General features: G+C 39.9%; 1 non-coding gene and 2 pseudogenes across 1 annotated transcript; 1 reads left to right on the top strand and 2 right to left on the bottom strand.

Annotated features, from left to right (window-relative positions):
* Positions 1–24,766: 24,766 nt before the first annotated feature.
* On the bottom strand, positions 24,767–32,598 carry LOC131218171 (probable inactive purple acid phosphatase 1; annotated as a pseudogene).
* On the bottom strand, positions 30,791–52,126 carry LOC131219352 (PH, RCC1 and FYVE domains-containing protein 1-like; annotated as a pseudogene).
* LOC131219630 (small nucleolar RNA R71) lies at positions 45,032–45,138 on the top strand. The gene has a single exon (XR_009158278.1). It is a non-coding gene; the product is annotated as a small nucleolar RNA R71 (small nucleolar RNA).
* Positions 52,127–72,089: the final 19,963 nt, after the last annotated feature.

The following is a 72,089-nucleotide window of genomic DNA, read 5'->3' as shown; positions in this document are numbered from 1 at the left end:
ACGTTGGATTTTATAGACAATTCATAAAAGACTTTAGTCATCTCTCTCGTCTTTTATGTAATCTACTTCAAAAGGATGAACCATACGAGTAGACAGAGCAATGGTAAGAAGCTTTCACTAAACTCAAGACTATGTTGACTACCACTCCTATCATGCAACCACCAGACTGGAGCATACCTTTTGAGATTATGTGCGGTGCGTCTGACTATGCTATTGGGGCGATGTTAGGCCAGAGAAAAGAGAAGAAGCCCTATGTGATTCACTATGCAAGTGGAACTCAAAATTTTGCCCAAGTAAACAACTCTACTACGAAGAAGGAACTCTTAGCTGTAGTGTTCGCTTTAGAAAAATTTAGGTCCTACTTGATCAAATCCAAAATCATCATCTACATTGATCATACGGCACTGAAGTACCTTCTTTCGAATAAGGATGTCAAACCTCGCCTGATAAGATAGATCCTTATACTCCAAGAATTCGACATGGAAATACGAGATAAAAATGGAGTAGAGAACGTAGTGGTTGGCCATCTCTCTATACTTGACTTACCTAATTCCCTTGAGCCAACACCAATAAATGATATGTTCCATGATGAACAATTATTTAAACTTTTCCAATTACCTTGGTTTGCTGACATTACGAATTATCTTACCACAGGTTTCATGCCAACATATTGGACTATGCAAGATAAGAAAAAATTCTTTGCCGAAACAGCCACCCTTTGGCTATATCCTAAGTATACCATGGCCCTGGGGCCATTGAGATCAGTTCTGGGCTTATATAAGACCCTTTACCCACCCCTCTCTCATTCCATACGAATTTCTAAACCCTAGGAGAGAGAAGAGAGAAAAGAGGAGGAAAAGGTGAGGAGAAGTGAGAGAGAGTGAGGGATAGTTACAGGGATTCATCCCTGCCGCTCCATGTGCCAAATCATCTTACTCATATCGCTATTCCGGCGATTTTGACTCCATTCTTGGGTAAGAAATCCTAACCCTAATCTGTTTTATAGATCCAAATAGAGTGAATGACGAAATAACTAACCAATTTCGTGATTCAGGTTGCCGTTGTGCCGTAGACAAAGGCGTAGCATTTAAACTGAGTTCATTACGAGTTTATCGATGGAAGGTGTGGAATATAAATGTTTAGGTTATGGTTTTCAAGGCTTTCAATGTTAGTTAATGATTTATGACTGACTTGATTGCTATCACATATGCCTAGATCCGATGTTTTCCGTATATTACATATATACGTAAACTAGGTTGATTTAAATATATTCTATGTGTTTGTTGAAATGTCTGAATGATTATGGAATTATGATTTATGCTTGTTATGATTGATGTTTGGGAATACATGATTGTTGTTCGTGTGGCAACTCCTGTGTGGAAGGATTTGTTATAATATGTGTTTTAACTAATTTATTACATGTATGTAATATGTGTAGCCTAAGTGTTTGATAAAACGCTTGAATGAGAAAATGCTTGTTGTAATGCATTTAATGAGGGCGTTGAGATAGGATTCTTGATCCCCTTATCTATAGTTACAGATTCCTTTATGTAACCTATCTTAATACTATGTGACTTACGGATGAAATGCCTATGTTTGATAACATATGTAGCATGTGTTTTGTTAAAATACTCAAAATTTATATTTCGATTTGGTTGTCACATACTGTCTTTGACTATCACATGTGAATGTTATTGGTTGGAGTATGATTGGGGCTACGATGTAGTCCAGGCGATCGGCAATGGTTTACGATTGGTGGCTAAACTGTTTTCGCCATGTAGGACACGTTCAATGAATCCGAGTCGTATGTTATTTGTCGACAGTGATTAGGCCACACGGAGTGCTTACGCGATCCGTGTCGATTAATTCAAGGTACGCTCGTACTAGTTAAGCTTGTCAAGTAACTCGATTAGCCCAATGTATGTTCACCATGTATGGACGCTACTGCTTGAATCTAAGGTACTAAACTTACCAGTGAAAAGTCTGTTTAACCTTGGTACCTCAATTCGCTGAGACTCATGAGCTGGGCATGGTGGTATGGGACACCGTGGTCGAGCTGTCGGCCTACGCTGGGGCGACGATTCTCCCCGTAGTGACCAGTGAGCAACCTAAACTCGTTAACCGAATACGATGGTATGAGACACTGTATTCCCGTAGTGACCTCGACTATAAACTAAGGCCTACGCTGATGGTGACGAGCCTCTTCATAGTGACCTGAACTTGCCTGTCCACTGCTTTTCAAATCAGGGGTGACGTTGCCCTATAACTTGCCTTTCGTATGTGAATAACTAGGATTGATGACCCTAGATGGATCATCGTTTGGGTCAAATGATGTAAAGGGTAGGTACCTTAGCTTCCCAAACCTGCTGTATGAATAAGTCTAATTAAGAACTTGGCTAATCACGTACATGTACCGCATTTGCATGTGTCTTCGGCGTTGGAGTTGAGCACAGAGGAAGGGGTGCATGCCGCGATCGTGAGATGATATCACTGAGGGAGTGCAGGCGAGGGCATGCATCATTATAATATATCATCCTTGCATTAACCAGAGTACCTAGGAATGCTTGTTGTATTGCTTTATCATTACTGCTTGATTGAATTGATAACATGTTAACCTTTGCCTTATAGCTCCATTGAGTTGATCACTCACTCCCACTCTGGGACGGTGTTTTAAAACACTAACCAGGCTCTGTTGTAGTTTCAGGTGAGGACGAAGCTTACGAGATGGAGCCCGTCTTCTATGATGATAAGGAGAAGTTCTCCTATTTGCAACACTCGAGAGGGTTTATATAGACCTGGAGTTGCGTCACCAGGGCTACAGGGATCTGGATTTGAAGACATTACACTTTATCATTTTGTATATTTTGGAACCAAACATGTAATTATTTAACTTGGTATCATGTTCATACTTTGGGGACTTACAACCACTTATATGTTTTATATACTTATCACAGTCTTCCGCTTGTATAATTTAATTGTCTCTGGAGTATGATATGCTGTTTTGGTATAATTCCACTCATGTTTAATACACTAATACGGACAACATTTAATCATCATTATCTATATTGCATAAGTGATGCGTTGGAACTCGGGTGTTGAGCTTGTGCTCGACCCCCGATTTCACGGCGTTACAAGTTGGTATCAAAGCATGATTTGGATTAAACTAGACCTGGGTTATGGTAACACGACACACACTGATGTACTTTGACTTAGGAGGGTGTGATGAAATGTAAAAACAGTCATAGGATGCCCAGTTTCGCCAATTGAAGAAAGTGACCAAAATTAACCGTTGAAACCAGGCCCGTAGGCCTCGGTGATCAGTGAGATGACCTCAAATCCTTTCCTAGACCATCAATCAACAAGTTTAGATGAGGATTTGGTGCACTGTGCACTCAAAGAACCTGAAAGGTGCGAATATACCCGTGATGGGACCTGAAAACGCTTCAAACGGACTCGGGGGCCCAAACGACGCAAATCGGAGGGATTCGAGGTGGGTCCCGTGCACATCCGGTGTCCCGAGGGGATAACATTGCTAGTTTGGGGAGGTATCCCCCCACTGTCTAGTGATCGGGGATAGCATCCTCGAATCGGGGATGCATCCCCGATTTTGAACAGCGGGCCTGTCGGGCAGCGCCAAGCTGGTCAGGCCGGCGAGTGTAAATGGCTATGGGGCCCCACGAAATCGTGTGGGACCCCTTCTATTACCCCTTTATGCTTCATTTCCCTCATTCTCACCCTTCTAAGCTTTTCAAATCTCTCAAAACCTCATCTTTCTCTATCAAATCCCCCTCCATTCTATCATCTTCTTCATTTTCTTCACCATGTACTTTCTTTCCCTCATCCTCCTCAAAACCCTATCTTTTACTATTTCCATTTTCCCTACTTCTTACTCATTTGGGCACAAAGTCGATAGCTTTGTGTCTCTTCTTTCAAAGAAACCTCCAAATCCACCTTTAGTATAAGGCTATTTGGTTTCCATGGCTCTTTTTGAGCTTGTGGCTGCCATTTTCTCTCTCTCCACAATTTTTTTCCTCATGAGAAAGCAGAGAGCTCCTACGAATGAAGCTGGGCCTAGCTGCCCAACTCATCCAAGGGAGAGATCGGGCGCAGAGCCAAGTACGAGCGCCACACAAGAGCTGAGGACGAAGCAGGAGCTCGATCCCTAGGTTCCCATTGAGAGAGCTCTACAGCCTGACATTGCACATGGTAGATTTTAGGGCCGTAAGGTTCTCTTCGAAGCGCATATGGATGAGAAGCTGTTTGGGCTTTATCTGCTGATGGACCGCCTGTCGGACACCGGATGGGGGCTCGAATTCGAAGGCAAGTCACGTGCGACTGTGGACACTGTCCGAGCCTTCTACACCCATATACGGGACCCATCGCTGGAGCCTTTGCAGTTTAAGATTCCCGTGGCAAGGCGGGAAGTAGCAGTCGATGTCGATTTGATAGCTCGGGTCATAGGGATACAGCGTGGTGAGGTGCATGCTGATGAGAAGTATTTCAGGAGTGCACGTGAAAGAGATCGCCGCATGCGATACTTTTGTGGCCGCTTGGTCCACTAGAACCGCGGCAACTGCCTCCCAGCGATCAAGATGACCCCTGATTTCCACCTACTCCATCATATATTCATACACAATGTGTATCCCAGGTGGAGCAACTGCATTGAGTGCACGCACTTGATGGTAGACTTCTTGTACCGTGTTGGGCAGGGAAACAACTTGTGCATGCCTACCTTCGTCCTAATTGAGATAGTCCGGACCGTTCTACTAGTGATAGCTCACGGGCCTGAGGGCATGACTTTTACATTTCCCATGCAAGTCAAGTTGCCCTTTTCGAGTTCTTTGTTACGCTTCATTACTGAAGAATATTGATAGTCCAACACTTGGGAACACGCCAGTAGTTCAGGATTTCACGGACGTGTTCAAGAAGAGCTCGGGACTACCTCCTCGGCGCGAGATCGACTTTACTATCGACCTTGTGCCTGGTGCGACACCCATTTCACTACCGACTTATCGCATGCCTCCATGTGAGATGGAGGAACTGAGGAGATAGATCAATGATCTGTTGGATGCAGGCTTCATACGATCGAGTGTATCTCCTTGGGGAGCACCCGTGTTGTTTGTGAAGAAGAAGGATGGATCACTGCGATTGTGTATTGATTATCGTAGACTGAACCAAGTTACGATGAAGAATAAATATCTTTTGCCCAGGGTAGATGATTTGTTTGATCAGTTGAAAGGGGCACGATACTTCACTAAGATCGACTTACAGTCAGGGTATCACTAGTTACACGTCAGAGATGAGGACGTGCAGAAGATAGCTTTTAGGACCAGTTTTGGGCACTATGAGTTCCTTGTGATGTCATTTGGACTCACAAATGCATCGGTCATGTTCATGGACCTAATGAACAGGGTGTTTCGGCCGTATCTATTCCGATTCGTCATCATATTTATAGAAGACATCCTGATATACTCCATGAGTCGGAAAGATCAAGAGGAGCACCTGCGAGCGGTCTTTGATACTCTCAGGAAGAACCAGTTGTTTGCACAGTACAAGAAGTGCGACTTTTGGAAAAAAGAAGTCAAGTTCCTGGGACATGTGGTGTCTAAGGAAGGGATAGCTGTGGACCTTGCTAAGGTAGCCACAGTTCAGGACTGGGAGTAGCCCGATTCGGTTACTAAAGTGAGGAGTTTTCTTAGCCTGGCATGTTACTATCGGCGATTCATTCGGGACTTCTCCAAGATAGCCAGACCCTTGTCTCAGCTGACTTGGAAAGATCTTAAGTTCGCCTGGAATGAGAAGGCAGAAGCAGCTTTTCAAGAGCTGAAGGACAAGTTAACCTCCGCCCCTGTGCTAGTATTGCCAAAGCAAGGGGTCAAGTATACCATCTACACCGATGCTTCTCGAGTTGGTTTGGGTTGTGTCCTGATGCAGAAAGACAGGGTTATTGCCTATGCATCGCAACAGTTGAGGAAACACAAGGAAAATTACCTTACGCACGATTTGGAGCTAGTGGCCGTCATCTTTGCATTGAAGCTTTGGAGACATTACTTCTATGGGGAGGAGTTCGAGCTCTTTTGCAACCACAAGAGCCTCAGATACATATTCACACAGAGGGACTTGAATATGAGGTAGCGGTGATGGATGGAAACCTTGAAGGACTTCAAGTTCGAGGTCTCCTACCATCCTGACAAGGCCAACCTTGTGGCAGACGTGTTGAGCCGCAAGAAGATGATAGCATTTACGGCTCCACTGATGATAGCAGAGTGGGATATGGTAGAGTTTGTGCGACACTTTGAGCAGAAACTTACGGTAGAGGAGCCATTCGAGAGCATCGCACATATTCGTGTTCAACCACTCATCGATGACCGAATCATTGTGGCTCAAAAAGATGATGAAGGATCGGCAGAATTAAGAAAGCGAGTTGGTGACGATGAAGACTCGGAATGGAGAGTTGGTACGGATGGGGGTTTATGTTATCGTGGCCGCCTATGCATCTCAAATCTTCATGACTTGAGAAAGGAAGTTATCAAAGCTGCTCACAATTCGAAGATGGCGATGCATCCTGGTAGTACGAAGATGTATCGAGACATTAAGAGGTCGTACTAGTGGGACAACATGAAGGCCCACATAGTAAATTATGTGTCTCGTTGTCTCACATGCTAGCAGGTCAAGGTAGAGCATCGCCGACCTCTTGGACTGCTTCAGCACATGCCCATAGTTGAATGGAAATGAGATTTCATTTCTATGGATTTTATCTCAGGGCTACCGAAGACGAGGAAGGGACATGACTCCATATGGGTGATTGTGGATTGGTTGACGAAGTCGGCTCATTTTCTCCCTATTAGAGTTTCGAACTCAGCAGACGATTTGGTCAAGCTGTACATCAAGGAGATAGTGTGTCTGCATGGAGTTCCTATAGAGATCGTGTCGGACCGACACACGCAATTCACATCTATCTTCTAGACTCGTATCCAAGAAGCAATGGGTGTGAAAATGAAGTTCAATACCGCGTTCTACCCACAGACTGACGGGCAGATGGAGCGGGTAAATCAGGTGTTGAAAGATATGATGCGAGCTTGTGTGCTTAATTTCAAGGATAATTGGGATGACTGTCTTCCTTATGCAGAGTTTGCTTAAAACAATAGCTTTCAGGCGAGTATTGGCATGACTCCCTATAAGGCCTTTTAAAGGCGCCCCTGTTGGGCACCGTATTGCTGGGTAGAGGTTGGCGAGAAGAGTTTGATTGGCCCAAGTTAGCACAGACGACCTCAGAGAAGATCGACATTATCAGGCGTCGACTTCTAGTAGCGCAGGACAAACAGAAGAGTTATGCCTATACGAGGCGGCGACCGCTAGAGTTTGAGGTCGGGGACCATATGTTTCTTAGGGTTTTCCCCATGAAGGGAGTCCTTCGATTTGATAAGAAGGGAAAACTCACGCCACGGTTCATTGGCCCATTCCAGATACTTGATCGAGTGGGTGTGGTAGCTTACCGCCTTGCTTTGCCCACATCACTCGTAGGCGTGCACAACGTATTTCATGTGTCGATGTTGAAGAAATACATTCCTGACCCTTCCCACATTATCAAATGGGAGCAGGTACAGTTGAGCGAAGATGCTACTTATGTACTGCGACCTATGTGGATTCTAAATAAGAAAGAGCAGGTGTTGCGCAGTAAGGTCATCCCGCTTGTGAAGGTATTATGGACGCATCATACTGAGGAAGAGGCTACTTGGGAAACAGAAGCCGAGGTTCGCAAGAACTACCCTCAGATTCTTAAGGAATACGAAAAGGTACTAATTTTGAGGATGAATTTTTTTAAGGGGGTAGATTGTAACATCTCGAAAAAATGCATACAAAGACCCGAGTACCACCTCAGGCAGAAATCACTAGACGAGAATTAACTAAGTGCTAAATTAGATTATCTATGAAATTAGCTCTAACCACTTTAAATACGAAATGCAAGACCCAAAACTAGCAAAATCGCTAACGCTACATTACCTAGAAACCTAAGATCAATCTCTAAACCCAGTCGCTCTTGGGAGAACCCCGAAACTCCGTATCGGACCTGGACAGCGCGTCAAAAGTTCGATAACCGCGAAACTAGACAGTTATGACCGCCTTACTGGGCTTGACAACCATCCCGAAAATCAAATCCAAATAGTATCCAGAAGCGCACAATTTGAGCCCGGAGCAAAGTGTGTGAGAAACGCGAATATCTTTAGAAAAGGGACTCAAACTTAAGTGAATTGGGCCGTTCACTTGCAGGCCAAATTTAAGGTTCCAGACCATTAGATTCTGACCCAACTACACCCTCGGATCAGGAATATTTCCCAACATAGGTCAGTGTACTTGTAGCCCTGATCGAGTGACAATGACCGTTGAATTGAAACTGGTCCGCCCCGGTTGATCCATAAATTCGATCGGAGAGAAAACTTAACCTGACCTAGATCCAATGTCAGGAAACTTTTTCCCAACCATATGCAAGAAATGGGCCTCCAGATGAGCTCCGTTGAATCGAAACAACCACCCTTTGGCTATATCCTAAGTATACCATGGCCCTGAGGCCATTGAGATCAGTTCTGGGCCTATATAAGACCCTTTACCCACCCCTCTCTCATTCCATAGGAATTTCTAAACCCTAGGAGAGAGAAGAGAGAAAAGAGGAGGAAAAGGTGTGGAGAAGTGAGAGAGAGTAAGGGATAGTTACGGGGATTCATCCCTGCCGCTCTACGTGCCGAATCATCTTACCCGTATCGCTATTCCGGTGATTTCAACTTCGTTCTTGGGTAAGAAATCCTAACCCTAATCTGTTTTATGGATCCAAATAGAGTGAATGACGAAATAGCTAACCTATTTCGTGATTCAGGTTGCCGTTGTGCCGTAGACAAAGGCGTAGCCTTTAAACTGAGTTCATTACGAGTTTATCGATGGAAGGTGTGGACTATAAATGTTTAGGTTATGGTTTTCAAGGCTTTCAATGTCAGTTAATGATTTATGACTGACTTAATTGCTATCACATATGCCTAGATCTGATGTTTTCCGTATATTACATATATACGTAAACTAGGTTGATTTAAATGCATTCTATGTGTTTGTTGAAATGTTTGAATGATTATAGAATTATGATTTATGCTTGTTATGATTGATGTTTGGGAATACATGATTGTTGTTCGTGTGGCAACTCCTGTGTGGAAGGATTTGCTATAATATGTGTTTTAACTAATTTATTACATGTATGTAATATGTGTAGCCTAAGTGTTTGATAAAATGCCTGAGAAAATGCTTGTTGTAATGCATTTAATGAGGGTGTTGAGATAGGATTCTCAATTCCCTTATCTATAGTTACAGATCCCTTTATGTAACCTATCTTACTATTATGTGACTTACAGATGAAATGCCTATGTATGATAACATGTGTAGCATGTGTTTTGTTAAAATGCTCAAATAAGATTTGTATTTAGATTCGGTTGTCACATACTGTCTTTGACTATCACATGTGAATGTTATTGGCTGGAGTATGATTGGGGCTACGATGTAGTCCAGGCAATCGGCAATGGTTTACGATCGGTGGCTGAACTGTTTTCACCACATAGGACACGTTCGATGAATCCAAGTTGTACGCTATCGGTAGTGGTTAGGCCACGCGGAGTGCTTACGCGCTCCATGTCGATTAATTCAACGTACGCTCGTACTAGTCAAGCTTGTCAAGTAACCCGATTAGCCTAATGTATGTTCACCATATATGAACGTTACTGCTTGAATCTAAGGTACCAAATTTACCAGTGAAACGCTTGTTTAACCATGGTACCTCGATCCGCTAAGACTCATGAGCTGGGCATGGTAGTATGGGACACCGTGGTCGAGCTGTCGGCCTACGTTGGGGCGACGAGTCTCCCCGTAGTGACTAGTGAGCAACCCAAACTCGTTAACCGAATACGATGGTATGAGACACTATATTCCTGTAGTGACCTCGACTATAAACTAAGGCCTACGCTGATGTTTACGAGCCTCTTCGTAGTGACCTGAACTTACCTATCCACTGCTTTTCAAATCAGGGGTGACGTTGCCCTATAACTTGCCTATCGTATGTGAATAACTAGGATTGATGACCCTAGATAGATCATCGTTTGGGTCAAATGATGTAAAGGGGAGGTACCTTACCTTCCCAAACCTTCTGTATGAATAAATCTAATTAAGAACTTGGCTAATCACATACATAACCACATTTGCATGTGCCTTTGGCGTTGGAGTTAAGCACAGAGGAAGGGGTGCATGCTGTGATCGTGAGATGATGTCGCAGAGGGAGTGCAGGTGAGGGCATGCATTATTATAACATATCATCCTTACATTAACTAGAGTACCTTGGAATGCTTGTTGTCTTGCTTTATCATTACTGCTTGATTGAATTGATAACATGTTAGCCTTTACCTTTTAGCTCCACTGAGTTGATCACTCACTCCCACTCTGAGACAGTGTTTTAAAGCACCATTCAAACTCTGTTGTAGTTTTAGGTGAGGGCGAGGCTTACGAGATGGAGCCTGTCTTCTATGATGACAAGGAGTTCTCCTATTTGCAACTCTCGGGCGGGTCTATATAGACCTGGAGTTGCGTCACCGGGGCTACAGGGATATGGATTTGAAGACATTACACTTTATCATTTTGTATATTTTGGAACCAAACATATAATTATTTAACCTGGTATCATGTTCGTACTCTGGGGATTTACAACCACTTATATGTTTTAGATACTTATCACAATCTTCCGCTTGTGTAATTTAGCTGTCTCTGGAGTATGATATGCTGTTTTGGTATAATCCCACTCATGTTTAATGCACTAATACGGACAACATTTAATCATTATTATCTATGTTGCATAAGTGATGCGTTGGAAATCGGGTGTTGAGCTTGTGCTCGACCCCCGATTTTCAGGGCGTTACAGTGTTACATGACTGGAACATCCTTAGGAAATCATTCATAACTGGTCAAAAAGTCATTCTGTATAATTCTCGCTTACATGTTTTTTCGGATAAATTTCAATCTCGTTGGACGGTTCCCTTCATTGTTACTATTGTTTATCCTCACCGGGCCATCGAGATAAATAATCTGACGAATGATAATGTTTTTAAACTGAATGGTCATTGTCTCAAGCCATTTGTTGAGAAATTTGACTCAGAGGACTTGTCCATGCCTCTAATTGATCTTGTGTATCAGGATTGACTTCCTAGTCTGATGGAGGTATAGTTAGGTTTATTACTTTCATAAGATTTAGGATTATAATAGTTTATTTTTCAATTTGTTTAATCTTCGTGCCAACCCATTTATAAGTTGAGAACTTTAGGAAACGCTTCAATTCTCCTTCTTCAGGTACTACCTTTCCATCACTTCTCATTTCTTTTTGTTGTCTCATGAACATTGTATGCTTATATCTTTTACATTGGGGACAATGTAGATTTTAGGTTGGAGGTGTGGATTAGGTAAACTAATCATTGTTTTCTTTGTCTTTGAGCAAAATTTTTGAAAATTTTCAAATTTTCAGGTAAAAGAACTTTTGGAAAGCAAAAGTTTGAGTGATTAAGAATGCCTTAAGAATGATGATAAGATAGAGATTGAATTTTGAATTGTTGGAGTTTGATCAACTGAATGAACTATTGCTTAAGTTCTCGGTGGGCCTAATAAATGATTATGAATGGTTTAATGGGAAGGTAACCCCTCTCCACTATTGTATGTGGTGTGGCCCACCCAAGTCATGGAATGATTTGATTTTTAAGCCCGTGACCCACCATGAAATGATGCATCTAACCAATGGGGTAAATGTTCGACACACATCACAATGGGGCCCTCCCATGAGGTCGACCTCATAGTACCATTTCCAGATATATATATATATATATATATATATATAAGGGCAATGGTTTTATGTGGTCAACCTCATGGGAACTTCCCATGAGGTTGAGCTCTTTGGGACCCACTGTGATGTGATGTGTGTCGAACATCTACCCCATTTGTAAGATGCACCATTCCATGGTGGACATCGGGCATAAAAATCAAGTCAATCCATGACTTGTGTGGGCCACACCACATAAATAAGTTGAGAGGGGTTACCCTCCCATTAAAACATTCATAATCATTTATTGGGCCCATTGAGATGTGGTTCACAAATCCATCCCATCCATTATGTGTGTCCCACTTGGATGGGGGTCAGACTAAGTTTCAGACGCATCCAAATTTTAGGTGGCCCCCACCAAGTGCTCTTATATACTTTAGGCATGTATTCACATGATTTTAGATGGTTTGGCCCACCTGAGTTCCGTATACGACTGATTTTTAGGATATCCCATAATTTAAAGGGGACCCATCAAATGCACAGTGTTGATGTTCGACACACATCACGGTGGGGCCTGCCCAGCTCGACCTCATGGGAAGTTCACATGAGGTCGACCCTATATAATCAATTCCATATATATATATATATATATATATATATATATATATATATATATATATATATATATATATATATGATCTGTAGATTTCTTGGCAAACAACATTAATAGTGAGGATGGTAGTCCTCTGGTAAAGGTAAGAAACCCATCTTTTTTTAGACATAAACTTCTATTACATGAATTCACGTATATCTCATTCAGCCCTATACAAACTCAAAGATTTTTTACGATAAAGTCTTAGTAAAAATATTCACTACATGCGGTTAGTGAGATGTTCGTTGGGTGTACAAGCCAGATTTTATTTGCTTTAAGAGGATAGAATTATTGGCGTTACAAAGCCTCAAGACAACTTAGAAAATATGATTATGTAAAAGGAAGGAAGAGAGAAAAAACAAAGGTAAAAAAAAAAAAACTATTTTTACTACTTCTTCACCCCTTAGTACTTCCGGTTACTAGTTCTACTTCTAGTTATTTTCAAGATACTTACAAGCCAGTTTAGTTCCTGTGGATTCGACCTCGGAGTTATTACTACATCACGACTCTACACTTGAAGTTGTGAATAACAACTTAGGAACTTGTGGCTGGATTGTGGTGGTCATCTTTACATGAACAAGCTTTATCGGTTAGACGAATTGGCTTTACTAAGCCTCAAGACGACCCAAACAATCTAATTTTTTGAAGAATGAAGGTATAATACTTTACCATCTAGTGGGAATAGATATATATATATATATATATATATATATATATATATATATAAATATATATATATATATATATATATATATATATATATATATATATCTTCTTAAACAGATTTTTCTATTAAAAAAAAATTCTATTCTTGGCTGAAAAGCTGCTGGCAACTTCAACCAGGGAACTCTTTAAAAAGAAAAAACTCGGCTCTGATACCAGTTTGTTGGCTGTACAAGCTAGATTTTATTTGCTTCAAGAGGATAGAATTACTATCTTTACAAAGCCTCAATACAACTTAGAAAATCTGATTCTGTAAAAGGAAGAGATTAAAAAAAAAAAAAAAACAGAGGGAAACCTTTTTTAATTGTTTTTACTGCTTCTTCACCTATGTTACATCTGGATACACAACACCCTTTATACAGATATTTGCATGAGATGTGAAAAGACTACAATACTCCTATTATGAGCTTTCAACATTTAATATTTCTAGAGACCTACACAACCTTTACATTTTCCAAAACACCTCCTTGATGACTGCTACTGCTGCACTGGAAGTTCAATATACACCAGTTGTTGCTAGAAATGGGTTTGGTTTGCAACTCCAATGATGTTTACTAATCTAATACTAGGATGGGTTGGTGAAGTAGATAATGATTGTGGGGCCACCAACATGTATGAGCCTTAAATCCAGGCCTTACATCTATTTTGATAGCTCATTTTAGGTCATGATCCAAAAACTAAAGTAGATCCATATCTCAGGTGGGCTACATCACAAGAAGCAGCGTTGATTGAATACCCGCCATTAAAAACTTCTTGTCGGCCATCAAAATGTTTACTTGCCATTGATAAGGTCACAAAGACAAGGGACTATATAAATATCATCTTGATCCAAAGCTTTTATAGCCCACAAAGTTTTCAATTATCAATCACCACTGTGTGGTCCACCTAAGGTGCCCTTTGGTAAACTGAAAATTAATTTAAGTGCTGAAAAATTACAGTGTTGAACTTGGTACTTAAAGTATTAAAAATATTTGTTTGGTAGTTTGTCTGAAAAAAAAAAAAGTCCTAATACCTAAAAATAAACTCTTTTTTTTTTTTTTTTGTTTTTTTCTAAAAACTATATGATCCAAAAGAAGAGGAAGGAAAAAAAAAAAAAAAAAAACAAAGCAAACCCAAACCTCCTGTGGGCTACATCATAAGTAGAGGTGTACACGAACCGAGCTAGCTCAGTTAGCTCACTCGACTCAACTCGAAAAAGCTCGATTCGACTCAGTTCGAAGCTGAGTTCGAGCCGAGCCGAGCTGATTTTTTTAGCTCAAAAATGAGTTCGAACTGAGTTCGAGCTAGCCCTAGCTTGACTCGACTTGGATCGAACCCAGCTCAAATTGAACTCAGATCGAACCAGTTCGGTGACTCAGTTACTTTGATATTGATGTTGCTCACTGAGTGTTTGATGAAATGACCCAACGGAGTGTGGCTGGTGGCAAGGAAGGTATGTATATGAAACAAATACCCTTTTTTTTCTTGATTTTTATGTTGCTTAGAAGGTGTTTGATAAAATACCTATAAAATTATTGCTATTATTTTACATATATACAGTGGGATTTTGAAGGTGCAGTCCAGGTGTTTGTGAAAATGCTGCACATACGAATTTGGCTCGATCTTGGCCCGAACTCGGCTCGAACTGGCCCGAGCTGCTGACCGAACTAAGCCGAACTGGCTAGCCAGGCTCGAGGACCGAGTCGAGCCGAGTACAAGCTGAGGTCAGCTAGTGGTTGAGCCGAGTCAAGTTGAGGCTAGCTCGACTTGGTTCAACTCGATGTACACCCTTGTAAATGCTATCTTATCTAGTTCCTAGATTTGTCAAATTTTGTAGTGTTAAAACATCTTGGAATCTGTATCTTGTGTAGCTGTTCTATAGTATTAACTTCATGTCATCCTTGCCTACATTCAAAAACTACATCAAGAAGTTTAAGTACTAGATCAAGTCTTCAAGCTTCAACTATATTAAGACAGTGTGCATTACTTAAGAAATCAAGCTCAAGTAATCTTCTCAAGTTCAAGCTCATCTTCAAGTATACAATGACAAGCTTCATGTATTTCAAAATAAACTGTCAACCGAAGCGAACGGTGTTTCAATGTTCAATTTTCATATATAAGGTATGAATGACCCTAGATTGACCATAGGTTAGGTCATATTGATTGCATACTTAATTTGGATCATTATATAATTTTATAAGCTTTTTCTCGACTAGTCCTAGCATATATTCGACTAGTCCAAGTACTGGCTCGACCAGTCCAAGGTATGTTGTGAATTTTTGAAATTTCTATTGGACTCTCGATTAGTCCTGGATATTGCTTGACCAGTCGAGTGAACAGTGCTCGACTCAAAGTCCAGCAACATTTCTGGGTCCCACTCGACTAGTCGAGTAGCGATCTTATCTTATCGCGTTAGAATTTTTGAAATATTGTTGGTCCTTCAACCAGTCGAACTGACCACTGGGCCAATCGAGTGAACAGTATTTTTGCCTATAAATTGAGGACGATTTTCTGAATTTTTCATTCCATTCCAAGATATTCAAGTCACAATTCTGAGAGAACTTGTCCCTGTTCACTCCCCAAGTATAGGGTTGTGATGTAGTAATAAACTCAGTAAGACCGAGGTCAAATCCCAAGGGACTGAAACTTGTACATTATCCGAAACTCATTAGAACTAGAACTAGATTAAGATGAAATCTAAATCGAATGATTTTGAGGAATAATAGTGAAATACTGATCTAAAACTTAAGAAATTCAGAGGAAAGAAACTAGGGATTCAGAGGATCCACTTATAGAGATCAGGGAGATCTTATGCCTGCATCAGAAACTCAACTGGACTTGAGTCTATCTTCATCCAATTGAAGGGTGTAATCATGAAAATCAAACTAAACTTCCATTGATATAGTTTTTAAGAGATGAAGGATATATGAATTAGAATGGATTACATCACCAAACCATACCCAGGAAACAAAGTAAACAACAAAATTAAATTAATTACCAACCAAACGACATGATATGAAGGTTAGGAAGGGTACCGACATCCAACCATGCCCAAGAGACGATAGCGAACAACATAGCTTCTTGACGTCATAATCAAAATAAGGGAAGGAATATGTTCAAAGTCATCGCAGACCCATTGTAATTTTAGTCACAACAGACCATTAAAAACTAAAAAACATTCCTTTAATTAAACCAAAATCAACATCAATTCAGTCTAAACAAAAGGCATAGCAAAAAGTCTCCCATCACGTTACGGGCTTCACCTCTTAGCCCTAGCTAAGAGGTTTAGCCCGACATGATTAGGCTCAACATAAAAAGAAACAATAAAAATAAATATTACTCTCTCTCTCTCTCTTTAGTGCTCCACGGCTGCACACCTTTCAAGATTCGATCCTCTCCTTTCTTCCTCTCTTTCTTTTATAGGCATAGGAGAGTCGGTGCTAGGGCTGTGGAGATGTGCGTAAGGGGCTGAAGTAGGTGGAGAACCTCCTTTATGCAGCTGGGGTCGGTGGGAGTTGCGTAAGGGCATGTGAACAACAGAATCTGCGTAACTCAACTTACGCTGATGTATTGGTGGGGCCCACTTCAGCTAACATTTGGAAAATCCACGTCGTCTACCTTATTCCCCTCAGAATTTCGGTCGGAAGGTGTATTTTTGGCCTTCTGTTGATGAGGCAAACAGAACTTTTTACTTCACCGTCGGTTGTCTTGTTTGGACGGTTTAAAACCAATATTCATTAACTTCTGCCATTCTGTCACCTGGGCTTGGGTGAGAGGGAGCTTGGGCTTCTGATAGATGGTTTAGATGAGACCGATGATGCATGCTGGTGGTCCACAACATTCCTCCACAAGTCCCTGTGCGAAACAGAGCATTGGCCTTTTCGTTTTTTTTTCATTGATGTCGTGATCGACGCAATCGCAGGGATCCAGTCCATCCCTTAGAATACTCGTGAAAAACCATTTGGAAATGGATTGTCGGGCTTGGATTAGGTGTGGTCCACCGTTCTGTTTATTTCACCGTCAATCTTCTGTTCGGCTGAGACGTTCACATGATCTCTTGCATGGTGGCAAAAAGACACCATGGATATAGTCTTGGCTACCCCTTAGGGCGAGTGGACGGTTCAGATCGGTTATTTGAATGAGTAGTGGGCCCCACTAAGAGAGACCGACAGACGCTGGTGCGACCGCTATTGCTGGTGCGGAAAGAGTCGGGTAAGTCGACTTTGAATGGGATTCTCGGTCCGATGCGGCTCGCGTGCGGACGTGCTGTGTACACGCACGTCACACGTGGGGTCCACTGTAATGCATGTGATCAATCCACTCTGCTCATTCCTTTCCTCTTGTAGATTAAATGGTTGAGACCAAAACTGAAGAATATTCATATATCAGGTGGGCCCCATATCACTGTTTTAGTGGCTGATCTATCAGTTGGGCCACTTCAACAGAGATCCAAGAGCTAAAATTCGATATGTACGGTTCATTTATGGTCCTCAGGCTATGCATGAAGTTTCGAGTTGAACGGATGGTGGAAACCCTGTGATCTTGCATTCTGGATAATTTTCGGGCCACTTGAGCTTCAGTTTCTCAGTTTTCTCGGATCTCTGGCATGCAAATCTGTCGATCTTGGTCTCCTGGGGTCCGTCCCATGCCTTGTTGAATTCTGTGTGTTAAATCTCAGCTTTTAGTATCTTATTTCAATCCAAGCTCGTAAATACACCCTGCATCACAAACATGATTAAATCAAGCCGTTAAACAGTATCATGCTCATAAAATCTAGTAATAACTAGGGTCTATATGCAATATTTGACCCTCAACAGTCCCCACAATTGAGAAGTTAATTGGTTAGTATTTAAGATTCTTTTAATAGCTTTTTGTATTTGATTTTGCGATCTCTATTCAATTATATTTCTTTTGAAAATGGAATATTGATTTTGCCCTTTTTGAAATCAAAATCAAATCAAGCAAGTCCAGGTTAATTTAATTTAAAAATCATTTAGATCTAAGAACCCTTTCATATGTGAGTTTGTACATTGAACATCTACATCGAATTGGTTCTACCGGGCTTCATCAAAAGAAGAATCCTCAGATAAGTACATTTCAATTTTCTGTATTTGGTTTGTAAGATTGCCAGAAAATCTTTTACTTCTGGTTGTGACTGAGATAGCCAGAAGATCTCAGTGAGTGGGGTTTTTTAATTGTGGTAGCCCTTTTTGAAAACACAATTGTGAAGGTTTTTGGTGAACCTTGGAAAACCTATTTCATAGTGAAAGCCAATATCTCGAGGGTGAGGATATTGGGAGTGGAGTAGTTGTGTGACTGTTTTTCTAACAGTTGGTGTACACACAAGCGAACCACTATAATTGTTGAAGTTGTGGTGGATGGTTGAATGTGCTTAAGTGTGTGAAATGATTGTGATTTATTTTTAGCATTTGTGGTGAATGATTGTAATTTACTTTATGCACATGTGGTGAATATTGTAATAGTAGTAGAAATTTATTTCTGTTTTATTCTTTATTCCTCTGTATTTTTTGGAGATTTTGATACACAGACCGTTCTAAAAATCAGATTGTCCTACCATAAGCCATTGGTTTTTGGTGTAAGGCTGTCCTTAGAACAACATCTGTATCAACCTCTCAATACTTGTACATTTGAGGTTGTTATTTATTTCTATTATTTGAATTGATAAGTGTTATTTTTATTTATTTCTTTCTTATTCCACATTTAATTTTTTAATTTAGTATAGTCCTATTCACCCCCCCCCCCCTCCCCTCTAGAACTCTTAGCTTGGCCTTTTCAACCCCTAATCATAAGAAAAATTAATGATTGAATATCCACAATTAACAAATTCTTGAGGCCACCAGAATGTTTATTTGCACTACCAAAAAAAAGGAGCAACGTCGTTGGGCATCTATTGGTTTCCCCGAGCCGACGGCTAAAATCCGCCGGCGAATCATACTAAGCCACCACACTAGCAAAGAAGTTTGATTAAAACGCCCACAACAATACTTGTGTTTTATATAAGCCGCCTATCCATTTTGAAAGCTTATTTTAGGGCACGAGCCAAAAAAGGAGGTCGATGGAAAGCCCAAGTAGACTACACCATAAGAAACAATAAAGATTAAGCATCTACCGTTGATACGCGGTGTGTTCCACTCAGCTTCAATTTATGTCTTCTTTTTTTTTCTTTTTTATTTTTTTTTATCATGCCCTAAACTTAACTGTAGAAATAGTTGGCCGGAGTGGATGAGCAAAATACATCACAGTGGGCTCCACGAGCCCTTGACTTGCCCTTCCGTCTCTGGCTTCGCCCCGCCCAGTTCCAAAGCGGATTGACTGGCGTACCACACACCAGCAACTTAGCTTATGTGTTGACGTCACTAAGTTCTGTGGGTCCCATCATGAGGTATGAGTTATATCTAAACCGTCCATCCACTTGGTGAGTTCCTCATGAGGATTGAGCCGGAAAATAAGACAGATCTAAAAATCAAGTGGACCACACTGTAAATAGTGGAGGATTGAACGCATGCCATTGAAACTGTTTTAGGGTCAAAGAAATTTTGGATCAATACGATATATTTTTTTTTCTCTTCATATAGGTCTTTGTGACCTTATGAACAGAATGGATGGAAAGTAAACGTTACAGTGGGCCTTACGAATGCTTTAATAGTGAGAATCACTGTCCCACTGCTATTTGTGGTGTGGTCTACTTGAACCTTATAAATTACGTATTTTTTGTATCAAGATCTAAAAAGATCTTATCAAATGGATGAATGGTGTAGATATTGTAAATACATCATTTTGGGCCCATGTAACTTTGATCTCCTTCCGAGCCGTTTGTAAACTCGGAACTCGAGGAGCGTCAGGGACCGAGGAGGAAACGGACTGGATATTCCTTGCGCTAGTGGTCGGTGCTCCGTGCACCCAACATGATGTATACGTGTCATCCATGCCGTCCATCCATTTTTTCCAGATAATTTTAAGGTACGAACCCAAAACTGAGGTAGACCAAAATCTCAAGTGGGCCACACTGTTGATTGAATTCTCACCATTGAAAACTTCTTGGGGCTACAAAAGTTTCAGAGAAAGCTGATATTTGTTTTTTGCCTTCATCCAGGTCTGTATAACCTAATCTACAGGTTGGATGTCAAATAAGGTCAAGGGACCACACAATATCAACTCGATCCTGGCCTACAAAAAAAGAAAAATTGTCAATCACCGTTGTTTATGTGGTGTGGTCCATTTGAAATATCGTTTGTTAAACTAAAAATAAGGTCTGCAAATTAATGAGTGCTAAAATATTAAAGTACTGAATTTTAGAACTTATATGTATTAAAAAAAAATCTATTTAATAATTTGTCTAGAAAAAAAAAAGTTATGATATATGGAAATAAATATTTTGTTTTACAAAAATTTCTTTGATAAACACAAATTACAAATGTCTGAAAATTGACATTTAATTATATTTGTCCGTCCTATTTCAATTTCTATCTTTTCTAAAGAACGAGATGGAACATATTATTGTCATGCCTCCAAAATTGTCATGCATATGCCCAATCTATTAAAACCTATTAGATGAATAATTTAAATCTTTCATGTTTGCCTGGTGCAATGACATGAATTGATTGTGTAACGAGGCAAGTAGGTGATAATATAAGTGAGTCCTTTATTTTTTGTAATGAACCGGTGAGAGAAGGGTCACACCATGCATGGACTATACATTATATTATTTTTAATAAAATAATCATAACTCTTTGATTGGTATCATCACCAATAGACACACTAAGGGCCTGTTTGGCCGGGCAGATCCCACGGTATTATGAGGGATGGGATCACCTTAATCCCACCGTCCATCCCACGGCGCTGTTTGGGGCAACATATATCCCGCGGCGAACGTATATGTCGGTGGATGAAACGAGGGATTGCGAAATCGCTCTAGGGATCGCCTGCCATCCTGCGCTACAACCTTGAGCCCATCCCATGGAAGCCTCTCCCATCCCGCATACGGACCGACGGGATCGAGCGATGGCAGCGGTCAGGAAGTCGCTGGAGATGGCGGGAGATCATGATTCGCGAGCGAATCTGGTAAGCGTACAAATACCCGCCTTCCGTAGAGTCTTCGTCCCTGTGAGTTTCATTTGAGGGATTGCGCAAGGAAGGTCTGCGTTCATCTCCCTCTGTATGCATGCCTCTATCTATGCTTCTTTCATCATAGCATTTGAAATTCATGTGTTAACAGGCCCCTCATGCTTTCCTGATTGGGGATTTCTTCATGCATGTATGGTGTAGCCCTCAATTTCTCCTATAATTTGGGGCTTCTGCCTTGTGCACGTTGTCATCTCCGGTTTCGGATTTTAATATGTCTTCTAGACGAGGTTGTTGGCGGATTTCACTGTTGATGCCTTCCTCTAGGGGGTTTTGGTCCCTGCATGTCTGCATGTTGTTATGGATTGAAGCTTCCCATTTAGGGGTTTTGCTACTTGCATATTCTGCTGCCGGATTTCAGTGTTGATGCATTACTCTAGCTATTTTCCTCCTTACATGTTCATTCCATTATGGTTTTATACTTTCCATTTAGGGGTTTTGCTACCTGCGTGTCTTATTTGGTGGATTTGAAAATATTAACGCCTTCCTCTACTGGATTTTCTGCTCCCTGCAAGTTGATTCCTAGAATGAATTGAAAGCAATTTTGAGAGCATTTTGACATCATTCTCATTGCTGTGATGAGGATAGCAATTTGCAGCTTAGTTTAGATGAAAAAATTCAATGTTTGGGCTGGAATTTTATACAGTGATGTCTTAGTTTTACATAAAGTGTGGCTCATGGCCCCCTTTTCTCTCTCCATGGCCCACTGTTTCTTGCCCCACCCATTGAAGAGTTAGATCTTTTCACATGGCTATGGGTGTTGAATACACTGAGATTTAGGCCATCTTTAATAGGGACCTTACCAGGACCCATCGGTACACATCCTAACCGTCACAGATTCAAAATCACAAATTTTGAAGAAGAAACAAAACGCACTCACTAATTATAAACCTAGCATACATTAATTCAAACTAAACCGACTAAAATTTTGAACACATAACACACCATCACTTATGTCAAGGTCTCAAAATCAAATTGGTTGAGCTATCCTAACCTCTGGTTTGTGGACACTCGTCTGATGAAGCAAGAACATTGTATCAGCTATGTTTCAATGTTTAATGTACTGGGTAATTCATATGAGGAGAGATTGAAGAGGTAATTCATGGCATTCATATGAGGTTTGCTCTATTACATGGTTAGATTTAGTTCGAATTTCACCTGAGGACTTAATTCAACCAATCTTAGCTGTTATCTTTATATTCTATAAGGTGAGAAACATGGTGGTATAAATAGTTTGATAGAAATCCTTCTCATTTATTTATTATGAATGAGCACTCCTACTTTTAAGGGGAGGATTGTGACTTAGCCAGAGAAGAACATGCATTAGATCCAACTCATTCATTAAATAAACGGCTACATTCTCCCCCGAATATTAAAATTCAGACTACCCTATCATTGTGTGGTCCCGTCGTGATGTAAGTTTTTTAAAACTTATAAAATCCATCAGGGTTAGTGCACATTTGGACCTGGAATGGACAGTGCAGAGGAAGAAGAGAAGGAAAGGGCTATTGTCATGCAAGCGATGGCAGCTTGTGTATCAGCTGTAGGGGAATACTGTTGCGTATATATGTTCAGACAGCCGGCGCGACACGGAGATGATGAGCGGGCGAGGTTCATCAACTCTATAATTCGGGTGACAGAAGTGGATTGTATAGCTCAACTCAGGATGAGTCGAGATGCTTTCTTTGAGCTGTGTACTACACTTTGCGAGAAGACACATTTGCATGACACCTGTCATGTCAGTCTCGAAGAACAGGTGGTTATGTTCCTTCATATAGTTGGCCATAATGTTCGTAATAGGGTCATAGGGCACAGATTTATTCGATCCAGGGAAACCGTTAGCCGTCACTTTAACCGCGTTTTGGATTCTATTGTATCATTATACCCAGAGTTTGTTAAACAGCCAAGCTCAGAGACACCATCCGAGATTCAGACGAATATTAGTTGGGCTCCATACTTTTAGGTATCAATTTCAATGACAATCAATGTATATGTACGTTGCTATACTCATACCCTGAATAACAAATCCGACCCTAAAATAAATTTGACATAATGTATATAGGACTGTGTTAGTGCAATTGACGAGACACATATACCGGCTTTGGTCCAGTGTGCAGATCATGCGAGCTTCCACAATCGAAAAGGATTCCTCTCACAAAATGTACTCACGGCATGTTCATTTGACATGAATTTCCTTTATATATTAGCCGGTTGGGAGGGTTCAGCTTCGGATGAGCGGGTGCTACACAATGCTTTGACTCGATCAGATGATCTATTACATGTCCCGCATGGTACTGGTTACATCTCTCCTAAATTACCCATCCATTTCATATTCACAAAATATTCCAGTGTCCATTTGATGGAACATTCATTTAAATGTGTAGGGAAATACTATGCTATCGACGCTGAATATGCGCATTCATCCAGTTTTATGGCTCCATACTGCGGCATGCGATACCACTTATAAGAGTATCGAACTGGGAGAGCGCCTGCGAATATGAAGGAGCTGTTTAATTACCGACATGCACAATTACGTAATGCAATCGAGCGTTGTTTTGGTGTACTGAAAAATAGATTTCTCATATTGAAGACGACAATTCCGTATGAGTTTCACACACAAGTGAAAGTTATTGTAGTGTGCGTTCTACACAATTTCATACGATTCGTACTTCAGTCTCATGACGATGAATCTTTTCCTGTAGAGGAGAGTAACCCAACACCTCATGAGGTGTCAACAAATGAAGAAAGGCAATGGTTGCTACGCGTCACTCAATAAGAAAAGGATGCTTGGAATCATGTGTGGGATGATATTGCTGCTCGAATGTGGGTAGATACGCAACATAACAGTAGGAGTAGATAGTCAATTTACTTTTACTTCTCCCTTTTACAATTTTACCTGCAAACCGAACAATACTTAAATCCTCGTAATATTTATTACTTAATTATGGAAATATAGATGTGTTGCACATGGATGCACCATTTTTTTGCTCAACAATGTCTCATGTTCTCAGCAGAAGAAGATTGACTTTGAATGTAATTAATGTGTACTTGACATGTGCTGCATGCATATGTGACATGGCAGACCCAAGGTCTAATGATAGTTCAACATTGACACAATCACCGCTTAGAACACCTGTGATGCCGACGCGAAGTTCACCACGTGGGAAGACAGTCAAATCCCTCGCTGAGCCTCTGTCTCGAGCGGCTAAAATTAAATGGAGTGCTGAAATGGATCAAATGCTTTTTAATGTCTTGCTAGAATAGGTTGCTTTGGGACATAAGACAGATAATGATTTCAAGAGGGAAGCCTACCAAGTAACAGCAGAAGAGGTCATGAAGCATACGGACCTACCTGTCAACTAGCAGAATGTGCGGAACCGTCTGAGGTATTACAAGCGCGAATATATTGCGATCAGGGACAAGCTAGCAGCTAGCAACATACATTAACTGCTAGCTATTTATCAACACAAGTAATGTTGTTATCACCACATGATCCGACATTATTTTTAATTATTGTTTGTAATTTCAACGACTCTAAAACCACTAAACTCAAAATAATTAGGTGAAATATAAATGTAAGTACCTTAGCCCTAATGGCATTGGTCAACAAGAATCTAATGACAGCCACATCAAGAAGCCAATGTCGTCCTCGGACAGTTGTCCATGGTGCAGGCTAAAATATCTCGATAATCACGTGAGATAGTGAAGGAGTCATAAACCTTTCCATCGCTACTCTTCTTATACTCAAACAGCAATGTCGAATGGTCGAATGCGGTGAGTTTCACAAACCCAAAGTCATAGTCTTTGTAAATGCTCCATTTGGTCTGGATGGTGGTAAAATCAGCCAGGCCGGCACCTCCACCTCCAGCAACTACATGGATAGTTCCATTCAAGGGACCCTTGTAGATGGACTTCTCTTTATTCGTGCATATGTTGTGTAACAAATATAAAATATTGATGTTAATTAAAGAAGAAGAAGAATAAGAAGAAGATAACTGCAAGATTACACCTTGCAGAATCTGTTTCTTTGATATATGGATGCTGAAGGCAGTTGGTGTTTGTTTGCTATTTTTCAACAGAGATGCAATCATATATCTGTGATGATGAGGATGTGAAACTTATGCACCCAAGGAATTACATTAATCCAAAATGAACATTGTTAAGACTGATTAAAATGCGAAGAGAAACATATGATCTTCAATCCAGGGTTTTAAATAGTATTCTCAATTCAGTTTGTAGAGGACCATGTTTCCGTGATGCAGTTGACAGTGTGGCCCCAAATGGATAGACCATGGAAAAAACTCAGGTACACCGGCAGTTAAATTACACGTGGCATACAAGTATCTAAAGTTAAACTGTCCAAATTATCCCACATTAGATGTATCATGAGTAAAAAAATAAATTACCTTATTGTGATTATCTGACTATCAGATTGGTGGACATTTATTGGACAGCTAGAAATGTAAAATGTCCAATTGTCCCATTTCGACAAATAAGTGTCCGAGAATCAGAGGTGGTGATTTCTCGAACAATCTGATTATGGGACCATGAATAAGCAACAGTGTCTTCCACGATTTAGTTGGTTTGATTTGAGTTAATGTATGCCACATCAGTATCAATAACTCCCCATGGACCATACCTCAAAAATCTCTGGAATTCAAATATCCTAGCCATCCCTCTTAGACCCTTTTTCAGTTGAGCATGGATCATTGCTGCATTTCCTTTCTTAACCATCAATTTGCAGGCCAATGTTCAGGGTTACAACTTTCCATGGAGGAAATTTTCGAGTATGGCCAATTCACTTTGGCCCATTAGATTAACAACTCTATACTGAATCATAGGCCCACTTGTACAAACTAAGGACACAAAGATGCAGTGCATATCAGTGGGTTTTTTTCCCAGTTGGTACAGGTGGGGCCAATGGTTGAGTGATCCAGACCAGACCATTAATATGGTGGACACAAGTGGATAGAAGAATCCCCAAAATCTCTGGGAAATGGAAGACCCCGTGGTCATTTGAGCATGGACCATCACTGTAACTGTCCTTTTGCAGGCCACTGGTCAATGGGATTAGAATTCTCCAATTGAGGAGACTTTTGCGGTATGATCCATATCAACCTTTCAGATCAACAGTCTGGATCGCTGAACCATAGGCCCACTAGTAAAAATGATGGACCAAAAGGTACTTCATGGGCTCGGGTAAAGGATCACAGAATTCCTCTTAAATGCAACATGAATAGGAGATAAAATGTGCATGTGTTTGGTTGCACCAAGTATCATGACATTTCATGATTAATCAGTCTAATTTGGTGCAAATAAAATTTTGCACAACCAAATGCAACCTAAACCATCAAAAGTCCAACTGATTTCTCTTCCTGTGTGAGTCTGTCTTTTGCAAAATCAAACTTCAAGAATGCTATTCGGGTGAAAGAAATGCGAATAGAATAACATTACAAAACATCAAAGTTCCAAGTGGTACCTGGTAGATTGGACATGTTCTTTCATAGTTGCGGACATGGCCATAGAATGCAACGTCGACCCTGTACTTCTGCCAAAGTCCTTGAAGGCTCTCCCTTCCTATTGGCTCCTCAAAAGACCCTTCCTCGGCATAGAAACTATTAGAGGAATAACCCAGAACCCGATGTGCAAGGAATATTAGCCATGGCTGCTTTTGTCGATCAACTGTTGCCAGGCAGTGCTCAATGAATTTATATTGCTCTGACCCTTCTCTCCAATCATGCTCGGTGTCAGCTATACAGAAGCGGAACATTCCATAATCGGTTTGATACCTAGAAATGCATGTGAAATATGTCTTTTTGGTGATTTCTTTGCGTGCCAGATGAAACATTCTCAATCCCGGATGGGAAATTTTAGATCTTCATTTCCTTTTTAAGCAAAGTATCCTTTCTTTTTTTTTTTTTTTTTTATTGCCTCTGTTTTTAAAACAGATTCCAATTTTTCTTATTATATTTACAAGGCCGGATCCTCTACAATGTTACAAATAAATTTATTCTACAACTCTTGCATGTGGGACTCTTGCATGTGGGACCAACTGTAGTGTTTTCATGGCATCCAATCCAATCTGAAGGGTCACCCCAACATGAAATTGGGACTCCTCATGTGGACCAGCATGTGAATCTGAGGTTTTTGGGTGGTGGTTCGTTTTTTCTATGGTGTGGCCCATGGTGATGTCTTTATGCAATTCAAGCTGCTCATAAGGTGAGCCCCACCATGATGATATCTCCAAAAAAAGAAACCTATACAATCATTAGGTGGTCCACACCATATAAAGCAATGGACAACCACCCCAGAACCTTCAAATTCACATGGTGGCCCACATGATGTTTGAATTGGTCTGATTTTTTAGGCATCCCATTTTCATTGTTGGGCAACCCTTCTAAACAGATTCGATGTCAAACTTAACACCGTGGTGGGCCCACCTGCAACGTTTGGGAATAAGCTCATTCTAAAAACATTATAGAGGACCCAGCCAGTATATTACACCCTAAGATTTGATTCAAGCTCGCTGCTACGAATCATGCTAATTCATATTTCGAATCTTAATCATATGCTAGAGCATTCCCGCAAAGCAACATGCCATGATTTCTAAACACAGTTGTGGTGTAAACTATGCAAAGGTGGGTAGGGCGTGAGTGAAACAAGATTCATAAAGCCAACCCCAAATATCTGGGATAAGGTTATGAATAATAAAGAATTAGCCATTGGGAAATTGGGCTCCTCCCCACAAAATGATGGGAAAAACCCAAAAAAAGAGAAAAAAAAAGGACATGGAATCTTGGGCATAATCAAACAAGTGTGCCAGATGCGCATCTCCAAGCATGGGTTCAATCATGTAAGTACTGACATAGCAGTGTGTTTAGAAACTTAAGTTTCCTTATGAAAGACGAAAGCTTGAAGGATATGTGTGACAATTACAGAAGATTAGATTATTCTTCAAATCATAAAACAGAAACAATTTCATGTGTTGCGATTCTCATGTTTCCATACCAAAACTTGGCCCTATTCTCTGCTGGAACATAGAACATGGTTTCAGCTAACACACCACATTCTCCTCCCAAATCCATATTCCCATAGAAGGATCCTCTTCCAGGCCAGTCTCATTCATGGTTACCACTGCAATTAAAATCAAAGTTCGTCATTCAATATATACCTAGAAGCTCCCATAAAGTGTATACTAAGCTTTGCTAAGCCTGCATGCACCCCTATATGCCGCACAAGTGTTAACTGGAATGTGGTCAACATCTGAGCATGTGTCGAATGGATCCAGCTCGTAGGTAACCTGACCGAAAAATCAGGCTGGTCAACTCATCAAGTGGTCCACACATGTACACTGAATGTGGACTGGCAGAAGCTTTTCTAAACAGTAGCGTGTTTTTTTAACATGTGGCCCATCCGATGACTTGACCCGCCTGATTTTTGTTAGGTCATCTGCAGAATGGAACTTGGCATCTAAACAGCTCAGATGTTGGTAGAGCTGCAACTTGGATTCAGGTCAACCTGAACCCAATTGACCCAACTCGAGTTCAGGTCAGATTGTCATGGTCCTCAGGTTGGTTTGGGGTGGAAAACACCAACCTGGTTTGAAATCGGGTTGGGTACTGGTTGAGGAAATTCGGGCCAGGTTTGGGAATGATCACATGTATTCGGGGAGGGTTGGGTCAAGTATAGAGGACTTGGAGTTAGGTTTGGGTTGGTCACCTCGGATTGGAATTCAGCTCAAGACAAGTAGTGGATTGGGTCCTCTTCAAGTCCAGTAAGGCTCAGGTTGACCCTCGACCTAACCCAATCCCCCAAGTTGCACCTTCAAATGTTAGCCACACATGCCAGATTGTAAATGGTAGAGATGTGTGTGGGCTAAGCAAATTTCAGCCTAAATAAATGGAGTACGACAGTCGACAAACCTTGCGGCCATATATGGTACCAAGGAAGCGATGGGCTCAATCTGTGATGTAAACTGATCCCACTGTGAGAGGTACCCATTGGCGTAACATAAATCCCCAATGTGGAAAACTATATCGATGCTCTTCAAGTCTCGAATAAGCTGGTCAGTAGTATTAAGGGAGCCGGGCTGATAGTTGTTGTATTCATTGGAACCGTCACGTTCTGCCTGAAAGTAGTACTTAAATACCGCAGTATATCAGCAAAAAAGTTTAAACATCAAATCGAACTCAGTCAGTTATCAACCGAGTATGATTTGATTTGTTTCTCTTGGCAAGGCCGGTGACTGACTTTACACTCAGCCAATTGTTTTAAAATTGAAGGCAGTTTCTAAAAGAGTCATGCTATGGCAGTTCGACATCTTATTTCAACACGTGCCCTCCACGGCTCCATTCCACATTCAATGCAACCGAGGTAGGGCGAGCAACTTAAATCTGTGGGTACACCACGATGTGTTCCCATCACTTGAGCAATCTTATGATGTGGGCCCAAAAATCAGACTGATCCATAACGCATGTGGGACACACCACAAAGAACAATGGGAATGGGATGCATACCATTGAAACCTTCCTGGGACCCACTGAATTTTTAATCAGGCTGATATTCAGATTATCCAATCACCATGGATGTAATCACCTTACAAAGGGGTTGGATGTCATCCAAACATTATGGTGGGTCCCAGGAAGGTTTCAATGGTGGACAGTCCCATTCCCACTGTTTTGTATCCTGTGGGCCAATTGCGTTTGTATCAACCTGATTTTTCGACTCATGTCCTAACACAATCTGTCGCAGCTGATGGATCAAGTGGATTTCACAAAAACATCATAGTAGACCCCATGATCTTCTTCTTCTTTTTTTTGCGAGCACTTACTGAAATCCAATTAAATGTGGGAGGAAGGGGACACATGTCACTAGTACAGCACGAATCACCCCTGACCAAATTGCCATGGCATTACTCTTTCTAAAAATCAAACGAATCAATGATCAACTTAGTTCATATTATCCAAAAGAAACACGGGCAAGTCCAAGAAAAACTCAGCCGAACTTTTGCACCCCTAAACAAAAGAAGCAAGTTTATGCACACCCAGTGCTCATTTTTAGAGAAACAAAGTAACTTAGCTAAGTGCGAAGTACGCACCCCTAAACAAAAGAAGCAAGTTTATGCACACCCAGTGCTCATTTTTAGAGAAACAAAGTAACTTGACTAAGTGCGAAGTACGGGCACTGGGTGCTTTAGATCAAAGTCTCCAACTATTATAGGAAACCTATGTGTTAGCCACTACCTCCATCAAGTGCTTCGAGATCAGAGTATAAAATAAGAACTACCACAATAATCAAGACAAACATGATTATGCTTTTTTTTATAAAAAGAATTGTAAGATGATTATACTTATACATGCATACGAAGGGTTTCCAAGAGACTTCCTACCTTTCCCATGTCACCAAAAATGACTACACGCCGTAAAGAGTCCTGTCCAGGATAAGGAGATGCTTTAAAGAGATACGTCTGGCTCCAAATGTATGAACCATTGAATAACCTATGCCCCAACTTGTAAGTGTACCTGCACCAATATCAGGTTAGAATTAAGTTTATGGAATATCTAAAAATCAAATCTACCAAAATTAACATGTTTACAATTTTCACATTTTGAGAAACTATTATTATAAACATACACTAATGTAAATGTTGGAAGTACCCCACATTGACATTTTGTTTAATATGACAGTAGGGTGGAGAATCAAGTTTGTTCGTTTCAAGTACTTGAAATGTACAAATTCTACAGGCACTATTGCTGCCCCTCTTCCTGAGGTGCCTCCAAACATACCTAGAAGATCTGGAAAAGTGCAAGTGAACAGAAAGCTACTTTCTCTTCTAGGTTGAAAGCAATTATCAGGTCCTGATCCATCAGTACATAAAGGTGACAGCCCATGGTTCGGTGATCTGGACTGTTTGATTTAATGGGCCCATGGACGGGGCTGCCCCAAAAGTCTTCTATGTTAGAAGGACCTACACCTTTGGTTATAGAAGGACCTACACCTTTAATTAGTAACCTACAAAGAGGCGATCAAGGAAAAAAAAAATAGCAATGGCCTGGAAAGAAGGCCAACAATTGCATGGCTTGGATCTTCTAATCTGGAAGGCTTTCACGCATGCTTCAATTGACTGAGGCCCATCAGCTCAACAGTATGGACCACCAACATGGGCCCAACTTACATGATCTGGGGGCACCAATGTGCAATTTGTGCCCTGATGCATCTAACGGACAATTCCTTCTAGACTGAAGGTTAATGAAATAAAAAAGTAACATGCAAAAACTGACTTTATGTGATTGGTGTGAATGGATGCTCTAAATACTTCATTACCAATAGAAATGTCATGGATCCTCTAGTTTGACTAAATTGTGATGAAGATATTAGAATATGATTCATGTGTTCCATCTTATTTTTCCAAATATTTTTTATATTTTTCATTGATTTGGTAAAGAAATTTGAAAAACTTAGGACTCGTTTTGGCCAGTCATATTACCATGCGATGCAAATATTGCTCCAAGCAACCTTTTTTTTAGTAATGAAAACCCAAGCAACTTACTAATGATCATACATCCAAATATGCTGAACTTCAAGATTTTACAAGAGTAGCACAAGCCTATGTAATAGAAAATATACGATTTGAGCAGATGCACCTACATTGAATTGGGCCACAATTCCTTCAAAAAACTAGTATGGATGAAACCAGGATCAAGCCACCCCACTGTCCGTGCTGGCAAACCTGTACAAGGATATGGAAGAAAAGAACTGTATTCATCATAAGAAGGATACGGCACAGATTCTTTTTCGAGTTGAAATTCATGTTATTTCAACAGACAAACAAATGTGAGAAACCTAATTATGAGTTCGTTAGATACTATTGAAACAATTTAAGGTTGAGAAAAAACAGGGGCAATGCTGACCCTAAATAGTTAAGCCTGAGACCAAGACGATGATGATGATGAGGGACTTCAAATACATTCTAAAATGATATGGAAAGCAACCATGGTTGATATAAGGGCCTTCAAATACAAGGGAAACTTCGATAGAACAAAGAAATAGTACTTATGGAACTCAAAAACAATTCTTATAATTCAAAATGATCATTTCATAATAATCAGAAGGCAATAATCTCTTTCAGCACTAACTGCTCGTCATAGATGGTGGAAATGAACAACAAGTCAAGGATCAAGCGTAGATCAACCAAAGCAAGCTATTGGAGTGATTGTAGAGTAAATCATACAAATACACAGCTGCGGGCCTAATATCGTTCATTTTTACCCATTTGCAGTTCTCAACATTTAAGAAAAGAGATTCGTTTAGGCAATTTGTGCAAGGGACTGAAGGGTGATTCACAGCATGCATGCCGATGTGGGTGTGACATGTTTACAAGATTTGAGCAAACTCATAAGGTGGATCAACATAATATGTCCTGGCCAAAAGGTCCACTCATCAAGTGGGCTATAAGATCTAAGCAACTCATTATACGGCCTGAAACTGTTGCTTAAGCAGTAGTATAAAAGATTTAATACTTTCATGTCGGGTCAGTGATTTACCAGAAGTGAATATGATCATTGTGTTTATTATAAAATATTGAATGATAGACAATTTATCGTACTAGTATTGTATGTAGATGACATGCTTTTTGCCAGCCATAACATGTCCGAAATTGATATGTTGAAGACTCGGTTGTCAGGGACATTTGAAATGAAAGATTTGGGGGTTGTAAAGAAGATTTTCGGCATAGATCTTCATTGAGACAGACAGAGGAGTAGGCTACGGTTATCATAGGTAAAATACCATGAGAATGTATTGATAAAGTTCGGTATGGACAAGATGAAACCAGTTAGCACACCCCATACTACTCACTTTAGTCTTTCTTCTAAACAATGTCCTACTGCAAATAAAGAAAAGCAAGTGTTATCTTGTGTGATCTATTTGAGCGTTATTGGTAGTTTGATATAAGTAATGGTCTTTAAAAGACCTGATATTTCACATACAATGGGTGTTGTAAGCAGATACATGGCTAATCCGGGTAAGCAACATTGGGGGGCAGTGAAATTGTTATTTCTGTATATTCGATGTACAATAGACTACGTGTTGACATTTGAAAAGTCTGACGACAAGTTGGTGGACTATGAGGATGTCGATTATGCAGGTAATGTAGATAACATGATATCGACTTCTGGCTACTCATTTGTACTAGCGGGTGGAGTGATCAGTTGGATGTTGAAGCTTCGGTCTGTAGTGGCTCTTTCACAACCGAAGCAGAGTATATGGCGATAACAAAAGTATTTAAAGAAGGTGTTTGGCTGAGAGAGATGATAAATAATCTTGGGCTTCAGTTGAAAGTTGTGCTAGTAAATTGTGGTATCAAAAGCGCAATTAATTTGGCAAAGAACTCGGTTTACCATTCTCGTACTAAATATATTGATGTTTGTCATTATTTTATCTGACAGGAGCTTGAGAAAGGTAAAATGACTCTTGAGAAGATCCACACAAGCATGAATCTGGCGGACATGCTTATGAAGGTGGTTCCTATAGAGAAGTTAAAGTTTTGTGCAAATTCTTTAGGTTTGGCGAAGGCTTGATGAAGATGGAGTGTGTATGAGAAGCGATAACAATGATGGAGCTATGATGGAGGCAACTAGAGATGCAATGTGGAGTTGTGGTTCATGATAATTGAAGACATGATGAAGATTGTTGTTAGATATCTTTAATTTGTCTATAACTGGGTTTGTTGATGGCATAGAGATACCACTCGATTCCATCGATAAACTCTCAATTTTTTGGCCTTTTCTTGTTGGACAGCTTGTGGGTCCAAATCGTTCCAATCGATGATGGTTTCGATCCCATTGATGGGTCATCGATGACACTCAATCTGATTCAAGCTCCCATTGATCAACTTGCGTAGTTTCACAGAATTGCAGGTTTTATTTTCTAATTCAATTTTAGGGTATTGAAAATGTGTTTTAGGGCTTTTGTGAGCAAAGGGAAATGTAAGCTAGGGTTTTATATAGTTTTCAAGGTTAATTCTCAGACCGGTAAGTTTTTCCATCTCTTGTATACATTGATTTTCATAGTTGGTTTGTTATCACTTTGTGTCGTGGTTTTTTCCTACGAGAGTTTTTTTTTTTTTTTTTTAAAAAAAAAAAAAATTTATGTAAAACCATATGTTATCTATGTGCTCGGTTTATTTGATCTCTTATTGTTTGATTTTAACTCGAGGTTGCTTCTACGTGTCTCTCCAACATTAAGTGAGCACCATGTGATCAATGCGTTGGATGATTTGACCGTTGGATATTTTGTATGGGCATGACGATAGGCCCTGTAAAGCTTTGGCCTATAGGCAATTAGCATCCTCACTCGAAAATTTGCGTTCTCCCTATCAAATATGGGTGGCCTACTTGAGTATTGAATCTGCCTCATTTTTTAATTCTTACCTTAACAATGAGCTAGTGAAATAGATGGTTCGAGTCATATGAATGGTCCCATAGAGCTCAGAGTCACATGGGATTTATGTATATGTGGGTCATAGAAATATTGCGTCCCATAAGAGCCATCCATCTAGTAATGCCACTAATGAATGGCCCCATGTTTTAAAAGAGGCCGGACAACATAATATTTGCCCATTGGTTCAATGGTGTGGCCCACTTGATGGGGGTAACCTGATTTTCATTCCAAGTGATCTTTTATGGTGGGACCATCATTTTCATGGTACAAATTCCTTGCACAAGGACATATAAGCAGGAAAGATGTGGCTAAGACTGACAAGTCATACTTCTAGCTATATGTGATTAGTTATAATTTAAAAGCTCAAGCATACTAGACCATCATATCTATCACTTTTCTTTGATGTGATTAGTTATAATTTATAAAATTAAGTACTCTGGACCATCATATCCATAACTTTTCTTTGCTTCCACTACTGCATGTAGACAATTTAATATTTTGTTTCTGCCAAATACCATTGAGCGGACGGATGAGATCATCTGATGCATATCTATAAATATCAAACCATTTAGAGTGAACTAGATGGACAGCCAAAATTCTCTACCTTCTTCTCACTCTTCTGAATCACCTCCTTCATTATATGCTAGTTCGCATTTTGATCCACATGAGCCGGCATAGTTATCATGAGAAAAGAGCGTTCACCCAATTCATGAAGTTTATGTGATACACTGACAAAAAAATGCATTGATCTTGGTTTTACTTATATATACAAGAGCAGAGATAATATTTCATTTTTGGGGTTATTCTATTTTATTGAATGTATAAAATTTAGATGATTTACATTTCATTATGGAGTTATTGGATTTTATTAAAAATTTTAAATTTAGATGATTTATATTTTTTATATTGTTAATTCCATACTAGAATAAATATGTTTAATTGTTCCTGTGCAAATGGTGAATTGAAGAGAACTAAGATATTGGAGATAACTGAAAAAATGGTATGCATAAAAATCAATTGTCTCTCATATTTTTTTTCTTAATATAACTTATTTTTATTTTTTATATAATTTCTTTCGACTACTGATTTGTTATTAATCTTCTTTTTCCCTGTCACATCATTTCATTATATTATTTTTAGTCTTTAAGTTTGCAAGTAATTTGTATGCTTTGTGATAGATATATCTAATATTTAGACAGATGTTTAGATATATTTTTATGATCTTTGTTACCTTATTTATGTGCCATCACATGTGTAATAATGCTGAATTGGTGTGACATTTCAACAATCTGTCTGGTAATTCAATAAGTTTATTATTATTATTATTATTATTATTATTATTATTATTATATTTTTTTTGTCAGGCAAAGCTAACCATTAGCATCTTACATGTTTCAGAACTAGTGTGGATATGGGTAAAATTTTCTCTGGATTTCCTTTAAGACAAAGTAATAGTAATACATTTGAAAGAAAGAATAAAAAATACAAGAATGAAAAAGAATTGACATATTCCAGTGAGTGGGAGGCCTTGTATACCAGTAGTGTTAGTCAGCCGGGCCATCTTTTTCATCCAACGCTGATACAGGACCACCTAAGGACTTTTCTGTGGTGCAGTTGTACTTCTTGTACACCCTCTCCTTGTTTTCGGCCCACCATTTCTCTGCTTGTTTCTCGTTGAACTTTTTTCGACTGAAACGAACCCGCTTGAGTTCTTGACCGCCTCTAGGCAAGGACGAAAGAGTTATATACACACCTGGATCATCTTGTTCTACCCACTCAACCTCTTCCGTCGCGTTCTTGGTTCCGTTGCACAGCTGCGGATTACTCGAATGGCCATTGGATTCAAGTATGTGAGAAGCTTTTAGGCTGCTCAGACGGTTGTCACTTGAATCCAGGCTCGGAACATTGAAGGTGTGTGATCCTTCGAAAACCCTATCAGCCATATCCTTCAACTGTGCAGTAAGAGACCTAATCACATCCTTGGCAGCCTTGTGTTTTGCTGTTTCCTCCCTTGAAGTTAAAGTGGCCTCGTTCAATTGTTTCAACGTTCTTTCTAGCTCAACTTCTAGAAGTTGGGACTTGTTCACTCCCCAAGTATAGGGTTGTGATGTAGTAATAAACTCGGTAAGACCGAGGTCGAATCCACAGGGACTGAAACTAGTACGTTTCCTAAAACTAGGTAGAAATAGAATTAGCCTAAGATGCAATCTAAATCAAATATAAATTGATGAATAATGGTGAGAGATTAATGTAAAACTTTAAGGAATTCAGAGGAAGGAAACTAGGGATTCAGAGGATCCACTTGTAGAGATCAGGGAGATCTTTATGCCTGCTTCAAAATTATGGGATTTAAATTGAATTTCCTCTGATATAACTTTAAAGGGATGAAAGGTATTTGAATTAGAATAGATTCCATCACCAAACCATGCCCAGGAGACAAAGTCAACAACAGAATTATACTAATTTCCAACCAATCAGATGATTATGAAGGTTAGGAAGGGTACCGCCATCCAACCATGCCCAGGAGGCGATGGCGAACAACAGGGCTTCCTAATGCCATAATCAAAATAAGGAAGAAGAAATACTCACAGCCATTGCAAATCCATTATAATGTCAGTCACAACAGGCCATTAAAAACTACAAATATTCTCATAATAAAAATTAAACCAAAGATCTCTTCAATCTAAACAAAAGGTACATGCATCAAGTTCTCCCATCACGCTACAAGCTTCACCTCTTAGCCCTAGCTAAGAGGTTTAGCCACACACAGGCATGATGCGGCTGAATCTCTTAGACAGAGCAAAATAGAATAAAAGAAAAAGAAATCAAACAAAAAATACCAACTCCAGCAGCTATTTCTCTTGTGCACCCGTCCAAAAACCGATTGTTGCTCACGTCCTCCTCTCCTTCACGTTTCAGCCACACCTTCTTCTTTCTTTCTTTCCTTTTCTTATAGGTAAGCAGGCCCTGGAGAGGTGCGTAGGAGCGTGGAGAGGTCCAATCCGAGAAGGAGTAGGCTGCGGAAGACTTGTTTACACCGCAAGGCCGGTGCGTAGGTCTTTTCGCAGCCAAGAAAACGGAAGAAAAAACTTCCACTTTCCTCACATTCTTTCCAAATAAATAACGTCCCTTGGGAAATCTTTGGACGAGATACACGATGGATGGTTTGGATCATACCTCTGATCAAATATAGTGGGCCAAAACCGCACGAAAATCCTGAATTTTTCGGACGCAAAACAGAGTAGCGTCATTGACGCTGTGACGATGGTGGGGCCCACTTCACTGTTGTTTTGGGAAATCCAAGCCGTCCATTGGATTCAGGACGAAAAACCGTTCGGGAATGGCGAGATTGGATTGATTTCGGTGTGGCCCCACAAGATCTTCTATTCTGCCGTCGATCGTCCGTTTGAGTCCTCGTGTACATGCGACGATTTCATGGGGCCAAAATCCACCTAGGCGGGGCTTATACCCACCCTCTGGTCACAATTGACGGCTCTGATTATCCATATGGACGATGGGAGGGGCCCACAATAAAAAACCGGCGGTCACGGTGAGGACGCTGTCCGTTTTTGAATTGGAGAAGAGAGAGTCGATCAGCGTGCGCTGACCGACTTTGAGAAATACGGTGCACGGCTGGTGCACTTGTGCACCGTGCACACGTGATGTACTTGAGGTCCTACGGAGATGTTCGTGAGAAATCCTCTCCGTCCATCCATATTCTCAACTCATTTAACGTGTTGAGACCAAAATTAATGCATTTCCAGATACCAGGCGGGCCCCAAATCACTGATTTATGGGCTGATCTGTCCGTTGGGCCACTTCTAGAAGGATCCAATGGCTGAAATTTGACATGTACGGTTAGTTTTTGGTCCTCGAGCCATGTATAGAATTTTCGAGCTGAACGGATGGTGGGAACCCTGTGATCTTGCACTCTGGATGTCTTTCGGGCCACTTGAGCTTCAGTTTCTCAATTTTTTTTAGATCCCTGGTGTGTAAATATGTCGATCTTAGTCTCTTGGGGTCCGTCGCTTGCCTTGGTGACTTCAGACCGTTAAATCCATGCTTTTAGTACCCTTTCCCAGTCCAAGCTCGTAAATACGCCCTGCATCACAAACACAATTAAATCGGGCCGTTAAACAGTACTATGTTTGTAAATCCAGGCAAAAACTGGGGTCTGATATGCAATATTTGACCCTCAACACAACCCCCAACCAGCATATTGCTAGTCCTGAGCAAGGTATGTGAAAAATAAATTGAGAATTACAGGACAATTTCTACAAACTCAAGAGATTTGTGAAAAACAATTCAGATACTCGAATTCTAAGATTCATGAATGTTGGTATTACTTTCTCCTGGGATCAAGCTCACGGTAAACTTCATAATCAAGCTCAAATATTAATCCATTAATTAGAACGATTCTAAATATTGAGTTCCATAAGTGTATAGTGTACTCTCGGCTTAACTTTATTAAAATTCACTTCTCTATTTCAGGATATCATTGGTAACCACAAGAGAATTCATGATAACCAACACCTACACCAAAGCTTGATTCATTCTTCCAACTTTTGATGATTTTCACACTATGTCCACTTTTTAAAAGTACAGCCAAGGAGGAGAATCGAATCTACACCTATAGGGAGCAAACCTATGGTAAAGACCTGTCGCCAAAAAGTTTATGAATGTCAACCTTGGGGAATCAAACCTTCACCTGTAGGGAGCAAACCTATGATGAAAACCATTTGCCCAATCTTTTCAATTTCTCAGGTTGGTTCCTTTCAAGCTTAGTGATCACCAAATTAATCCTTCAATATCGAATGAAACCTTAATGTATAAGCGAGATGTGACATGTAAAATTATGATTCAATCAATGTTTAAAACTTCTAATCATGGATTAATAGTTCTAACTTAACTATGAAATCTAACAAATAGTTAAATCCAAGAGTCATCAATTCCAACATCACTTATCTTGTAATTCTAAATCCAAGATTACCATCAAAATCACTTCGAATTCATACGAAATTCTAGAAAAATTTAAAAATTTTTACAATTTTTGCTCAAGACTAAGAAAATACTGATTAGGAAACCTAATCTCCCACCCCCAATCTAAAATTTACATTGTCCTCAATGTAAAAGAAATAAGCATGCAATACACATGGGACAAAATAAGTAAATGAGAAGTGATGGGAAGATAATACCTGAGCGAAAGAATCAAGGGGCTTTCCATAGATATTTACGTAAAAGGGGGTCAGTATAAGAGAGAACCCAACAAAAGTAAAGATAAAATCCTACCTATACCACTTTCGCAGGTGCTCTCGATTGCATTTAGCACATGCAACAAGCCTTTAAACCCCTAGGTTGTCCCTAGTGGACGAGTTGTAGTCTCGTGAGGGTTTGCAGTAATGTTACTCACAAACATTGAACTAACTAATGAAATGAAGAGCTGGGTTGCCTCCCAGGAGCGCTAAGTTTACCGTCTTCAGACAGACAAATAAAGCAACTACCCTAGTCTTATGAAAGCGATAAACCTACCTATACCTCCATCAGACTAGGAGATCAATCCTGGTAAACAGGAGCAGTCAGGGGTATGGACATGTCCTCTGAATCAAATTTCTCGACAAATGGTTTCAATCGATGTCCATTGACTTTAAACTCCTTGCCATTTTCGGGATCTCTTATCTCAACAGCCCCATGAGGAAAAACAGTAACAATAATGTAAGGGCCGGTCCAACGAGATCGAAGCTTACCCGGAAAGAGATGTAATCTAGAATTGTACAAAAAGACCTTCTGACCAGGCATGAATGATTTTCGCAAAATGTGTTGGTCATGAAATGCTTTCATTTTGTCCTTGTAAATTCTCGAATTATCATACGCATCATTCCGGATTTCTTCAAGTTCATTCAATTGAAGTTTGCGTAGCGAGCCAGCGTTGTCTAGATTGAAATTAAGATTTTTGATCGCCCAGTACGCTTTATGTTCCAGCTCCATAGGCAAATGACAAGCTTTCCCATAGACAAGTCTAAAGGGAGACATTCCAATAAGGGTTTTAAAGGCAGTACGGTATGTCCATAAGGCATCGGTGAATTGGATTGACCAATCCTTACGATCAGGGTTAACCTTTTCTCCAAAATGTGTTTAATTTTCCTATTAGAAATCTCGGCTTGCCCACTTGTCTGTGGGTGGTACGGGGTGCTCACCTTATGAGAGACACCGTATTTCTTCATTAAGCTCTCAAATGGTTTATTACAAAAGTGTGAGCCCCCATCATTAATGATGGCTCGAGGCGTTCTTAATCGAGAAAGGATGTTTTCTTTTAGAAATTTAATGACCGTGTGATGGTCATTAGTTCGACACGGAATCGCTTCGACCCATTTAGTGACATAATACACGGCGAGCAAAACATACAGATTTCCAAACGATTGGGGGAATGGTCCCATGAAATCGATGCCCCAGCAATCAAATGCTTCAATGATAAGGATATGATTCAAAGGCATCATATTTCGACGGGACAATGCTCCCAATTTCTGACAACGCTCACAAGCTTTGCAAAATTCATGAGTGTCCCTAAACATAGTGGGCCAGTAAAAGCCACACTGCAGAATCTTGGCCGTGGTCTTTTTAGTAGAAAAGTGACCACCACAGGCCTGTGAGTGACAGAAGGAGATGACGCTCTGATACTCATCGTCTGGTACACATCTCCTTAAAATTTGGTCTGGGCAATATTTAAATAAATATGGATCATCCCAGAAAAAGTTGCGCACCTCGGTGAAAAATTTCTTCTTATTTTGCGCAGTCCACTATGTCGGTATGGCACCTGTAGCAAGATAATTAGCAATATCAGCGAACCAAGGTGAATGGGAGACTTTGAACAGTTGTTCATTAGGGAACATGTCGTTGATATGGGTCATCTCAAGGGAATTAGAGGTATCAAGGCGAGATAGGTGATCGGCCACAACGTTTTCTACTCCCTTTTTATCTTTAATTTTCAAATTGAATTCTTGGAGTAGAAGGATCCATCGTATCAAACGGGGCTTAGAATCATTCTTAGAAAGAAGATACTTAAGTGCCGCATGATCTGTGTAGATAATAATCTTGGATCCGATCAAGTAGGACCTAAATTTGTCCAAGGTGAACACTACAGGTAGGAGTTCCTTTTTCGTAGTCGAGTAGTTCACCTGTGCAGAATTTAAAGTTCTACTTGCGTAATGAATGACGTAGAGCCTCTTATCTTTTCTCTGGCCTAGAACCGCCCCAAGAGCATAATCAGAAGCATCGCACATAAGCTCAAAAGGAATGCTTCAGTCAGGTGGCTGCATGATAGGTGCAGTGGTTAACGTGCCCTTAAGCTTGGTGAAAGCTTCCTGGCATTGCTCAGTCCACTCGTACGGAGCATCCTTTTGAAGAAGATTACATAAAGGACGAGAGAGGAGACTAAAGTCCTTTATGAATCGCCTGTAAAATCCTGCGTGTCCTAAGAAGGATCGCACGTCTCTGATGTTCTTGGGTGGAGGTAGGTTAGAGATAAGATCAATTTTTGCCTTATCTACCTCGATTCCCTTGGACGAGATGATATGCCCAAGGACAATTCCCTTCTGAACCATGAAATGACACTTCTCCCAATTAAGTACCAAGTTATTTTCTTCACATCTTTTCAGCACACATTTAAGACTTTCCAAGCATTTGCTGAAAGATGGACCATAAACAGAGAAGTCGTCCATGAAGACCTCTAGATATTACCCCACCATATCAGAAAAGATACTAAGCATACATCGCTGAAAGGTAGCAGGGGCATTACATAATCCAAATGGCATCCTTCGGTAGGCAAAGGTACCATAGGGACATGTAAATGTGGTCTTTTCCTGGTCTTCAGGGGCTATCTCTATCTGGTTGTAGCCCGAATACCCGTCAAGGAAACTGTAATAGGAATGACCAGCTAACCTTTTCAGGATCTGATCAATGAATGGTAAAGGAAAGTGGTCTTTCCTCATGACGGTATTCAGCTTCCTGTAGTCAATGCACAGTCTCTAACCAGTAATGAGTCTAGTTGGCACGAGTTCATTATTAGCATTGGCTACGATGGTGATTCCGGACTTCTTAGGGACCACTTGAGTTGGACTCACCTATTGACTATTAGATATAGGGTATATGATACCCACGTCTAATAGTTTAAGAACCTCGGCCTTAACCACTTCCTTCATGTTTGGATTTAGTCTACGTTGTGGTTGCCGAGAGGTTTTTGCATTATCCTCAAGATATATGCGGTGAGTACAAATCGAGGGATCGATTCCCTTAAGGTCCGCTATCGTCCACCCAGGGCTCCTTTATGCTCAATGAGAGTAGATATGAGCATACTCTCCTGTTCTTTCTCCAGGTGGGCAGAGATCACCACCGGGTAAGTCTCATCTTGACCTAAATAGGCATATTTCAAATCAGAGGGCAAAGGTTTTAGGTCAAGCTTCGGCGGCATGAGGTTAGACGGTAGAGGCATTACATCGGTTTGTGGCAATTCTTCAAATTGTGGCCTCCACCGGTTAACTTCAAGTACCGGTGCAGTATCAAGCAGGGCACACGTCTCCCTAATCATGTCATCATTAAAATCATGGGAGTGGGCTAGGCATGTCTCTAGAGAGTCAGAGGATAGGGTTAGAGGTGTCGTATCTTCCACTAAAGAGTCAATCATGTTGATGTCGTAGAAATCGTCATCCTCCTCTAAATTTCTGCCGTTATTGAAAAAGATGTTTAACTCCAATGTCATATTCTCAAAAGACATAGTCATGACACCATTCCTGCAATTGATAATTGCATTTGAAGTGGCAAGGAATAGGCGGCCAAGAATGACGGGGATCTGAGTGCTTATGTTATTGATGGGTTCGGTGTCCAGGATGATAAAATCTACAGGATAGTAAAATCTATCAACTTGGACCAACACATCCTCAATTATCCCTCTTGGTACACGAACAGAGCGATCAACAAGTTGTAGTGTGGTTAGAGTGGGTTTTAATTCACCCAAACCTAACTGTTTGTATACCGCGTAGGGAATCAGATTGACGCTCGCTCCTAAGTCAAGAAGTGCATGATCAATTCGATGGTCCCCGATTACACATGATATGGTTGGGTTACCAGGATCCTTGAATTTCTGTGGCACGTCTTACTGTAGGATGGCACTCACTTTCTTGGTCAAGAAGATCTTCTTTTGAATACTCTACCGTCGTTTGGTCGTGCATAAGTCTTTCAGGAATTTGGCATATGAAGGTATCTGTTTCACGACATCAAGTAGAGGAATGTTGACTTTCACTTGTTTTAACACCTCTAGGATATCCTGAGAGTTAGAGAGAGGTTTTGGTGAAACCAACCGTTGGGGGAATGGAGTAACTGGCTTCTCTAGAAGTTCCGGTTCTAATTTTTGTGGGGCATCCCTAGATCCATCATTGTTGTCCACTTCTAGTTCTTGAGGCTTTTCGGGCCTAACCGGAAGAGTTTTATCAATGATCTTTCCACTCCTAAGAGTGGTGATGGATTTAGCGTGCCCCATCTGATTTGAAAAGCTGGGATCATTAATCTCGTACTGCGGTTTAGGATTGGGGAGAGGTTGTACAGGAAGCATCCCCTTTTCTATAACTGTCATACGAGAATCTATCTTTTGCATAAAATCTGAAATTCCCCACATTGCCTGAGCCAGCTCTTGTATGGAATTTTGACCCGGTTCCTCTTGAGGTTTCACTTGATTTGGATTTTGATTGAAGAAACCTTGAGGGGTACCCGTTTGTCCATTCCTCCAACTAAAGTTTGGATGATTTTTCCAACCAGGATTGTACGTATTGGAGTTAGGTCCAATAAAAGGTCTTTGATAGTTGTTTACGGCATTAGGTTGCTCATTCAATACTCCTCGAAAGGCGGGTATTGTAGGACAATTTTCAGTTGTATGAATGTTGCAATCACAGATGCCGCAAACAATTTCATTAACCTTTTCCTTCTTTCCTTCCATGGCCTCAACTTTCCTTATGAGCGTAGTCACTTTACACTTGAGATCATCCTCTTCTTTCAAGAGATATAATCCACCTTTCTCCTTTAACTGAGTCGGCCTAGACGTGGTGTTCGACTTTGGGTAATAGTCCCATGATTGTGTTTTTTCAGCAAGACTATCGAGGTAATCCCTTACCTCGTCAACATCTTTATTAATGAACTCTCCATTACACATTGTCTAGACCATTTGGCGCATGGAAGATGTTAGTCCATCATAGAAAAATTTTATAATGCACCACATTTCAAATCCGTGTTGTGGGCATGAACTGACCAAATCTTTGAACCTTTCCCAACATTGGAAGAATGTTTCATCTTCCTTTTGGGCAAAGTTCATAATTGTTTTTCTGAGGGTAATCGTTTTATGATGTGGGAAGAATTTTTTTATGAATTCCCTCTGCATGTCGTTCCATGTGCTAATGGATCTAGGACGCAGTGAATGTAACCACATCTTAGCTTTCTCTTTTAAGGAAAAAGGAAAGAGTTTCAGCCTGATTGTATCCTCAGATACATTAGGAAAACATAATGTAGCTATAATCTCATCGAACTCTTTCAAATGTAAATATGGACTCTCTGATTCAAGTCCATGGAATTTGGGAAGGAGTTGGAAAACTCCTGGCTTGATGTCCATTTGTCCTGTGTTTTCAGGAAAAATCATGCATGAGGGCGTACTTACTCCCGCCGGTTGTAGATAATCTCGTAAGGTAAGAGGCGGGGGTGCCTGATGCACCTCATTTTCATCTTGGGTATCCTCCACCCTGGGTGGAAGTAGAGGAGGTTGGTCTTCAGCCATAACTTCAGTTAACTCAGGGGATTTCGAGCGGTCTCTAGTCCTACGATGGATAGTCAACCCCTCAACCAATCCTCCTTCAGTCAAGAGACGTCGAGTGTCGTCACGGGCCCACTTGGGCATGAAACACTCGTAGCCCTCAATCAAATTTGAAACCTAATTCTAAGAAAGGAAAAGAAAGTCTAGAAAGAAGGAGAGAGAGAGTTGGAAAGAAATTACCAAATTGAAGCCCCTAAGTTAAGGACCTGCAAAAGAAAACAAACAAGTCAGTTCTAAAGAGAATGTTTAGAATTAGAAAATCCTTAAAAAGGAAGATAGAAGTAAACTAGTTTCTAAAAGAAGAAAGTCTTAAACTAAAAAGTAAATTAAAAAGAGATATGAAAAATAGAGAGTAGAGAGAAAGAACTTACCGAATTAGAAATTTCTATCTTAAAGGCCTATACCATAGGAAAGTTAGTTTCTAAACAAAAATTCTACAAGTAGAAAATTTCTAAAAGTAAATTAGGAAACAAAGTTAGATTCTAAAAGAGTTAAAATTAGAAAGTTACTAGAAAACAAAAATAGAAGGTGAATCTCTAAAAACAAAAGCGGAAAGTTTCTAAAAATCAACTATTTCCTACAAATAGAGAAATACTAAAGTTAGAAAATTTCTAAGATTTAAACCCTAATTCTAAAAACAGAAAAAGTAGAGAAATTAGGAAGGAATTACCAATTTAGAAACTCATGTCAGGGTCCTACAAAATCAAGAAAACAGGTTAGTTCCTAAAAAAATAAAAAAACCTTTAACCTAAAGTTAGTAAAATCCTAATCCTAACCTAATTCTAAAACTAATTAATTTTAGAAAAACGCAACCGTCAGTCCCCGGCAACGGCGCTAAGAACTTGTTCACTCCCCAAGTATAGGGTTGTGATGTAGTAATAAACTCGGTAAGACCGAGGTCGAATCCACAGGGACTGAAACTTGTACGTTTCCTGAAACTAGGTAGAAATAGAACTAGCCTAAGATGCAATCTAAATCAAATATAAATTGATGAATAATGGTGAGAGATTAATGTAAAACTTTAAGGAATTCAGAGGAAGGAAACTAGGGATTCAGAGGATCCACTTGTAGAGATCAGGGAGATCTTTATGCCTGCTTCAAAATTATGGGATTTAAATTGAATTTCCTCTGATATAACTTTAAAGGGATGAAAGGTATTTGAATTAGAATGGATTCCATCACCAAACCATGCCCAGGAGACAAAGTCAACAACAGAATTATACTAATTTCCAACCAATCAGATGATTATGAAGGTTAGGAAGGGTACCGCCATCCAACCATGCCCAGGAGGCGATGGCGAACAACAGGGCTTCCTAATGCCATAATCAAAATAAGGAAGAAGAAATACTCACAGCCATTGCAAACCCATTGTAATGTCAGTCACAACAGGCCATTAAAAACTACAAATATTCTCATAATAAAAATTAAACCAAAGATCTCTTCAATCTAAACAAAAGGTACATGCATCAAGTTCTCCCATCACGCTACAAGCTTCACCTCTTAGCCCTAGCTAAGAGGTTTAGCCACACACAGGCATGATGCGGCTGGATTTCTTAGACAAAGCAAAATAGAATAAAAAGAAAAAGAAATAAAAATAAAAAAATACCAAACTCCAGCAGATATTTCTCTTCTGCACCCGTCCAAAAACCGATTGTTGCTCACGTCCTCCTCTCCTTCACGTTTCAGCCACACCTTCTTCTTTCTTTCTTTCCTTTTCTTATAGGTAAGCAGGCCTTGGAGAGGTGCGTAGGAGCATGGGGAGGTCCAATCCGGGAAGGAGTAGGCTGCGGAAGACTTGTTTACACCACAAGGCTGGTGCGTAGGTCTTTTCGCAGCCAAGAAAATGGAAGAAAAAACTTCCACTTTCCTCACATTCTTTCCAAATAAATAACGTCCCTTGGGAAATCTTTGGACGAGATACACGATGGATGGTTTGGATCATACCTCTGATCAAATATAGTGGGCCAAAACCGCACGAAAATCCCGAATTTTTCGGACGCAAAACAGAGTAGCATCATTGACGCTGTGACGATGGTGGGGCCCACTTCACTGTTGTTTTGGGAAATCCAAGCCGTCCATTGGATTCAGGACGAAAAACCATTCGGGAATGGCGAGATTGGATTGATTTCGATGTGGCCCCACAAGATCTTCTATTCTGCTGTCGATCGTTCGTTTGAGTCCTCGTGTACATGCGACGATTTCATGGGGCCAAAATCTACCTAGGCGGGGCTTATACCCACCCTCTGGTCACAAGTGACGGCTCTGATTATCCATATGGACGATGGGAGGGGCCCACAATAAAAAATCGGCGGTCACGGTGAGGACGCTGTCCGTTTTTGAATTGGAGAAGAGAGAGTCGATCAGCGTGCGTTGACCGACTTTGAGAAATACGGTGCACGGCTGGTGCACTTGTGCACCGTGCACACGTGATGTACTTGAGGTCCTACGGAGATGTTCGTGAGAAATCCTCTCCGTCCATCCATATTCTCAACTCATTTAACGTGTTGAGACCAAAATTAATGCATTTCCAGATACCAGGCGGGCCCCAAATCACTGATTTATGGGCTGATTTGTCCGTTGGGCCACCTCTAGAAGGATCCAATGGCTGAAATTTGACATGTACGGTTAGTTTTTGGTCCTCGAGCCATGTATAGAATTTTCGAGCTGAACGGATGGTGGGAACCCTGTGATCTTGCACTCTGGATGTCTTTCGGGCCACTTGAGCTTCAGTTTCTCGATTTTTTTTGGATCCCTGGCGTGCAAATATGTCAATCTTAGTCTTCTGGGGTCCGTCGCTTGCCTTGGTGACTTCAGACCGTTAAATCCATGCTTTTAGTATCCTTTCCCAGTCCAAGCTCGTAAATACGCCCTGCATCACAAACACAATTAAATCGGGCCGTTAAACAGTACCATATTTGTAAATCCAGGCAAAAACTGAGGTCTGATATGCAATATTTGACCCTCAACAGGACTTACAGGTAAGATCCTCTACCTGCACCCTCAATTTAACAACTTCATCGCTGAACTTGTCATTTGTCTGCTCTGAATCATTGACAGCAACTTCAGCAGATGTAAGGCCAGTTGGAGTTGGAGGTAATGTTGTTGAAGGAGATGGACTGGGCCTCATCAAGACAGGAGATGTTGAACGAGATGGACTGGGCCTCATCGAGACAGGAGATGTTGCTCGAGAGACCATTCTTGAACTGGGAACAGAAGAAGAAAATATTTTATTTGAAGATCTTGATGCATAAAAGTTCCCCCATTGAGCACTGCCACCTAGGGATGGAGAAAAGCGACTAATACGTGATTCTCCTTTCCTGTTGGACTTGGAATTTTGGATATCAGTATGCTTAAAGGATCCAAGTGAAAGGAGCCTGCATAGTTGCCCAAGTGACTTAGGATCTGAAGACTCTTTTTCTCCCATTTCATTAGAACTCTGAGTCGTACTTCCACCTGGGTTCTTTGCAGGTCCAGAAATCAATCTAACCTCAATGACTTTCTTAAGTTTTGTATAACAATCATCACATACACGATAAGGCTTGTTCATATTTGGAGCCAAAGAAGCTTTTGTAGATTTTCTGCTGCTGCATGCTTTGCAGAAGACTAGCCCACAATTATAACAATTATGACGTTTTCTTCTGAAACCAAACTGATTGTGGCAACCAGGACATATGGAATGATCAGCACTGGACACCCACTTATGAAGACAGATAGCAGCAGTGAAATTTGAACCACACACAACACTCTTAGCTTGTTTGTTCTTCAGAGCTTCAACAAGGGTTGGAGTGTTTCTGTCATCATTGTCCCCATGGCCTAAGCGTCCATTTGCCCCCTTGCCCCAAGTATAAACTTCAGTTTTTGAAGTCAAAACTGCAACATGATAGGAACCACATGCTATCTCTTCTACAATGCTCTGGCAAATTTTGCCTTCTATACAAGAAGGGGCCTTTCCATCAGCTTCAGGATTTCCCAGCTGTCCATTCACAGTACTTCCCATCGCATAGACTCGCCCGGAGGTTGAAAGAGCAACAGTAATCTCATTCCCACAGGCCACTTGAAAAAAGCTTGGCTCAACCAAAGTAGCTACACACGCTGGAACAAGTCTAGGTTCATTGTCACCATGCCCAAGTCGGCCTTTATCCCGATCACCCCAGGTAAACAGTTTTCCGGATGGCATACTAGTACTAGAAGACTGATCCAAAATTTCAACAACAGCGGCAGTGTGCCAAACACCACAAGCTGCCCTCACCGTTCGCAGTCCTGTAAGTGATTCCACTTCTCCTGGCATGCTTACACTTTTACGATCTCCATGGCCTAAAGCACCAAAAGTTCCCTCACCAAATGTAAACAGTTGACCTGCAGAGGTTACAACAGCTGTATGCCAAGGTCCACAAGCAACTGACAACACATGAATACCTTCCATTTGACCAGTTACTCTCTTAGGAATCCAGTGACTAGCCTCATTTCCATGCCCAAGAATACCAGAATCAAGAGTACCATCACCCCATGTATAAAGATCCCCAGACAGTGTAACAGCATATGTATGATACTCCCCACATGCTACTAGTTCAACATTCATCCCACTGAGTGCATTGACAAGCTTAGGGTGGGTCACATCAGCTTCTACTCCATGACCAAGCCTTCCACCCGACTCCTCTCCCCAACTAAAGACCTCCCCTTGTTTGGCTATCAAAACAGCATGCTTACTTCCACAAGCTATATTTTGCACATCAAGCACCACCACTGATTCTAGAGCCTTTGGCAGAAGTGTGTCCATCTTGGCAGCAGACAAACTTCCAACCCTATGCATACCACCACCAAGAACCCCACCTCCTAGGCCTTCTCCCCAGATGGAAACATCACCTATGGCATCAAAATCTTCATGACATGATTCCTGGCTTGATGAACTTACAGCACTGGATAGACTGACTCGATTATCAGCTGTAGAGCTCCAGCCATTTAAGTTATCAGCCGTAGAGCTCCGGCCATTTAAGTTATCAGCCGTAGAGCTCCGGCCATTTAAGTCATCAGCTGTAGAGCTCCGGCCATTTAAGTTATCTCCACCTCCGGAAGAAAGTGAGTTGTGAGAATTAGTGACTGAATCTGACTGATTGGAGCCTTTTGCAGCTGCTGTGTCTAATAACACATCAGGAACTGCCTTTGTCAAATCATTGTTTGGAGGATTCTCAAATGGAACTTGAATTTGTTGGGCATCACCAGGATCCTTTTGTAAGATATCGGTAATATCATACCGTGAAGTCCATGGGGAGATTCTTTGGATCAATGTTTTTCGACTATTTGCATCAGAGGAAGCTCTATCACTTCTAGATTCTGATCTCCATTTCCGGTAGCTGCCATGTGAAATCAATGCTTTCAGAGCAACAAACCAGACTTCAGCTTCATCCTTATCCTTGGATATCAGATCCAAAGATCTATCATTGTATATAAGAGAAAATGATTGGTATTCCTTCTCTGGCCGTGGATACCTCCGAAATATCGCTGTATGCTGTCCAGGAATAATTCTTGATACACTGCTAAGTTTGAGTTGTTTCTCATCTTTACCAGAGTACCATATCAGCGTTGACTCATCATTAGAAAGCCTAAAAGGGCAGAATTTAGGCTTCCCTCTTGGCCCCTACTTTAATAGATATGCCCCTTTCTTAAGGGCTGTAATGGCCAGCTCAACATCCCTGTCAATGGTACTACTCCTCAGCAGATCTGCCATTCACGTCGTGGAATCAGGTACTCCCCCCACACAATGAAACCCATTCGAGCAATACAAAAGACCACCCGGGTAATCACAAGAGAACAACCGAATCCATACCATAAAACCTCTGTGGTAAGTTTTGTGCCAAAACGCCAAAACCAGCTTCTTCATTTATCCCATGACCATCAACAAAATAACAATTCCTGTCCAAGGACCCCAATTCGCAAGAGCCAAGAATTCCAGACTCCAATTTCCCGTGAATCCAAACCCTTATTGATCAGAACATTGAAAAAACATCCGAACCAATCCTGAAGGTGAAGTGCATACAGTCTAATCTCAAATTCTAAAAGAAAATCAATTCCTTCTCGCCCCCGAAGCTCAGAAAACAGCTCAAACCGGTCGACGGAAAACCTAGATTCTCGTGAATTCCATTTGAACCTCTCAAACTCCTTAAGCTCTTGGAAATCCAGCCTCAAAACGCCGTGTGACCCTAAAAACCTCGAGAATGGGGGCAGTGCCGAAGAATATTACCTTGATGGCGAGAACTTTCGAATGATCTATCGATAGTCGGCCGTTTTCAGACGAATCTGCATTCGTTTGGCTCGTATCAAGGAGAAGAATCGATTGAAAGGGAGAAAGGGCGAGGATTCTGGAAATGGATTTCAGACCCGTTGGAGATTTTTCGTAGCGATGGATAGAAAAGAAAGAAAGAAATGGGAGGAAATGCTTTTCAGGAAGAGAGAAGTGGTAATTCAATACGGTTGTTTAGATGAATAGGTGGGACCATGATTTGCAATATCAGATTTATGGATGGAAAAAAAGCGAAGCCGATTGGCTGGTGTACCACACACTAGCTATATAGCTGCTGTAGGTACGTGTCGCGGCGAAGACGAGCACTGACGCTCCTCGAGCTCGCTCCGAGTTGTAAGAACCGTTCAAAGGAGATTAAAGTTACATGGCCATGTTGATGTATTTATTATATCTACACCGTTCTTATATTTTTAGGGCATTTTGTAGAAAATGAATCATATCCCAAAATCATTGGACCACACCACAAACTGAAGCGTAGAAAATGATTTTCACCCTTAAAAAATCTATAAGGCCTACCGTAACGATTACTTTCTATCCAATTTGTTCATGAGGTCACAGGGACCCGAAGAAAGAGACCTGAATAAAGAAGAAAAACAAATTTCGTATTAAACCAAAACTTATGTGACCCCATAAAGGGTTTCAATAGTAAATCGTGTGGGCTTCTTGATAGCTAGATCTATCTTACTTTTTTGTCTCAAGCCTTAAGATAAGCGCATCAAGTTCAGATTTCTCACGTACTCCAGAAATAAGACTCACATAACTTGCAGCTATATAGCTGGTGTGAGGTACACCCGCCAATCCGCTTTCCTTTTAACGCACCCGACTATTTCTAATGCGTTTCTCACTTTAGAAATAGACCAGCTCAATATTTGATCAAAGGCAGATAGATGTTACGGTGGTTGTTGCACAAAAACTTATAAACATGCAATACACGTTTATTCTTATTTTCTTTATTTTGCTTGTTTTGGTTCATCCAATCCAATGACCTGATGATGCCCACCATGCATAAGATCATGTCTAAAACACCTAAAAGTTCCTATATAAAGATTCAATGGGTAAGAAGTTCTTCTTCGAAACAAATAGAAAACTTAAAGTCTCCTGTTAGTAAGATGTGGATCTAATATAAAATCATTGTTTAGTAACATATCTCTCTCTCTCTCTCTCTCTCTCTCTCTCTCTCTATATCATGGAAAGGTTACTATGAGTTCGACCTCATGGGAACTTCATATGAGGTCGAGCTATGTAGGCCCCAATGTGATGTGTGTCGAACATCTACCCTATTAGTCAGATGCACCATTTCATGGTAAGCCACGAGCTTAAAAATTAAGTCAAACCATGACTTGGGTGGGCCACACCACATACAACAATTGAGAAGAGTTATCCTCTCGTTAAAACATTCATAATCATTTATTGGGCCCACCGAGATGTGGTTCCTAAATCCAGCCCATCTATTGTGTGTGTCCCACTTGGATGAGGGGTTAGACCAAGTTTAGCAGCATCCAAAACTTAGGTGGGCCCCACTAAATGATTATATATATTTTAGTCATGTCCTCACATGGTTTTAGATGGTATGGCTCACCTGAATTCCATATACGGCTGATTTTTGGGATATACCATAACCTAAAGGGGACCCATTAAATGCTCGGTGTTGATGTTTGACACACATTAAAGTAGGGCCCACACAGCTTGACCTCATGTGAAGTTCCCATGAGGTTGACCCCATAATACCATTTCCCATATATATATATATATATATATATATATATATATATATATATATATATAATGCACACCTAAGTAAGTGCTCACCTCTGCACACATGTCATAGGCGTCTAATCTGAATAGTCTATGTGATGCGGAATCACATGAAACCCCGAAGGAAAAATTTTCACATAGATTTAAAATTTTGGTTGGCCATAGCAAAGATAAATGCAAATCAAGAGAGGAAGCTGTTTTTATTTTTCATGGCCCACAAAAGTTTTGGATCAAAGTAAAAATTTGGCCCAAGAAATTTCATGAGGTGCTGCTTCACGTGGACCATTCAAATTTTGGAGTCACATCACCTGTGATGAGTTCTCAAAAAAGTTCGCACGACTTCCATGCGAAGTAGTTCACAGCCGAACACTCCGCTATATATATATATATATATATATATATATATATATATATATATATATATATATATATATATCATGCAATTAATTATGCACAATATTACCCACATAATTAGTCAATGGAATATTTGAATCCTAATCTCTGCTACATATTATACAATGATGTAAAGATTTGAATGTTTTGTATCTTTAACCAAATATATATATATATATATATTATAACTTTGTTTTTTCTCTTTTAAATATAGACCACACACTCCTGGGTGCAAATTGTTATGAAGCTATGTAATAAAAACTATATAGAGTCACCATGAGACCAAGGTGAAATTCACTTCGTCCATTCATTAGGGACGCTTATATTAGAAAGTTAGCATAAAACAGAGGCAAATCATTCCGACGATGCACTTCATCGATAGGCACACCATTTTGACTTCAAGACACCATTCTGATCTGACAGTACTTTGCTCCGGCAAGAAGGCTTCCAGTGAATTAGATTAGGACATGAATGATCATGCCTATCACCACGAGCCCATCAAAGAAATGGATCTCCATTAATCATCGCACAATTGAAGTCACCTGGCCCCACAACCAGGCCTAAGATTACCAAATTAATGGCAGAATGACAAGTATCAATAGATAAGTGAATAGTGGATTGAATCTTATTTCGATGACTTCGGGAAGTGGTCTATCAGCAATCGAAGATAAACCCAATAAAAAGTTGGTTTCACTTCGAATCAACCTAGATCAACTGAAAATTGGAAGCTCAAAAGCATGTTGAATCAAATTATGAAGAATTACAGTGCCTTGCAAGGTCAACTAATTTCGGCAATGAAACAACAATCGCGCAAATACTGGATAAATAGGTGACTCCAATGGCTTGTTTTTGTCTTTGGATTAGTATACACGGAGAGATTAAATATATGTAGTGGTCTTGAAAGGTTGTGTGAAAGTTCCTTTTTTGAAATAATTGAATTATATGGTGAAATTTTGAGAAATGAAGGTTTTTTCTCAATAAACAAATGTTGGGTCATGGTTATTTTTAATTGGAATCAATGTCTTTTGATCCTATTCAAACTTTGAGAAATTTACCCATTTCAACTCTAATAAGATACTTCCACATGCTTACCTGGTTCGATGCATGTGTTGTATATGTATTTAGGCTTTTCTTTAAGTAAAAAATAAAATAAAAAACCCTTAATTTAATCGCGCATACAAAAGATAATCCTGAAGAACACATATGATCACCTTAATTGTTGAAACAATATAAAATTTCTATTGAAAACCTCCAAGTTCACATGGTGTGTGGATGGCCCCTCTAATTTTTAGATTAGGCAACTTCATCCTGGTATGTTACACTTGATTAACGGACTTGATGAATGATACACAACATGTGCAACATTTATGGGTCGTCTAGAAGAAACCAAGAGGGGATAGAGTGTGCGGGATCATGTACGAAACATAGCTTTCCATCATGTCTATGTTAGAGTATTGAATACAATAGCGAGTCCTAGGTTGTGATTGACTGAGTGAAGATCTGTAAAATCTAGGCCTTCGAAATGTAAACATTTGAGTTGGCTAGGTTGGGTAAAAGTAAACGTTGATGGTGCAGCCTCGGGTAACCCTGGGCCATCTGGGGGAGGCGGAATCTGCAGAAACTCAACCGGCAATATGTTATTTGCTTTCTCCTCGGGTTACGGTGTCGGGACGAATAATAGGGCTGAACTCCGTGCAATTCACGACGGGATGACGTTATGTATCTCTCGTGGATTCACGCAAGTGATCTTAGAATTTGATTCAAATTTTGTAGTAGATGCATTTAGGGTAGTATTTCTAGCCCCGCATGGAAGTGGAAATATTGGTTGACCAAGATAGAGGGGCTCAGTAGAAGATGTAGCTTTTCCATTTCCTTGATTCCTAAGGAGGGGAACGGGCCGGTTGACGAGCTAGCTAGGGAAGGGGTGACGACTGAAAGGAACGTTCTAAGTAGGGATGTGACTGATTTACCTCACTATATTAGAGGTATACTCATGTTGAACAAGGTTGGTTTGGGCGCTATTAGAGAGGCTAGCACATAAATAGGCTCGGGTCGGGGAGGTGTGTTTCTTTTTCTTCGTTTTTTTTGTACATGGATATGGGCAGTCCTAGAGTTTTATCTTTTGACCGTGGGGCTGCCTGAAATTTTGTTATGTTTCCTTTGTGTGTGTGTGTGTGTGTGTGTGTGTGTGTGTGTATCCTGTTTTTCAAAAAAATTAAAAAAAAAAATTGTAAACATTTGTGTTGGACTCTAATCTAAGCATTTAATGACGCACTCTTGAATCCCAACAATTCCATCCCTTGGAGGATCTGGTAGAATGATGCACTCTTGAATCCCAACAGTTCAATCCCTTGTAGGATCTGTGAGACTAAACATGAGCTCTTCACTTTGAATTTTATGGCTTGCCACATTTTTAGGGAAAGTAATGCTATAATGGATAGTTTAGTCCACCTGTAGGAAGAGTTTATAGAGAGAGATGAGCTTCCTAAGTGAAGGGTATTGGGGCTATGGACAATGCACTGTTCGGAAGAAAGGTTTATAGAGGGAGAGATGAAGCCTAAGGAGGGAAGGGGTACGCAGGAAGAGTTTAATACATGGTCTGCTTTGGGTTTTCTATAAGGTTCTTTTGTACTCTTGTTCAGGGTTTTGTGTTTGTCCAACGACTGTCCAACTTGTGGGACATCCAATCAAATCACTAGGCCATCGTATGGACACCCAATTTCAAAAAAAGAAAAAAAGAAAAAAAGAAAAAAGAAGAACTCAAAAATTTTGTGTAGAAATTGACCAAATTTGACCATGATCCAATCACTGCCCAATCTGATCGCATTTGGATGACCAATAAAGCCCAAGAATAGGCCAAATTTCCAACGTTCAAGCACGGGCCATAAGTTGATGTTCAAAGCTGCTAAATAAAGTCTCAAGGAAATGTTTCACCTGCCCCAATTTCATCCAAAAAAAATTTTGAATGGTCCAATATTTGTTGGCCTTTAAGCATGTCCTTGATAACATTATATTATTTAATAATATTATTTTTTGTGCTTATCGGCATGCATACTCTTATGGATCTAGATTATGCAGACTTGTCCAAGTTGGAGCTTGAATTGAACCACAAACTTATTCATGTTTGAACTCACATAATCTGTCTAAGAAGTGATACTGATCGGACCCTCTAAATATATCTAAGATGGGCCTGGTGTGGACCTTCATCGAACACTTGCAATTTGCCCAAGATAAGTATAAAATGGAACCACAAAATTCAACCAGTTAGAGCCTCATTTAACATTTTGAACATGGAAATTGTTTCAAATTAAAATTTTGGGACCCATAATTTGGCCTAATAAATGGCCTAGTGTGTTGGGCCCAAATCCAACCCAAAAAACAGTTTGATATACCTTTGTTTGCAATTTATGGATTTACAAATGTTTCCTTATGTTTGTATGCTCTAAATTGGTGAGTACTAAGGTTCAAGGTGTAGACCCTTGATGGCCATAAAATTAAGTTTAAATTTGGATCAACAAATAAAGTCCACTATCATACCTTCAAGTGGACCTAGATTTGTATGATAATAGAACTTACGATCAACACTAACTCAGTCCATTTAACCTAATTTAGAAGCCGGCAAGTCCTAACTTTTAAACCCAAGAATGGTAATGCTCAAGCCTAGTGTAAATTATGATGTGACATGCATATTGGCTGACGATTATGACATAATGTCGGGTTTTCTAACTCGAGTTGTTTATCGAAGTGTTTTTTAATATTGGGTAATATTGGGTTTTGGGCCATCGAAAGATTGTATTTTGATCTTCAAACATATTTGTTACATTCATGAGTGTAATGCCCTGAAAATTGGGGGTCGTGCATACGCTCGACTCCCAAGTTCCTGGGTATTACTTATAATCAATTTTATTATTTTATGATTAATCAGGTTTAAATATGCAGCATGGAATTACTTGAAACATGAATCACAATTCACAGCTAGTCTACTGTAATGGAAAAGGCTAAATGTTTACAAGTCCAAAAATTATAACTATGGGTCACACAAGGCGTTGCCCAACAAAAGTACAAAAAAATGGTATGTCCAAAAGAATGATTCGCCAAGTCCCCTACTTAGCGATCCAAGTCCGCCCACAAAACTAGGGCGAGCCGCCCATCAACTGGAAATAGGACAACTCGTCCTCCACATTCAGACTCGCGCCGCCATGCTCCTCGTACTCTGTGTCACCTTCATCTACTGAAGAGTCTGGTTGGTGTTTTAAAACACCGTCCCAGAGTAGGAGTGAGTGATCAACTCAGTGGGTGCTATTAGTCTTAAGTTGTAACAAGCATAAATTATATTATGAATTTAATGAAATGCAAACATTCATAAATAACTAACTAATCTTGTTAATGCAAGTACATAATAAATGAGATGATGCATGCCCTCACAACAACACTCCCTTGAGCGACTCCTTCTAACGATCGCGTATGACCAACCACCCTTATTGCGACCTTAACTGCCGAGTCGCCAACCTAACTAGTGCGATGCGATCATATCGTGTTAGCCAAGTTTTTTTTAATTAACTCCATTCAAACAGCAGATTGGAAAAACTAGTACACCCCACAATATCAATGCCCTAAATTGGTTGCGAGGCCAAGACCCCCCAATGTGTGAGGCCAAGATCTCGTGATCATTAATCCTGTCGGGTTTCCCATCCCCGACTTCAAACACATGGGGAGTGCTGAGAGAAGGGATCGCTCGCGGTCACTACGGGGAGGCTCATCACCCCAACGTAGGCCGACAGCTCAGACACAGTGTCTCATTCTACCATGCCCGACTCTCGAATCAGTGGATCGGTCTCAATTGGTTATCAATGGGCTTAGCAGTTGAAGGGTGTTCTAGGTTCCATACAGGCGTTAGCAAACAGGGTTAACAAACATGATTAGTCAGTACGTGGACTAAACCGTATGAGTGTAGGCGAGTGCGTGATGGACGACATCGGGTACAAGCAGCCCATGTAGTCCAACTATTGTCGCCCATTCGTATCCGCCCAAAACCGCTGGTCTAGCCTCAGGAAAGTCCTACCAGCAGGACCACCTTCTCTCACCTCGGTTTCCTGACTAACCTAGGGATTTGAGGGTAGTCAATGACACTTCAACAATTTCGAATTTAAGATCTAACATAAGTGATTTCATGCATTCATACTTCAAACATAAATATTTAAATTTTTCTATATATACAAGCACTAACAATATTACAAGATAAACGTGCATGTGTGTGGTGGGGGTTAGCGACGAGATCAAGAGCTATACATCGTTCATAGCACAATCATGCAACAAGAACTAATGCTAGTATAACATACATTTGGGGACTTAAGCAAGCACATATATATAACAAGGATTAATGTAACATACAAGCTATAGGAAATCATCACAAGAATCAAGCAATAATAAACATGCATTCACTAAACCCATGCCCAATCATGTTGAGGAACAACAACCATGCTATAATCAATCCATATTAATTGAGAGGATTTAAAACGTAAGGTCTAGCTTAGGTTTTCTCTAGATTCTTCAAGTACATCATCCAAGCAATCATAATCATTAGATTCATACTAAAATTGGTGTTAGGCCACCTAAGAATAATAGTTCGCACTTATGGATCGTTGAGTTCTTGAGAAATGACTTAGGAGTGCTCGGATTTGGGGTGATTGGCCGAAATCCCTAAGGCAAAGCATTTGCATGTTAGAACTTCATGCAAATCCCTTCTCAACACAAAGGGTTTCAAGAAAAGATAAGGGATTACCTACCCAATCGGAGGAGAGGGGTTCTTCCAGTTGTGGGTGAAGGATTTGTTGAAGAAGAGATAAGGAGTTACAAGAATCAAACTCCTTTGGGCCCTACTTGAGCTATGGTCCACCTTCACTCTTCTTCACTCTCTCTTCCTCTCTCTCTTCTCCTTTCTCCTCTTTTTCTTCTCCCTTTCTCCCTTTTTTTCTCTTGCTCTAGGGCATGAAATTCGTATAAGAGCAAGGGGTGCCCAAATAAGGCCTTTATATAGTGTTATATTCGGTGTAAATAGCCCTAAGGGTTGGGTTTTTACTATATTAGCCATAGGGGAGTGTTTTTCTACCATTTGGGGTCATGACGTGGTGTAGGAGTCGACACCCACCGTTGGATAGTTGGCCCTAATGATGATCTACGTATGGATATGATTGACCCGACATTTGGATGCGTCGATCGACAGATATGATTAGAAGTCTGTTCAACGGTTACCGATAGTCGATCGGGGCCGCGGCTATACAGATATGAGTGGAAAAATATCTTTACTCCATGTGTGACGTTTGGTCATAAACCGACGGTCCGAAATCCTTAACTTTGCATAAGAGTGGACGACCCAATTCACTTAAGTTTCGGCCTCTTCCTTTATGGTATTTGCATTTCTCATGTACTCATCCTTTGGCTCAAGTTGAGCTGTTCTGAACAGCACCCAGGTCCGACTCCCGCGATAGACGTCAAGCCCAGTAAGACGGACATTATTCTATAATTTTGGAACTAGTGGCCCACCAACAAGAGGTCTAGAGCTTGTTCAGAAAATCGGAGAATTTCTGGAATGAATTAGGATTGAGATTTCTCGTGGGCAATGATTAGGGTTTAGATTAACTATGTTCATAGTGTGGCCTAATTATAACTAGTCAAAGTAGAGATTTGGTCATGATTACTCTAAGCCGTCGGTTTTAGGCTAAAAGAGTAACGGGGTTGATTTGGTCTATTAGTCAAGATCCGAGCCTTATTTGACTCGGCTTCAGTTAGATCTTTAATTTAGTCGTGATTATCTTGATTAGTTAGCGATGGGTCGGTTAGATTTGAGTCCTATGTGAGTAAATTATGGGGCTACACCTGATGTTCAAGTGATCGGGCGGATTCATGGGCTTCCTACGGTTGATTAATCGGACTTGTGCGGTTCTTTACTGGTACCACCCCTGTATAAACTAACATTGAATGCTAATGGTCATTAAGTGATATTATAAGTTAACTAATAGAAAATTTTTCAAGGATTTTTGGAAATCTAAAACAGTGAAAATCCAAGACATTACAATCTACCCCCCTTAAAAATAATTTCGTCCTTGAAATTGCCTAAGGGTAATAAATAAAAATATTATCATTTCGTTTGCCTAAGTTTTATTGATTTCAGGTTTATATGTGTGGTAGGGTGCATACTTACTATACTAGCCTTAATTATTATATTCTACCCCCCTTTAAAGTTTTCACTTTTGAGGTTTGAAAATAAATGTCAAAATCATTATTATTGTACTAAGTGGTTGTTGATCAAGTTTACCTAAAGGTGGTATATTCTAGTATTTCTGATTGCGCTAATATGGAAAGACAGTTGTGGTAAGCTTTGATCCAATACGTCAATTATCCGCCTGACCAGGGCAGACAACTCGTTGTATCCCTTCCTAATCCTGATGGATCCTGGTCTTCTACTCGATCAAATAAGTGAGTCATTTGGTAGTCACCCAGGATTGAGAATTGGCTCAAGCCGCGAATGCTTTGCAAGTGTATGGTCTCGTAATTCCATAGTCTGATCGACCTAAATGTTTAGGGAATACCTCATATCATTGAAATGCTAAAATCTCCTATTTTTTTGAGGTTGTCATTCGGGTCTTTGTTAAAGGGAGTTCTCATTTTAATTTATGTCCAAATTAGTTATTAATAATTCTTTATCTACACTTATGGTCAAACGATTATCACAGAAAGTTTTTTCAATGGCTTAAGATTGTATTTGTATGTTGCGGTTTCGATCCTATGGTTATCAGGAGTAGGGTTTGAGAATTGACTAACTGAGTGGACTGAAGTGAAGAAGGGCAGAAAATAAGAGGCTCGGAAAAAAAGAAAAATGCAGCAGAACTATGCTTACTGATCTTGTAAATGAGGTCCTATTGTATCTTGTGAAAAGAATGTGTGGCTGCCTTATATAGATAAAGGACAAGAGGAGTCGATTAATGCTCAGTGAATTAGAGCAAGCAACCTAGCCCATCAGACTGTTTGGCTCAAACCAATGGGGTGTGGTCACTTTGGCATTGTGACAAAGCTATCTTGCTATTAATGGTAATCGAAATGAAAAGCAGACCAAATAAAAATCTTAGAACAGAACTCCATAGTGGAAATATGGTCCTATCAGTATACATGGTGTGGCTTGGAAGGAATTTTCAATACCAAAGTTTCTGGAAGGCTTCTTGAAGGAATAATACCAAACTCGAGTTGCATGCTCAGCCAATCACGTGGAAAAAAAGTGGCAAGCAAAGGGTAAAATATTTTTTTAAAATAATTATATATATATATATATATATATATATATATATATATATATATATATATTAACAGTAATTGTTTATAATATCCATCAATCAATGAGTTATAAGTAACCACATTTTAGCTCAAACGTCTTGTCTTCTACACCTGCAACAAACTCAGCGGCCCTATGCATCATCCCATTCTTAAAGAAAACATTCACCATAATTGTAAAAGTGAAAAGATCAGGCATGATCCCAACTCGAATTATCTGATCATACACATGAATCGCTACACGGGCTTCACGGCTCCTAACTAAATTATTGAAGAGACTGTTACAAGATCTCAAAATAGGCCTCATCCACACCTCCCCATATTATGGAACATGTAGAGTGCATTCTTTGATATGCTGTTTTCCACATATAACTCAAAATATTTTTAGTGGTAGGAGTTCGGTCCTCACTGTGTGGTTCACTTCAGCCGTATATTTGTTTGGCTCATACCGTAAAATAATTCAAAAAAACTGAATGAATGACATGGATACAATCCATACATGACATTGGCCCCACAAAGCCCTTAGATTTGAGAGAGGTGAGTGGAATATGGTGGAAATGGGGTGGGGTTTAGAAGCCTAAGGGCCTGTTTGATTAGTGGAATTGAATGGTGTTGAATTGTATTAAATGGGATTAACATCATTATTTCACAATGATTACATGTCTGGAAATACCATGGTATTGCAGCCATCCAATTCCATGTTTGGGATAAAATAAAAAATAAAAAAAATTGCCACGAAAAACACCAGATTAAGCTAAATCATGTTTGGTGGACCATGGAATTTGTAATCAACAGACCAAATTCATAATGAATGTTGTTCATTTGTACATGTATATAATCAGAATGTCACATGTAAATGGTGCATATGGATGGATGGCATGGTTTAACACATGCCTCAATGTGGGGCCTACATGTGTAGTAGATTTCAAAATCCATGGAATTCATGCATGGGATCAAATGCAATTTCATGGAACTAAATGCAATTCCATCCCACCTAATCTCACCCTTTCCATCCTCTTCAAATGTTGGATGTAATTACACAGACCAAATGCAATTTCATCCCACCTAATCCTATCAAATACCATGTGCTAAACATCCCTTAAGGGTCTGTTTGGTCAGTGGAATTAGAACCCCTTGGATTCAGAACTCCCAGGATTCTCCCAATGTGTTTGGACAGTGGTATTAAGTGGCATCAAATAAGATTGCATTACTAATCCCACTTTGAAGTTGGAAATGACATGTTTGGAAGGAGTTTGAGATGGGATTAAAATTAACTTTTTAGGCTATGGAAAATGAGCCTTGTGTTGGAAAGTGTGAGATGAGATTACCAATCCCATGGATGATGGATTTTTGCTTTATCTAGTTCAATTCAAATGCTATTTGAAAGTAAATCCTTGCCACTTTTAACTACTAAATTATTTTTTTTATAATTTTTATAGTGATTCGTTACTAATTAAAATTTTATTCTATAAAATTTTATTTTATTTCAAGCTTCATAAAAATTATGAAAATTCCAAAAGTACCAACCATCCAATACTAATGATTTTCTATTTTTTTTTAAGTACCTCTATTTCATGTAATGTCTTTCATACTTATAGTAACTAAATTAGTTTCTAAATTTTTATAGTAAGTTATCAGTAAGTTTACTCACATATTACAAAATTTCATCTCATTTTAAGTTATAGAAAAATTATTAAAACTCTAGAATTGATATTTTTCTGAAACTAACGATTTTTTTTGTATGATTGCAAAATGTATCTATTTCTTGTAAGGTTTCTTGTACTTTAGGTAACTGAATTATTTTTAAAATTTTTATAATGTTTCATAACTAAGTTTAAAGTCATCCCACAAAATTTCATATCATTTTGAGTTGTAAGTAAATTATTAAAATTCTATGAGCAATAGTTGTCTAAAATTAATAATTTTTGGACAGTTGGTAAAACATCTTAATTTTAACTATATTATAATTTTTATTTTATTTTTTTCTTATGTTTATATAAAACTAGACTCATTAAGCTTTAATCTGGCTTTTGAATCACCTAAATCGGAGTTGTAATGAAGGAAATATGAAATTTTGAAGTCGACCCTAAATTACAGGGAATTCCAGCGGGGCCACGCGGAAACGGCGGTCGAGGTCTTTCGACGCGCATATCTCACAAATCGGAATGAGTTATTTGATGTACCATATATGAATTTGGGGTAGGAGAAGCCAATCTACGCAATGAGCCTAGTGGTTTCACGAGATTCCTCCTGGTTAGTGATCAAAATATAATTTTTCTATAGTTCACTAATTTTGATAAATTTTTGTTCACCTCTATGTCTTCATCCCTGAATGGGTTAAAACTATCAAATTTGGTCTAGTATTAGCTCATTTGGACTTGGACGGTGGTCTCGACCGCCTAATCATTAAGTTTCGGTTCGTTCCTGTCATCGGGCTAAGGTATTGTAAGTCTCTCGGACTCATTTCTTAGCGCCACTACCCTCTCTCACTCTCCAATCCTAACTTCTTGGAGTCTTACCGTCCATCTAAGATTGCCGATTCCGGTTCTAAGAGGGTTCCTACCATTCTAAGTCTCTGTTGCATTTTTTCTCGAGTCAGCGGATGCGTTAGTGAATTCATGACCCACGGCCCAATTAATTCCAAACCATTGTTCTGATACCAACTTGTAACGCCCTCAAAATTGAGGGTTGTGCATATGCTCGACTCTCAAGTTCCAAGGTATTACTTATAATCAATTTTATTGTTTTATGATTAATCAGGTTTAAATACACAGCATGAAATTACTTAAAACATGAATCACAATTCACAACTAGTCTACTGTAATGTAAAATGCTAAATGTTTACAAGTTTAAAAATTATAACTATGGGTCATACAAGGCGTTGCCCAACAAAAGTACAAAAAAATGGTATGTCCAAAAGAATGATTCGCCAAGCCCCCTACTTAGCGATCCAAGTCTGCCCGCAAAACTAGGGCGAGCCGCCCATCAACTGGAAATAGGACAAATTATCCTCCACATCCAGACTGGCGCCGCCATGCTCCTCATACTCTGTGTCACCTGCATCTACTGAAGAGTCTGGTTGGTGTTTTAAAATATCGTCTCAGAGTAAGAGTGAGTGATCAACTCAGTAGGTGCTATTAGTCTTAAGTTATAACAAACATCAATTATATTATGAATTTAATGAAAGACAAACATTCATAAACACCTAACTAATCTTGTTAATGCAGGTGCATAAGAAATGACATGATGCATGCCCTCACAATAACTCTCCCTCAAGCGACTCGATCTAACGATCTCGTGTGACAAACCACCCTCATTGCAACCTCAACTGCTGAGTCACCAACCTAACTAGTGCGATGCGATCATGATCGTGTTAGCCGGATTTTTTTATTAAGTCCATTCAAACAGCAGATTGGGGAAACTAGTACACCCCATGATATCAATGTCCTAAACTGGTTGCAAGGCCAAGGCCCCCCAACATGTGAGGCCAAGACCCCACGATCCTTAATCCCGTCAGATTCTCCATCCCCAACTTCAAGCAGATGGGGAGTGCTGAGAGAAGAGATCGCTCGCGGTCACTACGGGGAGGCTCGTCACCCTGGCGTAGGCCGACAGCTCAGACACAGTGTCCCATTCCACCATGCCTGGTTCTCGAGTCAGTGGATCGGTCTCAATTGGTTATCAGTAGGCTTCAGCAGTTAAAGAGTGTTCCAAGATCCATACAGGCGTGAGCAAACAGGGTTAACAAACATGGTTAGTTAGTACACGGACTAAACCGTGTGAGTCTAGGCGAGTACGTGACGGACGACATCGGGTACAAGCGACCCATGTAGTCCAACTACTGTCGCCCATTCGTATCCGCCCAAAACCGCCGGTCTAGCCTCAGGAAAGTCCTACTAGTGGGACCACCTTCTCTCACTTCGGTTTCTTAACTAACTTAGGGATTTGAAGGTAGTCAATGACACTTCAACAATTCCAAATTTAATATCTAACACAAGTGATGTCATGCATTCATACTTCAAACATGAATATTCAGATTTTTTTATAAATGCAAATACTAATAATATTACAAGATAAACATGCATGTGTGTGGTGTGGGTTAGCGACGAGATCAAGAGCTATACACCGTTCATAGCACAATCATGCAACAAAAACTAATGCTAGCATAACATACATTTGAGGACTTAAGCAAGCACATATATATAACAAGGATTAATGTAACATACAAGCTATAGGGGATCATCACAAGAATCAAGCAATAATGAACATGCATTCACCAAACCCATGCCCAATCATGTTGAGGAACAACAACCATGTCATAATCAATCCATATTAATAGAGAGGATCTAAAACGTAAGGTCTACCTTAGGTTTTCTCTAGATTCTTCAAATACATCATCCAAGTAATCATAATTATTAGATTCATACTAAAATTGGTGTTAGGCCACCTAAGAATAATAGTCTGTACCTATGGATAGTTGAGTTCTTGAGAAACGACCTAGGAGTGCTCGAATTTGGGGTTGATTGGCCGGAATCCCTAAGGTAAAGCGTTTGCATGTTAGAACTTCATGCAAATCTCTTCTCAACACAAAGGGTTTTAAGAAAAGATGAGGGATTACCTACCCAATCAGAGGAGAGGGGTTCTTCCAGTTGTGGGTGAGGGATTCGTTGAAGAAGAGATGAGGAGTTGCAAGAATCAAACTCATTTGGGCCCCACTTAAGTTATGGTCCACCTTCACTCTTCTTCACTCTCTCTTCCTCTCTCTTTTCTCCTTTCTCCTCTTTTTCTTCTCCCCTTCTCCCTTTTTTTTCTCTTGCTCTAGGGCATGAAATTCGTATGGGAGGAAGGGGTGCCCAAATAAGGCCTTTATATAGTGCCAGATTTGGTATAAATGGCCATAAGGGTTGGGTTTTTACTATACTAGCCCTTAGGGAGTATTTTTCTACCATTTGGGGGCCACGACGGGGCATAGGAGTTGACACCCACCATTAGATAGTTGGCCCTAATGATGATCTATGTATGGATATGATCGGCCCGCCATTTAGATGCGTTGATCGACAGATATGATTACAAGTCTGTTCAACGGTTACCGATAGTCGATCGAGGTCGCGGCTATACGGATATAGGCAGAAAAATATCCTTCTTCCACGTGTGTAGTTTGGTCATAAACCGACTGTCCGAAATCCTCAACTTTGCATAAGAGTGGACGACCCAATTTACTTAAATTTCAGCCTCTTTCTTTAAGATATTTGCACTTCTCATGCACTCGTCCTTTAGCTCAAGTTGAGTGGTTCTGGACAACACCCAGGTCCGACTCCCGCGAAGGATTTCAAGCCCAGTAAGATGGACATTATTCTATAGTTTGGGAATTAGTGGCCCATTAACGAGCGGTCTATAGCTTGTTCGAAAAATCGGGGCATTTCTAGAATGAATTAGGATTGAGATCTCTCATGGGCAATGATTAGGGTTTGGATTAATTATGTTAATAGTGTGGCCTATTTATAACTAGTGAAAGTGGAGATTTGGTCATGATTACTCTAAACTGTCGATTTTATGCTAAAAGAGTAACGGGGTTGATTTGGTCTATTAGTCAAGGTCTGGGCCTTATCTGACTCGGTTTCGGTTAGATCTTTAATTTAGTCATAATTTTCTTGATTAGTTAGCGATGGGTCGGTTAGATTTGGGTCTTATGTGTGTAAATCATGGGGCTACACCTGATGTTCATGTGATCGAGCGGATTCGTGGGCTTCCTATAGTTGATTAATCGAACTTGTGCAGTTCTTTACTGGTACCACCCCTGTATAAACTAACATTGAGTGCTAATGGTCATTAAGTAATATTATAAGTTAATTAATAAAAAAAATTTCAAGGATTTTTGGAAATCTAAAACAGTGAAAATCTAGGACGTTACAATGAGACTTAAAGACCGAATTGAAACACTAAAAAAATAGGTGTGGTGATCAAGTCTCTTGGATTGAAAGTCCCTAAAGTGTAAAGAGGTGGGGCAGCTTAAAGCCCTGGGTTGATGCAATTTGGACTTTTTCATTGATCGAAGTTATTTAGATGAGCACATTAAAAAGTGCAACAGACCAACTACATAGGCCGAGCGGAGATGTACTCTGACAAGCTAAGTATAAATGGGTTTCATTATTGAGCAAGGTTGGTTGAGTGAGAACGAGTATAACAGACTAGCTACATAGGCCAAGTGAGGCATAAGGAAAGTTAAGGCCAACTATAGTAAAATGGTCCGGTGTTTGATAAGATTATTGTGGCAAACCCATTCCATCATGCATTCGTGCATTGATTTTCTTAATTCTTGCAAATTTTATAACTTCCTTTATCATGAATTATTTCTTAATTAAGGAAAAAAAGTAATAGAGGTTTACTCATTGAGTTGTTAGCTCATTCTATTATTTTGTTAACAATCACAAATTTGGATTAAAGTTACTGTATGGACTATACTTTAATTTTTGACATAATAAAGAATGGATTTGAAACATTATTGTAATAAGTAGTTGGAATAATTCATTTTGTGGAATTGTTTTGAATTTTTTTTAGTATTATTCATGTAATATGAATGTATGTGATTAAATGAATTCTTAAAATGATGAAATGCATACCTCGCCCATGTTACGACATCAGGGTTGAGTATACTAAGGCACCAAAAGCGGGACGTGACAAATATTAATGGATGAAATCTTTTCATTTGAAGGATGAAATCTTTTCATGAAAGGAAACCACATACACCATCCACATCCTATCAATGCATATTATTGTCCTGATCATAAACATATCTTGGGTCCACCTTGTTCTGGCTCGAAAATGCAAGTCAATGATATAAATGCTAACAGATTTTCAAGTTCTGTGTAATGAAAATTGAACCTTTTAAAAATCAAATTTGTGTGTAATAATCATATTTCTTAGAATAGTCTTGATCTTACCTGCACCAGATGAATCACATGAACAAATTTCTATGATATAAATTCAGATGTTGATTCTTTAACTAAAAAGGTTTCCCCGCGATCTAAGAACCAATGCCTAGCCCTTTGGAAAGGGCAAAGGATGATGCAGATTCTCCACAAAAGTAAACCACATATACTTGTGAAGGAGATCAAGAGACGAAGGAAGAAGGCGCACGCATTCTCTCTTATTTCCTCTCTCTCTCTCTCTCTCTCTCTCTTCTTATCCAAGTTCTTTCTAAAATCTCTGAACTCCTTCCCTGCCATAGGATTTTAAATAAGAAGTTTGGGTTTATGTGGACACCTAGGTTTGGTCTTCCACCACCGGACGAACTTCGGTGTATTCTACAATGAACTAAGTCTATTAATTTGTCTCATACATGTACATACTCATGATATTAACCTTCCATTGCCTAAGCTATTCACCATAGATTCAAATTTCATGCTGATCACATAGTGGACCATCAAATCCGATTCATCAGATCATCATTAAGTGCAATAAAATAAAATTTAACCGTTAAAATAAAATATTAATATCTGAAAATCTTTGTAAATTCAATTAAAACCTTTTGAGTGTTAGGCCAAGAGGTAAAATCATTTGATGATTATGAACACTGAACACTCTACCACACTTCAATTTTGGCTATTTACTATATATTTAGTTCAGTTTTCTGTTTAGGCCAACAGAGCATCGAAACACCAAAAATGATATCTAGTCCAGTTTCTTACATAGGCCAATCTTTTGAATTTTGTGAATGAGTTTTTTATTAAAGAAATTTGTGTATTTTTTTTATGACTATTAGGTGCAATAGATTAAAAAAACAACAAATATAACGCTGTTTTTTTTTTTTTTAATTAATTTTTTTTTTTTTTATGCAGAAATTTTAGCGATGGACCGTATCCATTGCCAAATTTTATAAATGACAAACAATTTGGTTGGGTTTAGCAACAATTTTTTTTTTTTTTTTTTTGCGACTGATAGGATCTGTCGTTTATTTGCAATGGACTAAGCCAGACAATTTCCCCACGAATCTCGTCCGTCATTTAATTTTTGCGACGCAAACAACAACAAATCATGCGACGGACCAAATCCATTGTTAATTGCGTTTTGCGATTAACCTAGTCCATCGTAAATTTTCAATTTTTGCATAGTAGCTCAACACTTCAAAGTCGATAAGGTGGGCCACCAGTAGAGATGAGTGGCCATGATTGATTCAAGACTATCCCTTTGGGTTCCTGGATCTTGGTCCGGTTGTCTTCATCAGAGAAACTTTTAGTGGTCCTGGGCCTAACCTTTAGTGGGCCACGAAGGATTGGGTACAAGAAGAAAAATCCAAGAAGCCATTGAGTCCATAGCTAGCTGGAGTCCTTTCTTCCCAATGCAAGCTAGTAGTTTCGAATCAGTCAAGAAGATTCTTCTATTCAAAATTGCAACATGATTGCGAAGGATTTAGAAGTAGCAAGGAAGCCCAACGATGGGTTTTACCGCCTTGACAAATTATAAAAGGAGCACACGAAAAATATCTTAAGGCCCCATGCCAAATACGTTTATTTACTTTCCATTTATCTTAGCTTAGCCTAGCCTACTTCTAACATAGATAGCTAATGCATAGCTGCTCTCACTACAGTACCTTAGAAGTATAGTAAATATCATAAACATTAAGTCATAAGATCATGATGAACTAAGTTCCAACTTGGTTGATCATATCAATCTGGTCACATCTTACTGACCACCCGCCTTAATCATCTGTTTTGATAGACGTATCAGGTATTTAATTATTTTTCCTTTTCATTAATTTTTTTGGTTGATTATTACTTTTTCAATTGTAATGGGCCATGCATTCGAATGTCAATAAAATCGACATTGTTTAGCCTCATTTTATTTATTTGTACATTATTGTTCATTTACGAAATAAACAAACCTAAAGACTAGTAGAAAAAAAAGAGGATCCTTTATACTCACGTCTACTATCCCAAGGTAAAAAGATTGAACTCATTTGGAAGGGTTAATTTGTACTCTTTCACAAATCATCTAAATAGAGCGTAAGCCAATGGTTGAGTGAATAACTGGATCTTGTGTCCAATCTCCAATTTGTCCATCTCGACATGGAAGAACACCGGCAATTCAATCAAACTTTTGAGCTGGCTCTGGCACGCCCACGCATCTTACCTACACATGAAAAGTCAATCCAGGCTCTCGTTCACATATGTGACCTTATTAATTGATTTAATTGGCAACATCAGGAAGACCATTAATATGGTCGGCCCAAGTGGATGGAAGAATACTCTCTTACTTTACTTTTAAGGCCCAGGCAGGGGTGACGGGAAATGGGTGGGCAGCACGCTGCTCGGGTAAAATCCACCCAACAATCGGTTAATCACATCATTTTAGGCTAAATGCCCAAAAATAAGGCTCATACATTATTTAGAGACATGATTGAAAACAATGTACCGGCCAACTATCATCTTCCAAACTATTTTTGTTTGTATGGCCCACCTGAATCACTTGTGGGTCTGATTTTTATACCACAGTTCTAAATTTTGGTTTGACATATGATGAATGGAGTGGATTCCATATAATCATCACATTGGACACTATCAAAATCAAGGTGGACGTTTATTCCAACCATTTTATTTGATGCAGCACACATGAATCTCAAGTATTTCACAGGTATTTTGTTGGCTCTTAGCTCAAATTGAGATTACCAGGGTGTGGATTTCTCAGTCGGCCCCATAAAACATCAAGC

This window comes from Magnolia sinica, chromosome 11, assembly GCF_029962835.1.
Source record: "Magnolia sinica isolate HGM2019 chromosome 11, MsV1, whole genome shotgun sequence".
NCBI classification, from domain to species: Eukaryota; Viridiplantae; Streptophyta; class Magnoliopsida; order Magnoliales; family Magnoliaceae; genus Magnolia; species Magnolia sinica.
Note: the sequence above shows the minus strand (reverse complement) of the source record. Positions and strands in the feature narration are given on the sequence as shown.